This window comes from Haliotis rufescens, unplaced genomic scaffold (genome assembly GCF_023055435.1).
Source record: "Haliotis rufescens isolate VD_foot unplaced genomic scaffold, xgHalRufe1.0.p SCAF_11, whole genome shotgun sequence".
Lineage (NCBI taxonomy): Eukaryota > Metazoa > Mollusca > Gastropoda > Lepetellida > Haliotidae > Haliotis > Haliotis rufescens.
Window position 1 is genome coordinate 44,164,286 of NW_025963791.1, and position 72,089 is coordinate 44,236,374.

Here is a 72,089-nt window from a genome sequence, read left to right on the forward strand (position 1 = left end):
GCCAAACAGAACAAAAACAGTTGGGAACACATAGCTGGAATGCAACTTACCTATTCCCTGTGAACATGTGCACATGCTTCAAGTGCTTCACCTGATTTGCAAGAAAAGTGAATTTAATCACTGAAAAATGCAAATGTGCACAAAGTTACCCGAAAGAAATTCTAGTAGAAAATATGAGCAAGTTGTACTCTCTCATCACATGAAACCATTTAAAACAATGAATATGCCTCGACTAACCGCAACACAGAGGGAGAGAACGATTGGTATGTTGCACATGGGAGCAATGCAGGAGCACATTGCCAGGATCACTGACCACTTGAAGTTCACCATTGCCACACTTGTCACACGTCACAGGCAAACTGGCAGTACTGCAGACAGCCCGTGAAGTGGAAGACCCAAGGTCGGCGACCCCACAGGAAGACCGTTTTTTACGGGTGCTTCACCTAAGGTCCAGATACCTAGATGGGACATCATCATCTGCAAACAGCCTTATGGAGGTGGTAGTTTCATGGTCTGGGGTGGCATCTGCAGGGAACAGCAGATAGATCTGGTCACCTTCAACGAAAATCTCACTGCACGTCATTACATTGATGAGGTTTGGTACGATGGTACTACCTTTCCTGCAACGATGTCTGTACGTGTTTGTGACTGAGCTCCAACAAGAGACCATACATAATTTCTGATTGTGTCATTAGGTCTTTCAACGCCAGGCCAAGTAAAACACTCTGATTTATTTATAATGAATCTTTTCCAAGCATTTTCAGCACCTGTGGCTGCTAAACCTTTTGGCCGGTGAAAGCAACACCACCCTTAAAGTTCATATGATCATCTCTCCACTTGTTATTCAGCAGAGTGTTGGGTCGAAGCCAGCCACTTTTAAAAAAAATCATCACTAACCTCTTTACCAGAGCATGCATTGCAGAATGGAATACCTGGGCCATGATTAACTTCATGCAGACACCCATCTATACTGGTAGAAATAGCAAATTCACCACAAATATGTTCATATGCCCACCAAAGGATTATTTTATGCATTCGATGCCTGGTCCTGTCTGATGGTTCACTTATTTCTGCAAGGAAACACCTAATCTGATAGTATACATGAAAGAAGAAAACAGGCTAAACATCTTACCCACGGTGGACCAGTATAAGTACTTCACAGAGTAATAATAAGTTATTTTTACATAAAGATCGTCATGTTATATCTAATGGATGTTATAGTGTATGCACACACAAAGATGACATTTGTGTGCCTTATGGAGCTAGTATCCCACTACATGTGTCAAATGGAATACTGCTTTTAAGCAGTGGAACACATTCTTTAAAACGTCTTTGGTTGAAGGATTTGGATTACATCTAATAAATAAAAATAAAACATGATTCTCGAATTTGATTAAATAAAAAATGCCATAGAGCTGTGAATGCTCTTGACGGAACTGACACTGCACATATAGAAACTAGCATGAGGTTTTGTGCAGCTGGTGTTGGTTTATTATTAACTATAATTGGTGCATCGTACATGCGATGGAAGTAGCAGCAGGAGTCCAAACGGCACAAATAGCTCTTGAATTTATTTCTCGTGGGATGCAGAAGAAAGCATTAAAACATGTTAGTTTTTTGTGGGCTGGCTGAAGCAAAGTTAATGAGTTGAGGATCATATCTCAACAGCACTGGCTGTTAAGATATCCACAGAGTTTTGGTTAGTGTTGTCAGAACTCACCAAATGTAACATAATGAAGCAAGATATTAGATATTTGTAAGACCAGTGGCACTAGTGAAGAGGAAAAAATGAGTTCATAGAACACGGTCGGAACAAGCATGCAAAGCATTCTGTTTCACAACCAAATAACTGGTAGGAGATATAGGATAAATTGTTTCCTCGATGTGGAATGGCAAACATGATGATCCAATGATCGTCATCACATAAGAATTGGAAGCATTTTCAGGTGCTGAACCTGGTCCAAAGTGGGGTGCCCCAGTATCCCCATCGCCTATACTACAACCTAATTGTGATATTTGTGTTGCAGTGGTCTCCGTGCAGGGAGAAGCGTGTAGCAGTGGCAGTGGCTGCACCATCACTCAGTGTAACTCTGGTGGAACTATCACATGTGTGGCGGGAACCTGCCTTGTGCACCAGTGTGTGTTCTCCGGATCCTAACCTAGGCAGACGGGAAATGGATTGCCTCATATCTCTTGGAATAGTGATCATATTTTGAAACTTCAAGGGTCAGTATGTAGATAATAAAAAATGTTGAAAATTATTTTGATATGTCTTGAAAAGGTATGTTTGAAAAATCGAGTGGCACTTTAGATATAAGCAGGGTTACTGACAATTATTGATTTACTAAATGCAGTGTTTATAATATTCATCATAGAGAGTTAAACATTTATCAAAACTTAAAATGAGTATGTGTGTATAAGTACAAGAGTATTGTATGTATTATTGTGTGCCTTCTCCACGATTGTTGACATAACAGTGTCCATCTCTATCTCTCTTTCATAACAATGCCATCAACAGCTAGATGCAGAAGCAAGATTGATTGCCATAACGATTACAACAATGGCCAGATAGCCTGCACGTGCCAGCCTCTCTCCGACCTCCACTGTATTGACGACCAGTGTCACTGTGGCTACCCATCGTAATTATAAAATCCCCACTGTATTAACGGTCACTGTCACTGTGGCTCCCCAACGTAAGTATACAACCAACACTGTATCAACGGTCAGTATCTCTTTGGCTACCCAACGTAATTATACAACCTCAACTGTATTGACGGCCAGTGTTACTGTGGCTACCTATCGTAAGCATACAACCTATACTGTATTGACGGTCAGTGTCACTGTGGCCACCCATCGTAATTATACAACCTACACTGTATCAACGGTCAGTGTCACTGTGGCTACCCATCGTAATTATACAACCTACACTGTATTAACGGCCAGTGTCACTTTGGCTACCCAACGTAAGTATACAACCATCACTGTATTAACGGTCAGTGTCACTGTGGCTACCCAACGTAAGTATACAACCATCACAGTATTAACGGTCAGTGTCACTGTTGCTGCCCATCGTAAGTATACAACCTACACTGTATTAACGGTCAGTGTCACTGTGGCTACCCAACGTACTGTATTGACCTCCACATTGTAAACATGCTTGTTTCCCAATTATCGGTAATGATCATTTTGTGCAGCAGTAATTTCCCTTAAGTAAGATATTTTTTGTGATTCATCTTAAGCGTGAGGAAGATGTGTATCCACAATTTCAAAATTCGGAATTAAATTACTAGCAAAAGTATTAGTTCATTATATTGTTTTCAAACTTTATCAGGCAGGGGAAGCTGATATTGAGTTGCCAGCACCAGCAACAGGAAGAGAGTCCCTTGTACAAGGACGTGGGTGTGTAGTTAGTTCTTATCAGTTCACATCTTGTCCACAATTCATGTTTGATTGAGTTGTGCTTCTGTTCAAACATTGGTACCCAGTCGGCTACAAAGGTGATCTCTAGTTTTCCTACATTATAGTGAGTGGGTGAGTGAGTTTAGTTTAACGCCGCTTGGAACATTATTCCACTTTAGCATGGCGTGTAAGCTCAATGTTGGAGGAAAGCCTGAAGTGATGCAGGTCTGAGACCTTTACCACTTTGGTGAAATCCACGAGCACAGGTATGGGGCTGAGGAACCTAGAAACATGATCAGGGCAACCCGGGATGCTTGCATTATAGAACATTTGTCGAAACAACAACTATGGTTATTCAAGAATAATTCTCAATTCCCAACAGAATTAGTTTAGGATTATATACCATGAACGTTCCATGGATCTTTAACAAGATCAAGAACGTTTTGACAATAAAATTCATCTATAGACCTGATGATTAACACGATAATGGAGGAAAACAAGCTTCCTAGTTTCATAGTGACAACTGACTTTATAAAGTGTGGGGCTAGTGGTGATATAGGTTTGACCATGGTATATGGCATTGACTTTATAAAGTGTTGGGCTAGTGGTGATATAGGATTTACCATGGTGAATGGCACTGACCCTATAAAGTGTGGGGCTAGTGTTGTGGCATTGACCTTATAAAGTGTGGGGCTAGTGGTGATATAGGTTTAACCATGGTGTATGGCATTGAACTTATAAAGTGTGGGGCTAGTGTTGTGGCATTGACTTTATAAAGTGTTGGGCTAGTGGTGATATAGGTTTAACAATGGTGTATGGCATTGACCTTATAAAGTGTTGGGCTAGTGGTGATATAGGTTTAACCATGGTGTATGGCATTGACTTTATAAAGTGTGGGGCTAGTGGTGATATAGGTTTAACTATGGTGTATGGCATTGACCTTATAAAGTGTGGGGCTAGTGGTGATATAGGTTTAACGATGGTGTATGGCATTGACTTTATAAAGTGTGGGGCTAGTGGTGATATAGGATTTACCATGGTGTATGGCACTGACCCTATAAAGTGTGGGGCTAGTGTTGTGGCATTGACCTTATAAAGTGTGGGGCTAGTGGTGATATAGGTTTAACGATGGTGTATGGCATTGACTTTATAAAGTGTGGGGCTAGTGGTGATATAGGTTTAACTATGGTGTATGGCATTGACCTTATAAAGTGTGGGGCTAGTGGTGATATAGATTTAACTATGGTGTATGGCATTGACCTTATAAAGTGTGGGGCTGGTGGTGATATAGGTTTAACTATGGTGTATGGCATTGACCTTATAAAGTGTGGGGCTAGTGGTGATATAGATTTAACTATGGTGTATGGCATTGACCTTATAAAGTGTGGGGCTGGTGGTGATATAGGTTTAACTATGGTGTATGGCACTGACCCTATAAAGTGTGGGGCTAGTGTTGTGGCATTGACCTTATAAAGTGTGGGGCTGGTGGTGATATAGGTTTAACGATGGTGTATGGCATTGACTTTATAAAGTGTGGGGCTAGTGGTGATATAGGTTTAACTATGGTGTATGGCATTGACCTTATAAAGTGTGGGGCTAGTGGTGATATAGATTTAACTATGGTGTATGGCATTGACCTTATAAAGTGTGGGGCTGGTGGTGATATAGGTTTAACTATGGTGTATGGCATTGACCTTATAAAGTGTGGGGCTAGTGGTGATATAGATTTAACTATGGTGTATGGCATTGACCTTATAAAGTGTGGGGCTGGTGGTGATATAGGTTTAACTATGGTGTATGGCATTGACCTTATAAAGTGTTGGGCTAGTGGTGATATAGATTTAACTATGGTGTAGGGCATTGACCTTATAAAGTGTGGGGCTAGTGGTGATATAGATTTAACTATGGTGTATGGCATTGACCTTATAAAGTGTTGGGCTAGTGGTGATATAGGATTTACCATGGTGTATGGCATTGAACTTATAAAGTGTGGGGCTAGTGTTGTGGCATTGACTTTATAAAGTGTTGGGCTAGTGGTGATATAGGTTTAACCATGGTGTATGGCATTGACTTTATAAAGTGTGGGGCTAGTGGTGATATAGGTTTAACCATGGTGTATGGCATTGAACTTATAAAGTGTGGGGCTAGTGTTGTGGCATTGACTTTATAAAGTGTTGGGCTAGTGGTGATATAGGTTTAACCATGGTGTATGGCATTGACTTTATAAAGTGTGGGGCTAGTGGTGATATAGGTTTAACCATGGTGTATGGCATTGACTTTATAAAGTGTGGGGCTAGTGGTGATATAGGTTTAACCATGGTGTATGGCATTGACTTTATAAAGTGTGGGGCTAATGGTGATATAGCTTTAACCATGGTGTATGGCATTGACTTTATAAAGTGTGGGGCTAGTGGTGATATAGGTTTAACCATGGTGTATGGCATTGACTTTATAAAGTGTGGGGCTAGTGGTGATATAGGTTTAACCATGGTGTATGGCATTGACTCTATAAGCGTAGGAGTAGGGACGATTTCGATTCGACCGTGGTGTATGACATTGAACTTATATGACGCGAGGAGTCTAAGGCACTAAAGACCGTATGCATGTAAGGACTTGTCACGGCATTTCGGTCGCTGTGTTTCACATACATGGTGCAGCTATTGCATCAGTACAATGCGAGCCCACGTGTCAGTCCCCAGCACCCAATGCATGATAGAATGAAGATAGGAAGTCACAGTGTCAGCATGGGACACTGCTAGTTCCACTGATTTGCCTGCCCCAGGGTGGGTTACGCTGGGGTAGAATATGTCTTCAGCAACCCATGCTTGCCGTAAAACGGGATCGGGTGGTCAGGCTCGCTGACTGGGTTGATGCACGTCATCGTATCCCAATTGGGTAGATCGATGCTTATGATGTCAATCACGGATTTTCCTGGTCCAGACTCGATTATTTACAGACCGCCGTCATATAGCTGGAGCGTTGCTGAGTGCGGCGTTAAGCAACAAAGAAACAAACAAACAGGCGGGGTAATTTAAATGCCGGTAAGATGTCACTGGAACATTGCCGACTACAAGATGTCGTTGGGACACTGCTGACGGTGTCAAAACTTCTTTTAATCAATGACCCTTCTGTCTAAACCTTCTGTACGACATTGGGAACAATGACATCGTGTAACCAGCTGTACTCTACACATGTGTGACAACAGTCACTGATGTGGCCACTGATCATGCTTTGAACCTGAGAAGTAGGTCGGAATGCGCTATCGGGAACTTCAGGAGTCTTCATTCCTGGTGGTGTTTTCACATACAGTGACCGATCCTTGAATAAAACCAGCACGATTCACCCAGGCCGCGCCCGTCCGTCCTACAGCCTGAAACCAGCACAACAACCCCTCCCCTCCCCCACCTGATAACGTCTTTATATAGCCAAGACACACCAGGATACCTGCAAATCAAACATGAAGGCATTTCTCGCACTCGGAGTTGTGGCATTCGTAGGTAATGTGCTTCTACATTTCATTATATATAACATCGACAACAATGTAAAGGTGAGGTGATGTTCGGACATGTAATAGACAGGGTATATGTGTGCCAGATAGAGGCAGCAGTGTGCCAGATAGAGGCAGCAGTATGCCAGATAGAGGCAGCAGTCTGCCAGATAGAAGCAGCAGTGTGCCAGATAGAGGCAGCAGTGTGCCAGATAGAGGCAGCAGTGTGCCAGATAGAAGCAGCAGTGTGCCAGATAGAGGCAGCAGTGTGCCAGATAGAGGCAGCAGTGTGCCAGATAGAGGCAGCAGTGTGCCAGATAGAGGCAGCAGTGTGCCAGATAGAAGGAAGGCTCCATGTCCTCTGAAGAGAAGAAAAATTCAACATTCATGATGATATATCTTCAGTTTATGCTGCGTCCACATTACAAGCATATACTGGTCAACGGTAGCCCTTCCGTAGTTCCGTAGATGGTCATAATCTAAACAAAGTGACGTCCTTTAGTTAAATTCGAAGGTGAGACATTTCACACCTTTTTCTTTCTTAAAATTGACAAGAGGTAACAGGCTACTTGAAACTCGGAATAGCATATTATCTGCATCCTTTTAGCGAACTGTTTCAATCAGTTAGCAATTCCTTCTAATTATTTCTCGTTGGTTCTTACAAATTTTACTCTGCAAAACCTAATTGTGATATTTGTGTTGTAGTGGTCTCCGTGCAGGGAGAGGTGTGTAACAGTAACAGTGACTGCACCATCACCCAGTGTAACTCTGGTGGAACTATCACATGTGTAGCGGGAACCTGCACGTGCACCAGTGTGTGTTCTCCGGATCCTGACCTAGGTAGGCCGGGAGTGGGTTGCCTCATAACTCCTGGAATAGTGATCATACTTTGGAATTTACAGTGCCAGTATGTAGATATAAAACATGTTTGAAGAAATTTTGACACGTCTCGTAAAGGTATGTTTGAGGCATTGAGTGGCTATGGCGATATTATAATTAGCAGAGTTACTGACAATTATTGATTTATTAAATGCAGAGTTGAACATTTATTCAACGTTAAAATAAGTATATGTATATAAATACAAGAGTATTATATGTATTAGTGTGTGCCTTATCCAAGATTGTGTGTATATATATATATATGTCCATCTCTCTTACATTATAATATCTGACACCACACCAACAGCCAGATGCAGAAACCAGAATGACTGCCGTAACGCTTACAACAATGGTCAGATAGCCTGCACGTGCCAGCCTCTCTCCGACCTCCACTGTATTGACGGCCAGTGTCACTGTGGCTACCCTACGTAAGTATACAACCTACACAGTATTGACGGAGAATATCACTGTGGCTACCCATTTTTAGTATATACGCCACTTTATAGCTAAAATGGATAGAAGTATCATTAAACCGCTCGCATGTTATCAGAAATGAGCTGGCCATTGTAACTTAATAATAATCCTCATATTGCTTGACGACGGGCCATTATCACCCCCGTTGTTAGGTGACATCATAGGGTAGGGATAGGTGACGTCACGTTAATAGTGTTTGTTCTTCTGGTTTGTTCTATGACGTTTCCATATTTGTAAAAGTGGGTCAGTGAAATTCGTATTGATTGCAGTAAATGTTTCAAATCCGATATTGTTGTTTCGTTTTATTTGAAAACATATTCTATCCATTTTAGCTATAATAACGGTAACGCTCTTTTTCTGGGCATTATCATTTGCAGAAGCCCGGGGTCTTCCATTAACTAGGGCTTCTGCAAATGATAATTCCCTGAAAAAGAGCGTTACCCTTATAAAATAGCTAAAATGGATACAATTATCATTAAACCGCCCGCATGTTAACGGAAATAAGCGGGCCACTGTAACTTGATAATGCCCTCATATTGATTGACGACGGGCCATTATCACGCCCGTTGTTAGGTGACGTCATAGGATAGGGATAGGTATCGTCACGTTCAATAGTGACGTTATCTGGTTTGTTCTGTGACGTTTCCGGTAGTTAATTGAAGACCTCGGGCTTCTGCAAATGATAATGCCCTGAAAAATAGCGTTACCCTTATATTAGTTAACATTACCACAAAGCACCATCCTCCTGTGCTGAGGGCATCACTGTAGCTAACATCGCCAACAATACGCCATCCTCCTGTGTTGAGGGCATCACTGTATCTAACACCGCCATCAATACATCATCCTCCTGTGTTGAGGGCATCACTGTATCTAACATCGCCACCAATACGCCATCCTCACGTGTTGAGGGCATCACTGTATCAAACATCGCCACCAATACGCCATCCTCCTATGTTGAGGGCATCACTGTATCTAACATCGCCACCAATACGCCATCCTCCTGTGTTGAGGGCATCACTGTATCTAACATCGCCACCAATACGCCATCCTCCTATGTTGAGGGCATCACTGTATCTAACATCGCCACCAATACGCCATCCTCCTGTGTTGAGGGCTTCACTGTATCTAACATCGCCACCAATACGCCAACCTCCTGTGTTGAGGGCATCACTGTAGCTAACATCGCCAACAATACGCCAACCTCCTGTGTTGAGGGCATCACTGTATCTAACATCGCCAACAATACGCCATCCTCCTGTGTTGAGGGCATCACTGTAGCTAACATCGCCACCAATACGCCATCCTCCTGTGTTGGGGGCATCACTGTATCTAACATCGCCATCAATACGCCATCCTCCTGTGTTAAGGGCATCACTGTATCTAACATCGCCACCAATACGCCATCCACCTGTGTTGAGGGCCACACTGTATCTAACATCGCCAACAATACACCACCCACCTGTGTTGAGGGCATCACTGTAGCTAACATCTCCACCAATACACCATCCTCCTGTGTTGAGGGCCACACTGTATCTAACATCGCCACCAATACGCCATCCTCACGTGTTGAGGGCATCACTGTATCAAACATCGCCACCAATACGCCATCCTCCTATGTTGAGGGCATCACTGTATCTAACATCGCCACCAATACGCCATCCTCCTGTGTTGAGGGCATCACTGTATCTAACATCGCCACCAATACGCCATCCTCCTATGTTGAGGGCATCACTGTATCTAACATCGCCACCAATACGCCATCCTCCTGTGTTGAGGGCTTCACTGTATCTAACATCGCCACCAATACGCCAACCTCCTGTGTTGAGGGCATCACTGTAGCTAACATCGCCAACAATACGCCAACCTCCTGTGTTGAGGGCATCACTGTATCTAACATCGCCAACAATACGCCATCCTCCTGTGTTGAGGGCATCACTGTAGCTAACATCGCCACCAATACGCCATCCTCCTGTGTTGGGGGCATCACTGTATCTAACATCGCCATCAATACGCCATCCTCCTGTGTTAAGGGCATCACTGTATCTAACATCGCCACCAATACGCCATCCACCTGTGTTGAGGGCCACACTGTATCTAACATCGCCAACAATACACCACCCACCTGTGTTGAGGGCATCACTGTAGCTAACATCTCCACCAATACACCATCCTCCTGTGTTGAGGGCCAAACCATAGCTAACTAAAAATTAACGCAAAGCTAGATTTGTGTTAGGTAGGAAAAAACATCTATACGGGGAATCGTACAAGGTAAAGAGCCAAAATGTTGTGGAGAGAACGCTTGGTGATTGTAGTCATCTCTCCCGACTCTGGCCCATCACGTGTTGACCCATGCTGTTGAAATCGATCCCCTAGCCTTGTGATGGTGCTTGGCGCTACATTGAAAACCCTGGCTACAGCTGATCGGGACTCCTGCCTGCATGCGGCCCATGACGTTGTATCGTTGCACTTCTGTTATTCTTGGCATGCTGTTGAACTGTCACTGTTCGATTGACGTAGATGCCAGGAATTCAAAAACCCTGCATTATAATAGCGTTCATAATGATGCTGCACGTGCAGTACGGACAAGCTCCATCTCCCTTTTGTTAATGCAGTGGCTGCGCTTTTCCGAATCGTACGTGCTTCCAGACTAGTGGTTGTGATCATTGTAATCCTGGACATATGTCACTGACACATTAAACCTCTTCATTTTGCCCCTCTTGGTCAGCTAATTTTGCTTTTACGGCCAAAAATATCCGTATTGCGTTTCTTTTTCTGGAAGAGTATAATTTCATTTTCTGGAGACAACTATATACAAAGTATATAATAAATAGGATATTCCATGTGTCTCGTGAAATATCATGTTTCACTCATCTCGTGACGGGGGAAGAGGAGATGCTATGCCACTCGTTTGCTTCCGTCACTCGATGAGACAAAAATGATATTTCACTCTCCACATGAAATATCCTCTATGTATCTCTGCAAGAAATAACAATTGAGTCATGTGAACTTCCGAGGAAGTAGCATTAATATATAATGAAAAGTCAAAATGTGATTTTGCACCCATAAGGTCTCTCTCTCGTCTCATAGTTGGTCACAATTTATGTTTCAGGGGCAACTGAGGGCACAGGAAAACGAGCTGATGCATGTGGAAATAAAACGTCTCCTACTACCTCCAGTATTTTGTTGTCCTATTTGCTTATATTGTCAACATCGTGTGTGTTCATTGAAGTCAGGGAAGTCGACATCAGTTAGGTTCCCTGAAAGCTGCATCACATGCTTTTATTCGGTGAAATATAAACTCAAAATCATTTGCGTTAATTTTACAATCTCAGAAAAGAAGCAAGTTCAAGTTTTCAACTTTGTACAACACTATCACACGTCAAACATAAGGGAACACTTCATCGCTTGCCCCCACGGGGCATTTGTTACAAAACGTGATGACCACAGATACAGTTACATCACTATAATCAGAGGTTCGGGACAATTTGTCAAAATTCAAAGAAAATGTTATCTCATTGAAAACATATATATGACATTTCGGCTTAAGGCATTTGGGCAAGTGGTAGGCATCCTCACTGGCCAATTGTTCCCCTTTCATTGAGATCTACTTTATACATATTAATTAGAAATTTCTGCTCAGATTGGTAACATCAATACAAATGGAATTTGGCTAATATGTTTCACTTGTGCTTCAGGCATATGGATGATACCCAAATACCCAATTCCCACCCACTGTGTTACCCACCTCATCTAGAAATAACAGGGGTCAGTGAAACCGCCTCATCTGTTTCATATTAATATCTGTGCATACAAATTCAGACTTCGATTGAGAAATATAACACAATCACTGATGAAGCAATTGAAAATATATACTCAGCAACAAAAGTTCCTGTAACACCCCTTTTAAATCAGTTGCATCCAAGAAAAACTTTTCTGGTGTTCAAATCGGATACGAAAATATCAAAACATGTATCACAAACGCAACCTCAGCAGAAAAGCAGGATCTGGTGGCAAAACATCAAATTTCAATCATCTTTTGAAGTTTGGAGATGCAACGCCTATCTGAGAATGACGGATTGAGAGCCATTGATAAGCTCCAGCCAAGAACGTCGCAGCGGGAAGTTGCTAGGCGATTGAACGTGCACAGAAATACCATTTGGGCGTTATGGCAGCGGTGGCAGCAACCAAACACTGTCAGAGACCGACCAAGGAACGGCAGGATTCGAAACACCCATCTGCGAAATCGGTTCCCGCCTACAACAATCACTGCGAGAACCATCCCTGGCCTTTGTCGAATATCGGGACAGACTGTACGTCACGGTCTTAGGCGCTACGGGATTGTTGCGAGGAGACCAGCCAGATGCTCAATTATGGCCAACAATCACAGGCGATTGCGTCTGCAGTGGTGTAGACAGCGGTGTAGACAGTGGTGTAGACAGCGGTGTAGACAGTGGTGTGGACAGTGGTGTAGACAGCGGTGTAGACAGTGGTGTAGACAGCGGTGTCGACAGCGAGTGCAATTCAGAGGAGAGAGGTACTGTTCACCGACGAGTCTAGTTGTCACCTCTCACACGGCGATGGCCGAATGCGAGTATACCGACGTCGCGTGAACGTTACGCTCAGAACTGCGTTGTGGGGGGAAGACCGTTTCGTCGGAGGCAATGTTATGGTGTGGGTAGGAATCACCTCGAGATATGGGGTGCCATCCCACAGTACTGTGTTAGACGTTTAATCCGTTCAATAAAGAGATGCATAGTATGCATCCAAGCGAAAGGGGGACACACATGCTACTGGCGTGTGACTTGACAATTGTGTTCTTGTATCGTTCTCTTGTCATAACGTCATTTCTGCGCGAGACATGTGTAAACTTGTCTTACTGGTCCATTGTCTGTTTGAAAATATGGGTTCTTTCAGATGTGTGCGTCTACTTTAATCAGGTTCTTGTTTTATGTCGTGTCACAGGAACTTTTGTTGCTGAGTATAATAACCCTTTTCAAGAAATGTTTATTATTTTCGAAAAGTATTTATAAACAATCCCATAAATGTGATTGTAGTCAGCCCACACTCTGACAATGAGCTGGAAGATATGAAACATAAAAGCCACGCTGCTCTAGGGGTACATAGGGACTATGGTGCAGGTTTTGATACCTTTACAAGCTTACATTCTTCTAGTTTGAGTCTATTTGCACTGAAGAAGAATCAATAGTCTAATTATGAGAAACACAGCCGTCAAAGGTAGAAAAGACGATCAAACATTTTGAAAGGGTGATATGTATACCCTCCTATTAGTGCCAATGACTGGGTCAGTTCTATCATCACTACTGACTTGCGAAACACCTAACACTTTACACCCCTGAGACACCAGCAGTTGTCTGGGTCCGGCTGATTTCACACAACAGGAATGAACTCTAACATTGATATACTACATGTATTCTCATACGCCGAACACCCTTTTTAACAAGTACCTGTCTGAAACAGCTGTGGTTGCCCAATCGTCGTTTCAGCACCAGAACCTCCAGGAACTGGCTGAAAGCAGCAGGACTGAGGACTAGACGAGTCATAAAGTGTCCCTTGTTGAGAGATCACCACAAAGCTGCTCGTTTAGCATGGTGTATTGCGCGATAGAACTGGAAACTGAGAATTTGGAGACGGATCCATTGGTCAGACGAAAGTCGCTTTATGCTCCACGTCACTGATGGAAGAACGAGAGTTTGGAGGCACCAGAACACGGCCTACACTCCCAGAAGCATTAAACCGAATGTTGCATACGGCGGGGGCCCTGTAATGGTTTGTGGTTTATCTCTCATGATTGTAGGTTGGGTTTGGTCACCATAAGGGGCAACTTAACAGGGGCTCAGTACATACGGGACGTTTTGAGGCCAGTCGTCGTTCCTCATTTTGAAAACCACCCTCTTGCTTCTCGACCTCAGTACATGGATAACAATGCCAGGCCTCATCGATCGTATGCAGTCGTGGATTACATGAGGGCCAATGCAATAACGACTCTACCCTGGGCAGCAATGAGCCCAGATATAAACCCCCTTGAACATGTTTGGGATATTCTGGGGTGGCGCATACAGGCACGAGATCCTCCTGTATAAGATTTACGCCAATTGGAAGCACCATTGCATCAGGAGTGGTTGTTGTTGACCCATCAACAGATCCAACGTCTGACTGGAGGCATGAAGTCACCGTGATATATAGCTGGAACACAGGTGACCCTGTCTCATTGGCGTACCAGTCGCCGTGATATATAGCTGGAACACAGGTGACCCTGTCTCAGTGGCGTACCAGTCGCCGTGATATATAGCTGGAACACAGGTGACCCTGTCTCAGTGGCGTACCAGTCACGTGATATATAGCTGGAACACAGGTGACCCTGTCTCAGTGGTGTACCAGTCGCCGTGATATATAGCTGGAACACAGGTGACCCTGTCTCAGTGGTGTACCAGTCACCGTGATATATAGCTGGAACACAGGTGACCCTGTCTCAGTGGCGTACCAGTCACTGTGATGGTGACCAGTCACCAATGGTGTGCCATGGTACACACACAGCTTGGACAGCTTGCCCCAAAATATAAATCACTGGATTGTCTGATCCAGACTTATTTACAAGCCAGCATTACATTGCTAGAACATTGCTGACTATCGTGTTAAACAACAAACAAAAACAACAAATCATGCAGTCAACTGCTGACTAGTCCGCCGGGGTGCAGCTGGAACTCTGGTGACTAACAGGGAAACTACAGCAACTTACTCACTCACTCCATCAGCCTGCTACAAGGAGATGCACCTATCCTGCCTCATCTTTCTACAGGAAATCATCAGGGACAAACATGGCCAAGATTGAGTATTATGCACACAGAGTTTATTTATGAAGAAATATTAGGATACAAAACTGACAAATAAAAGCATTGGACACAAATAACAAGAACATGGAGCTAAAAACACTCGGCTGATTTTCTCACATTAAGAAGTACGTGATGGATGACAGCAAACATTAGCATACAGTGGGCTAGCAGTACCTGGATGTGTATGGGTGTAGCTAGCACTGGGCTATCAATATCTGTGTGTGTATGGGTGTAGCTTCAGACCAGCAATATATTCAGCAAGTACATAGTTCAACACTGGAACACGTGAACAGTGAATACCATTTGTAAGGTACCACATCCCTCCTGGAATCAGACTTTATGTGTGGTCCATCACACTTTATGTAGCTAGCATTGACAGGTGAACACACCACTACCTATGAAACATTCCTAGAGTGGAAACTCTTACATCCTTGTGTCAGGGTTTAGATCTTTGGGCTAAGTGTACTTCTTCACTCTGTATTGCTTGAGAACTTGTGGTGTCTTAAGTGTATCTACAGTTCACATCTTGGTATTTTGGCACTTGGTATGTTTATACATTTGGATCTCAGCTATTCTATCTTATCACTTTTGAAACAGATCAGTGATAACATGACATAAAGCCTCAATGAAAATGTAAATAAGAAAACAGAGAAAGTAATCTATTATAGGTTGCAAGAAGTCAGCTAAATGCTGCTAATCTTTTGTCAAGATCACACAAGAATTGTCCTTCAGGACAGATCAGATCTTTACTGAGCAAACTTGATTGGCATTGGCATAAATTAATAGTGAGTTCATAATCACATGGCCTCCAATACAGCACAGGTTTCTGATCATGTCAACCACTCACTATAGTCACAATCAGGAACAACATAGTCGCCATCAGGAACAACATAGTCACCATCAGGAACAACATAGTCGCCATCAGAAGCAACATAGTCACCATCAGTAGCAACATAGTCACCATCAGGAACAACATAGTCGCCATCAGGAACAACATAGTCACCATCAGTAGCAACATAGTCGCCATCAGAAGCAACAAAGTCACCATCAGAAGAATGACAAACCTGATCAATCACTAACCTATCAGCTCCTTGTGACTTTTGGTACAGGTTACTATGGTAACCGGTTGATGGGGCCTGAGTTATTCACAAAAATCATGCAGTCTTGAAAGGTTATTTTCAAATCTCTCATGACATAAAAATCACAAAACAAAGATGCCGAATATATCTGGCATTCATATACATACACTAAGAGTCTATAAAATTAACATATGAAAAAATGTAATTACTAAAACCATATTGATTAACATGTTTAAGTGTGCAACTATGTTCTGTCTGATTTGACTGAAACTGAACACTGATGTTGCCCATAAAAACATGTACTTGAGAAAGTACAAGTAGGATGACAATAGGCAACAACCACTTTGCTGAATGCCTACAGCACAAGGGACTCAATAAAAGGTAAAAGTGGGACTAGTGTGAGATAGCTACATGATCTTGTTTCTGTTGCTATAGTTGTACCAGGCCTTCTTGCAATTCACCAATGAAGGTGTATGTATATCAATCATAATCCATCATATGGGAAGTGAAACAGGTCAATATGGCGAAAATATGTTTCCCTTCAACTACAACCAGGGGGAAACACTAGGCTGGTGTTCAGTGTATGTACCATCAAATCATTACATGACAGGGGCCTTCAGCTTGCATCTAGCAACAACACATTGATGATGTCCGTTGCTCTCCTTGCACTGTCACATTAGAAAAATAGAAATTCAACAAGAATGTTTCTGTGAGGATTGTGAATAAACACAACTTAGATAATGCTGATGTTCATTAAGTGTGGTGAAGACTCAAACAGAGACATCAAAGTTGAGTTGTCAACTGCTTAAAACTAAATAATACACTAACAGTGACAACCCACAGCAACAGCGCACAGCACAGCACAGCACAGTACACCATACATCACAAAAAGACAACTGTATGGTACACAAGTGAACAGCCGTGGTCCTGTCAACCAGACAGAAGGTCGCTGTGTCAACATCGTGCAGTAAAATAGATCGAAACGGCTACAACTAGACAAAATTACACATGAAGGATTAAAACACATGTATATCATTTACAAGATAAACCAACAAAAAAGAAACATGTTGGTCCAGAATATTTCCATATCAAACAAGTTAAGACATTGTTTAGTTTAACAGAACGATGTATAATTAGACAATACGCAGCTGTAGGTCACCGTAACCTTACAGGAAATGTGGTGAATCTGTTGAAACTAGCCTACTCCTTGTCTCGATGGTAATGCCATTTCTTTCTCGCTCAGTTCATCTCAGGGGCTCACATCCGACTCCATCGTGCCACCATGGCTTTACAGTTGGGACAGGTGTGGATCACATCCTTGCAGCCATCCATGCAGAACGGGATTAGACAGCATAAGAAATCACACCTGCAAACACATGTTCATGAGGTAACCATACACTGAGAGCTATGTAGATATGTCACTAGTGTGTGTGTGTAGCATAAAACTCTGGACTAGACACCCCATGAACTAATGCAAACTAGTCCAAGCATTCCAAATAAACTAGTTGTTCATCTACCACTACTACATATGAAAAGAAACACCCAGTCCATTCAACTATTCACTCGCCTTGGACCAGCAGGGTAGTATCTAGGCTGAACCCTTGGAAAACCGGTTAGCCCCATCCTGCATCAGGTTCTGGCCCTAGATCTGCTCCTAGAACTGCTCCATGTTAATGCGCCTCAATTTGAGAAAAAAGGCCACATTTTCAAATACAATGGGGCATTTTAACACTGTGCAGTCTTCACATGAAGAGCCCATGTTAGAAAATTCCTAGAGTATAGTGGGATGCAGAAACTATTGTCTGAACAATCTGTAAATATTATGTGTGACTGTGAACAGTCTGTAACTGTTGTGTGATTGTGAACAGTTTGTAAATGTTATGTGTGATTGTGAACAGTCTGTAAATGTAATGTGTGACTGTGAACAATTCATAAATGTTGTGCAACAGTCTACATTATCAGACAAAATAATCTAGTACACCGAGGCCACAACACAACATCAGACAATTCAAGCAAGCACACCTACCCAACAAGGCACAGGATGAGACAGATGACCCAGGTAAACGTGCCATTGTCGTAGTGAGTTGCCGTGACGATCTGTGCGGCGCAGTGTGGACACTGGGTCTGTACAGGTGCCTCCCTGAACTGCTGCACGACGGCGATGGTGGGCTGCTGGACGACCACAGTGGTGCTCGCCTGTCCCTGTGGGTAGCCGCCGGGCTGACCTGCAAAATACCCGCACATCACTCTCAGAATTTGGACAGACTTGCTACCTGTTACCCAGATTCAACTCCTAACTGAAGCAGACAATCATTAAAGGGAGATAAAACTATGGAAAAAATTAGTAGATTGTTTCCTTCGAAGTTATTTTTAAAGATTCATAGATTTATTTTTTTTGAACTATGAAAAGTAATTTACTTGAGATAGGGACTGGGTGGGAAACAACATGGCTCTTCAAGACACATTCTCCATTTTTAAGGCAGACTCTAAATTCAAAAGCTTTATAAGACAGGCCTTTTTAGGACAGACAGTTTTGTGTTACTATTTTTCTTCAGAAATACTCCTCAATCATGAGAGTTTAACTGCATTGTTTCATTCTTGATCTATAACTAGTCATATCCTCATGAAGAGAATATAGTGTTACTATTTGGTTGATATTATTAAATTTAATTAAAATGAAGAAAATACAATGAAAGCTTGTCACCATAAACTCTATCAAGACAAATAATTATTTAATTTGTAGTAACCAGTGTTGATTTACAAAAGACTTAAGATAAAGACAACATTCAATTGCAACATAGGTTCCATCTACCACAGGTGGGCTAAATACAATAGATTGATGTAGCCAGGGAGGGTAAGAAGAACTTAAGAAATATCATTAATCAAGAGTAACAAATACTAATTCAAACAAAACAGTAAAATGTTGTGTAATTATTAGTTAATCTAACTGGATAATCTGTTGATGGTAGAGTGCCACCTGATGATAAGTGTGCAAGTCATTTTGTGAACACAACACACTGAAGGCGAGAAGACACCAATGTATAAAGGGAGGTAACTGCCACATCCAGGAAAATTTCTACATGACTGAGAGTCGACGGGAGCATATTGCATCCACATGACTGCGATTTGATTGGGCAAACTTGCATCTTAGTTTCTGAAATGTATCGCAACAAAAGGTCCAGTGTGACAGATAAGACAGGAGTCAAGGTGAAGAAAGTCGGGACCAAGTGGCCACTTCCCACTTTACTTGACATTAGGGCCATTATCCCATTCACTTATATAGTAATCATGACAACTTGACTCTCAGTCCCCCATTCTTAGTTGTACTGCTTCCTACCGACTCCGTCAACAAGGTGCTCCTGACTCCTGACTTGTGCAGTGAACACAGAACCTACCAGCAGAAGCTTTTAACATTGAAAGACAATGGAAACAATGGCTAGATCTATGAAGTGCTATGAAAACATCCCTCATCCGATGCATTGAATCATATTGACTATATGTGAAGAAACGGGAGTATCTGTGAGTGAGTTACAAACACTGGTTAGAAGCAGTGTTTGAAATAAACAAATATTGTCTGCCTGCCATCAGGACCCACATACCTCAGAATCTGCAGGCCCTCATTTAAAAGACTGCAGATTACTGTGACAAATAAATCAACACGAAAATTTACAGCAGGCCATAGGCCCCACAGGAGATCTACCTGCCACGGGCCTAAGGGCAGGTGTTTATTTCAAACACTGGTTAGAGGTGCCATGTTCATGTACAGTGTTCAAACAGGAATAAATTAAATCAAATGCATATCCATATTTATTAAAAAGAAATGAAAAAGCTCTCAATCTGGGTAGCATTCAGGTTTCACAAAAACCAATGAAAGATCAACAGCACTGCACCATTTTAGTAAATCAATACTTTGATGAAACAGGTCATTATTTGTTTGACATGTTCCATATGTAATAGGATTCTAAAACAATGTTTATCATCACATTCTTACACATAGTCACTCTCGTAACAATTACTGATTGTTCAAACGGGTGTAATCAGGTGAACTTGTTTGAACACAAGTACAGGACCACTATCAACACTAAACGTTGTAATCAACTCCAGCAAATAGAAGTGAAACTGTGTTGGCCACAAACATCAAGGGGTTGAACAATGTTACACAGCTGACTAATAAATTGTCAGTGCTTCTCTTCCTTACACACCTGGCTGACTGTAACCATGGTAACCTGAAATGTTAACACAATGAAGCACAAGGATTAAAAGAAATAAAAAGAAGTTACAACAATTCCACAAATCCAGAATGACTTGACAATATTTATGTAGTACCATATATGCTGCACAGTTGATTAATGCACATGGACATGTCGAACAATGTCACAAAATTAAAAATTATAATTAATTCATTAGTAGCTTGCATCATCAGACTTAAAATAATCTGGACAGTGGAAATAAAATATTCAAGAATTATTGATATTAATGATATTGCTTAGCAATAAGCCAGGCATTAACAGATGATATGTATACATACTGTTAGTGTGTTATGGAGTGCAACAAGCACCTGTTAACATGGGTTAACTAGCATGCAGTATTGTACGGCACAATGAAAGAGAGCAACCAACCACAAAGATACTGAAACATTGTTAACACAAAGTACCTCGGCCATCAACACATCTAGAGTTGAAGCTAGTGCCGACCCACATGAACTACACACCTACAATATACTACTAAAGAGAAGTTAAAAAAGGTTTAACCTATCATGACAATACAGATTAACTATAGACATATGAACAAATTGGGTGTTCATCGAGTTATTTTGAATAACCTATAACATCACAGAACAATCTGCAGGATGTCAACAGAACAATCCGCAGGATGTCAACAACAGAACAATCTGCAGGATGTCAACAACAGAACAATCTGAGGGCTGTCAAGAGAACAATCTGCAGGACATCAACAACAGAACAATCTGCAGGATGTCAACAACAGAACAATCTGCAGGATGTCAACAACAGAACAATCTGAGGGCTGTCAAGAGAACAATCTGCAGGACATTAACAACAGAACAATCTGCAGGATGTCAACAACAGAACAATCTGAGGGCTTTGAAGAACAGAACAATCTGCAGGATGTCAACAACAGAACAATCTGCAGGATGTCAACAACAGAACAATCTGAGGGCTGTCAAGAGAACAATCTGCAGGACATCAACAACAGAACAATCTGCAGGATGTCAACAACAGAACAATCTGCAGGATGTCAACAACAGAACAATCTGCAGGATGTCAACAACAGCACAATCTGCAGGAGGTCAACAACAGAACAATCTGCAGGATGACAACAACAGAACAATCTGCAGGATGTCAACAACAGAACAATCTGAGGGCTGTCAAGAGAACAATCTGCAGGACATCAACAACAGAACAATCTGCAGGATGTCAACAACAGAACAATCTGCAGGATGTCAACAACAGAACAATCTGCAGGATGTCAACAACAGCACAATCTGCAGGAGGTTAACAACAGAACAATCTGCAGGATGTCAACAACAGAACAATCTGCAGGATGACAACAACAAGACAATCTGCAGGATGTCAACAACAGAACAATCTGAGGGCTGTCAAGAGAACAATCTGCAGGATGTCAACAACAGAACAATCTGCAGGAGGTCAACAACAGAACAATCTGCAGGATGTCAACAACAGAACAATCTGAGGGCTGTCAAGAGAACAATCTGCAGGACATTAACAACAGAACAATCTGCAGGATGTCAACAACAGAACAATCTGCAGGATGTCAACAACAGAACAATCTGCAGGATGTCAACAACAGAACAATCTGCAGGATGTCAACAACAGAACAATCTGAGGGCTGTCAAGAGAACAATCTGCAGGACATCAACAACAGAACAATCTGCAGGATGTCAACAACAGAACAATCTGAGGGCTGTGAACAACAGAACAATCTGCGGGATGTCAACAACAGAACAATCTGCAGGATGTCAACAACAGAACAATCTGAGGGCTGTCAAGAGAACAATCTGCAGGACATCAACAACAGAACAATCTGCAGGATGTCAACAACAGAACAATCTGCAGGATGTCAACAACAGAACAATCTGCAGGATGTCAACAACAGCACAATCTGCAGGAGGTCAACAACAGAACAATCTGCAGGATGTCAACAACAGAACAATCTGCAGGATGTCAACAACAGCACAATCTGCAGGAGGTTAACAACAGAACAATCTGCAGGATGTCAACAACAGAACAATCTGCAGGATGACAACAACAAGACAATCTGCAGGATGTCAACAACAGAACAATCTGAGGGCTGTCAAGAGAACAATCTGCAGGATGTCAACAACAGAACAATCTGCAGGAGGTCAACAACAGAACAATCTGCAGGATGTCAACAACAGAACAATCTGAGGGCTGTCAAGAGAACAATCTGCAGGACATCAACAACAGAACAATCTGCAGGATGTCAACAACAGAACAATCTGCTGGATGTCAACAACAGCACAATCTGCAGGACGTCAACAACAGAACAATCTGCAGGATGTCAACAACAGAACAATCTGCAGGATGTCAACAACAGAACAATCTGCAGGATGTCAACAACAGAACAATCTGCAGGATGTCAACAACAGAACAATCTGAGGGCTGTCAAGAGAACAATCTGCAGGGCATCAACAACAGAACAATCTGCAGGATGTCAACAACAGAACAATCTGCAGGATGTCAACAACAGAACAATCTGAGGGCTGTCAAAAGAACAATCTGCAGGACATCAACAACAGAACAATCTGCAGGATGTCAACAACAGAACAATCTGCAGGATGTCAACAACAGAACAATCTGCAGGAGGTCAACAACAGAACAATCTGCAGGACATCAACAACAGAACAATCTGCAGGATGTCAACAACAGAACAATCTGCAGGATGTCAACAACAGAACAATCTGAGGGTTGTCAAAAACAGAACAATCTGTGGGATGTCAACAACAGAACAATCTGCAGGATGTCAAAAACAGAACGATCTGCGGGATGTCAACAACAGAACAATCTGCAGGACATCAACAACAGAACAATCTAATGGCTGTCAAGAACAATATGTGGACATCAACAACAGCACAATCTGAGGGCTGTCAACAACAGAACAATCTGCAAGATGTCAACAACAGAACAATCTGCAGAACGACAACAACAGAACAATCTGTGGAATGTCAACAACAAAACAATCTGCGGGATGTCAACAACAGAACAATCTGTGGGATGTCAACAGAACAATCTGCAGGATGTCAACAGAACAATCTGCAGGATGTCAACAACAGAACAATCTGCAGGATGTTAAGTTAACTGCTTTTGTCAAGTTAAACATTCAGGAGTGGGTGGGCTGGGATTTTGTATCGAGATTAGATTCTTCAGCTACACCTACAAAACCAGATATTTTTTTATTTTAATCTACAAGCTTCTATGACAGCAGTCTGTAAATAATCGAGTCTGGACCAGACAATCCAGTGATTGATACCATGAGCACTGATCCATGCAATTGGGATCGATGACATGCTTCAACCAAGCCTGCCCACCTCTTACGACGCCTCTTACATAGTCACCTTTAAAACACCTTGCAACAATGTAATTTTTGTGGCAGGCAATTTCTTTTTTTTCCCAGTCAAAAGCATAATTATTATTTTCAAGACTTTTCGGAGAAATTTTATTTCTTACGATAAAATACAAGACCCCCTCTCCAGAATATCAAATGGTCCGTCTCTATCTTTATGTTATGCAAGAGGTCATCTATGATGATAAGTTGTAGGCTTATCAAGAGGGGTCACAGCCACATCCACGGTACATCCACCCGCCACACAGTTGGTACATCCATTCAGAGGGTACATGGACTCACAGAGGTACCCTGTTGAACACAATGACCATGTGTGCTACAGCCCAAGTTTTTCTCCATAAGTGCTGGAACACAGAGGGCGTTAGTCTCCTTGCACATGACTTGTGATGACAGCAAGTGATTGTGTCTTCAACTTCACCTCATATGTTCTCTGACCCGTGAAGATTCCGGGATAGAATAGGTCTTCAGCAACCCATGCTTGCCGTAAAAGGTGACTATGCTTGTCGTAAAAGGCGACTAACGGGATCGGGTGGTCAGGCTCGCTGACTTGGTTGATGCATGTCATCGATCTCAATTGTGTGGATCGATGCTCATGATATCAATCACTGGATTGTCTGGTCCAGACTCGATTATTTACAGACCGCCGTCATATAGCTGGAATATTGCTGAGTGCGGCGTTAAACAACCAACTAACCAACCAACCAACCATATGTTCTCTAATTGAATCTGTGGGGATTCCCGGGTATTTGTTTGTGTGTTTCTTGTTTCACACTCAGCAATATTCCAGCTATATGACAGCTCCCTGCAAATAGTCAAATCTGGACCAGACAATCCAGTGATTGGTGTTATCTAGCTGGAATGCTGCTTACCGTGGCATTAAACAACATTCTACTTGAACTTGGAAATTAGTCGCAATCACAATCTGCTTGCTACTACTCAAACAACTCTGAAAATGTCCCATTCCAGGTTGATGTTTTCTAGAAGATACAGCACAAGTGGGTGTCAGGCAATGGCATGGAGCAGCCTCTAGAGCCAGCAGGCAGCCAGGCACACAACGGGGCGGACTCCTCAGACAGTTGTATGCATAGCTTATTGACAACTCCCACGCATGTTACTGGTAATCAAGGATAAGTTGAACCAACTCACCAAACGCGTTTGAGACAAGTAGGCAGTGCACAAAATTTGGGCAAAAATATTTGGTTTATTACAGATAGAGAGGATGTACGTATGTTCTGCATCAGCAGGTCATGACGATGAAATGGACTATGCTCACGTGGACACATGTGTTCATAAGTCTACAAAGAGGTCGGAGTGATGCAGTGAAACAGACACTTATACACCAGCTTACAAAGAAGTTATACAATGCTATTTCAAGTAAAGGCCAAACTATTTTTCTCTTATTTTACGTTTTCCCTTAAAGATGCAAATGTTTTGTTTCACTCAGTGTACTCTCACACCAATCCCAGCCATGTGAAATTAAATCATTTGACTGCTCTCATTTGTACACAGATATAAAATAACTACTGCTGTTTATAAATATATTCTCCAGTTGATCAGTAAGCATACACATTAAAGCCTAAATTACATCAAATAGACTTATTAGGAGCTGTGTGGACAGGTGCCCTACAGTTTACAATATATTGCTGTCGATGGCTGTCAGCAACCATATTAGTTTTTACCCCCAAGATGTTGAATATCTGAATCCGTGTCTCCAAATGTTTGGCCCATATATATACCAAGTTCACCATCCACCCACAGCTAAAGGCTACAGGATGTGCAGTCAACGCTGTCTCCATCTTCACAATCAGTTAAACAGGAAATCAAATACTTTGGCCTTTGCATGCATTGTTCCTGTAGACATGGTCTCTTCGCTTCGTTGAGTATCCTTGTTATAAGTAGCAAGGATTACATTCTCATTATCATTCTGAATCTCGAGTAGTCGATAGCTGCCTGAACATTATTCATGCATCTATAATCTAGAAAGCCATTCTTAGCAATACCAATCCATACCCAACGTGACCTTGCCCTTCTCCAGGACTGCCTTGTGTCTCCTCACCGTGTCCATCTTCCCTAGGCAAGGGAGTTAACTGACTACAAATTCCAGTTTCCACCCTTGCCCAACTAGGCTGGAATTAAGGAGTTATATTTTGGCTGGACTAACAAGTCCATAAATAGTCCAATCAAAATCGCGCAATGAAATCAACACCCTGTTCGTAAACCGCCTTGCAGATTTCCGTTGATTGCAGGAATTACAAAACATGCGTACCGTCAACTTAGCCTCAACAGATTTTTTTCCAAATCTTTTCATGTTTTTAATCAAGGTGCTCACGTGATTTGATGCACTTTGCAAAGAAAGACCTGTTTTATTACAATATAGATCTTGACTATTGATCAGATCGGCTCTACTGGGCACTGCCATTTTGTTTGAATCAAATGCAAGTGATATGAGAGGTGGAATTAGGAGGGACATAGAAGGGACATAACTCGTAATAGTCACTGATCGAACCCAGAAATTCCAGCTAAGTTTGGCAAGGGTGGAAACTGGAACTTTTATAGTAAGTTACCTGCCTTGCCTCGGGAGGCAGAACATCTTACTCTTGTCACAGCACGTACAATTAGCCAGAATACCACTATGAGTCATAAACATGCAGACTCAGGACAACCATATACATGTGAGCAGATAGCACAGGTACAATCCACCATACAAGCACCTGCTGAATCAACTCAACTTTTACAGGGTTTCCATAGCAACTGATTACGGAAGTTGTGGAAGATTTTAGAAAATATCAATACACGTAGAAGATCAATGTTACATTCATCATGTGTTTTAATGTTAAATAAAATATTTTAAATAAAATACTTTCAGAACCAAGCAAATTCTTTTTGAAAGCAGGTTAGTATGTGTGGGCAAGCCCCATGCTATAAGCTCCGTGTTGGGGATCTAGGCTCAGTGTTGGGGCTGCAATACCAACCTTGACCATACATCGGCTGGCCTGGAAACAAAACTCACATGAATTAGTTATGTGGACGGTCAGTCAGCTGACCCAGGTCACAACACATACTTCTCTGTTTGAATAGGTCTTGTAGTCATAGTCACATAAAATGAAGCGTAGGATCCTACTGGGCAAAAGAAATTATTTCGACACGAGGACATAACCTGCATCATCAGCATCTAAAGTCTGTAGGGATGAAAGCCATCAACATCCAACACAACTTGAAAACATCATCCCAAGGTTTTTCTTGTTATATAAGAACAATGTTTCTATTCAAAAGTAAACATGCTGTGAATTAGGCATCTAAATTATGAAGAGTTGTGAGTTAAAGTAGACGCTTGTGAAAACAACAGGCTTGTGTGTCAGCTTGTCCCTACTTGTTGTAAACCTGGCCACCTTATTGAAAGCCTCAGTACATGTTACAATTAAAGAATAGGATCAGTACATCAATCTACACATGGGTTGGCACATATAAGTGTGATCAGGGAAAACTTGGTGACACCCCCAGTATTCAATGTGAAGATGACGCCCTGCCCTACCAACAGGCCTACAGTCATCACACTGAAGAATAAGTATACAATGTCAGAAAATTCAAAGGCTACAAATTCAAAAACTCTTCACCATAACTGAATATAAAAGAAAATATTAAAGGTTTAAGAACAGTCAAACATATGTAATTTTATTGATGATGTCAACCTTACACCACATGAAAACTCCACAGTGTCATTAAACCGAAGCAATTTGAAAAGTTTAAATTCGTTCACACGCTGTAATGCAATTCCCACACCCATGCTGGCATTTGATTGGTAGGTTACTGTACATGTGATTCCTGTTTCCTTATCCGGGTATATGGACGACAGTGGTGGTCGGTGGGTTATTATAGATGTGAATTGTTTCCTCATCACTTAGCTATGAACCATCCAGGTATGTGGAGGACAGTGGTGGTCGGTGGGTTATTATAGATGTGAATTGTGTTTCCTCATCACACAGCTATGAACCATCCAGGTATATGGGGGACAGTGGTGGTCGGTGGGTTATTATAGATGTGAATTGTGTTTCCTCATCACACAGCTATGAACCATCCAGGTATGTGGAGGACAGTGGTGGTCGGTGGGTTATTATAGATGTGAATTGTGTTTCCTCATCACACAGCTATGAACCATCCAGGTATATTGAGGACAGTGGTGGTCGGTGGGTTATTATAGATGTGAATTGTGTTTCCTCATCACACAGCTATGAACCATCCAGGTATGTGGAGGACAGTGGTGGTCGGTGGGTTATTATAGATGTGAATTGTGTTTCCTCATCACACAGCTATGAACCATCCAGGTATGTGGGGGACAGTGGTGGTCGGTGGGTTAATAAAAGATGTGAAGTGTTTCCTCATTCGGGTGTGTGGAGGACAGCGGTGATTGGCAGGTAATGTGAGGATGTAAATCTAGTCGTTTCAACTATACATCTCCCTGGATGATTAAAGGTTGAAGTAAAATGTTGTGGTTCCGAATGCACTGATTCAAAATTCGGGAAAATTGGTAGAAGGTTGTTTGTAACATTTCAAAAGAAGAGAATAATTCCTATTTTCATGTGCTTCATAAATAACCAATAATGAAGTTATAGTATCAGTGTGTCAGACGAGAATGAATCACATTTACTTTGTATAACTCAATATCTGAAAAGTCTTCAGTGAGTGTTCAGTGGACAAAAGCCCCATTTAAGTCCCACACCATGGTTCACAGTGTTCATGTGGAGATGGGCATTGTATGCCTACCACATGTATTCCATCCGCCGCGAGCTAGGTGAGCACCAGTGTGTGTTCACTGAGGCAAAAACTATTTACAGTTACATGGCTCAAGCACGCAAACAGGCCGTGTGCATTACTTGTCCACTGTACACTCAAATAATGACCAGAAAAAAACAAGTAAAAAAACCACATCAGACATACCGTATTTGCCGTAATAAATGTCCCCAGTTCTTAGAAAATTGATAAGGAGGGGCGGTTATTGAAACCAAACACAAAAAGTTACATTTGTTTTTACAGATCAAGCAGTAGTGAACAACTTAGTTAAAAAGTCACTGAAACTAAGTTTTCGATAACGGTTACTTGGGAATTACATACCTCTTCTACACTGCTGTGATTAGCAAAACTGTGAGAAATAGACAAGACAACATAGAAAATTGCCAGGGCTAACATGGGGCTCTTATAAAGATAACATACATATTGGTCTAGAAGTTCAAAACGGCGTCTAAAACGTCAAATACGGTAATTCTGACAACAATTACCAATGGTGTGCTGAGGTGAGATTTATGAAAGACTATAGCAGTGACAGAAACTAAGTGGGATCCAGAGATCCTTGTGCACTGGAATCTATATATCTTCTTAATCTTGCTGTTTTGTAACAACAGGGCTATGACAAAGATCCCTTGACTTTCATTTTCACTTGGAACATGGAACACAGGGACACTGTGAAACAGAACTCTACTTATCACATGATCACAAATTTCAGCACACACATTCTTTTACACTCCATAGATAGTAACACTCAGCTGAAGTAAGTTTGTAAGAAAAAGTGAACTATTTATGGTCAGTTAAACAGACTTAAGAAAGTTCTGATTCATCCATCAATTGAAATTAATTCAATTTTCACATTCTGACATGAAGACATTAAACAATATGTAGATATTTTAATTACCCACGTGGTGAAGATACAGGTGGTAAGATACTAAATTCCTACCTCACATGTGTCGTACAAGGTTGACCTCGTTTTATTTGTTTTGATTGGATAACCATGACCTCTGTCACACCTACTTTTTTCATTCATAAAAGATCGCTAGACGTCATTCATTTTGCAACTACAAGGCAGAGCTGAAGCAATCTCGTGAGAGCGAGAAATATTTACAAACACTTAATTCAAGCAAACAAAATAGTCACACGGATCAAATTCGGTTTGCACTCTATATAGGTTATGCATAGAGCTTCTACTGACATTATATAATCAAGCTATATCCATTTACAATGTACGACTACCGATCAATAGATTGAGGGTCCCCATGAGGGTGACGCAACCGGGTGGCACTGTTTCGGGAGTTGTTTGTTTCCAAATGTGAACAAGAACATTCCTTATCTCTAACGTAAAACGCTGTGTGTAGATCACGGTTGTCTTTTTTATTCCAGGGTCGTAGATTTAACATGAATGTCTTTGGCAAACACTCAGATTTCCCTCTTCCAAAATGATACGGACATGATAAAAATTCAGCTGATAGATCAAGGAAACCAAACCATTTGGATTGCACACCCAGGACCACGGCAGTGCGAGTGACTGACTGTTGGTCCAATATTCAAAGCACTGCGCTATTGTGACTTTTCAAATTTTCTTATAGGTGTTCTGCGTACTAACAACATGGCGCTTGAATTACCATAAGTTGAAGAAATTCTTCCAAAAGGATGTTGAGCGTCGGTGCTGTTATGTTTGCAAACAACTGCAGGCACATGTCATTAATGCGTATGCATAGAAATGTCAACAATACCCATATTTGGGCATATATCAATATTCATGTGCAACCAGATTTTGCAACCGGTTTCATTTTGGTCTGTCAACGAATGAAAGTTGTTATGTATTTACACTTAAATATATATTTAACGTGGGTAATAAATGAAATACCACACTCATTCTCGTTGGAGATACCATTTTTACGAAACTCGTGAAATTTCTATGGTATTTAATGAGAATGAGAGAAGTATTCTCTATATACATCACACATGACACTGAAATGTACTGGGGGAAAGCAATATACTACTAGATGAGAACAGTAAGTCTTTACTAGGGCTGTTATGATGCACTCACGTATTCTGTAAATCAAACCGCATACCTTCATGAACTGACCTTGTTATTCGTGGTCACTAGGATTGACTTTTTCCCAAAACATTAAAGACTGTAACCATGAATATGCAGTCTTGTCCATTTACATACCCTGTACCTAAAAATATCCATAAAAACTTATTCTATTCATAGATTTCTTAAAAAAGACAACACTCATATTGATTTAATTAAACAGTAATGTGGTCACTGGTCATTGTCACATTTAAGTAGATACTAGTACCTGGATAAGTGCGGTATATGAGTGTATGACATAATAATAATATTAACACTGTCAACATGGTCAAACCATGGCGATTAATTTATTTTCTTATTGTTTCACTGAACATAAGAAATAATACATCAACTGCTGACTTGTTATTGTGTTCGTGAATAAATATTAGCATTCATTACCCAGTATTCATGATACGTATCGTATTCGCCTCATAGTGTCTTCGTTGCAGCCCTAGCCACTACGAACTTATTCACTCAATCTTCCACTACTGATACACATTTCATATTTGTTTTAATATAAGGCTAAAAAAAAATAAAAGTCTTGGTTCTCAGTCAACGCCCACATCTTCAGAAAGTCTGCCGCAAGTCCATTTTCATTTACTGCACATCTCGGTTATGGTAATGAAGGCAATAGGAGTTTGTATGCTTGTTTATGAAGGGGGGCCCTTTCCCTGCTTTATGGTACACAACTGTTTATTTGGTTACATACTAGTTTGAACAAGCAAAAAAAAAAAAAACACCGAAAACCCACCCACCTGCACTCTATATATAAGTCAGTGTCTGAGAACCAATTCTCTTAATTTTATAAGCCTAACAAAGCAAACAACATTCTGGTAGCTGTGAATAACTCAACCTGGGTACTGACATACTGGCACTGGGCTCACATACTAATGTGTTAGTAGGACATACAAAACTGAAGCTGAACAACAATGAAGCTGGGTGCAAGATGGTTGCCTGTGAGTCAACACACTGCACACTCAGTCAACACTGCACACTCAGTCAACACACTGCACACTCAGTCAACACTGCACACTCAGTCAACACACTGCACACTCAGTCAACACACTGCACACTCAGTCAACACTGCACACTCAGTCAACACACTGCACACTCAGCCAACACACTGCACACTCAGTCAACACTGCACACTCAGTCAACACACTGCACACTCAGCCAACACTGCACACTGAGTCAACACACTGCACACTCAGTCAACACTGCACACTCAGTCAACACTGCACACTCAGTCAACACACTGCACACTCAGTCAACACTGCACACTCAGTCAACACTGCACACTCAGTCAACACACTGCACACTCAGTCAACACTGCACACTCAGTCAACACTGCACACTCAGTCAACACACTGCACACTCAGTCAACACACTGCACACTCATGCACACTGAGTCAACACACTGCACACTCAGTCAACACACTGCACACTCAGCCAACACACTGCACACTCAGCCAACACACTGCACACCCAGCCAACACACAGTACACTCAGCCAACACACAGCACACTCAGCCAACACACAGCACACTCAGCCAACACACAGCACACTCAGCCAACACACTGCACACTCAGCCAACACACTGCACACTCAGCCAACACACTGCACACTCAGCCAACACACTGCACACTCAGTCAACACTGCACACTCAGTCAACACACTGCACACTCAGTCAACACTGCACACTGAGTCAACACTGCACACTGAGTCAACACTGCACACTCAGTCAACACACTGCACACTCAGCCAACACACAGCACACTCAGCCAACACACTGCACACCCAGCCAACACACTGCACACTCAGCCAACACACTGCACACTCAGCCAACACACTGCACACTCAGCCAACACACTGCACACTCAGTCAACACACAGCACACTCAGTCAACACACTGCACACTCAGTCAACACTGCACACTCAGTCAACACTGCACACTCAGTCAACACACTGCACACTCAGTCAACACTCAGTCAACACACTGCACTCAGTCAACACACTGTACACTCAGCCAAAACACTGCACACTCAGTCAACACACTGCACACTCAGCCAACACACAGCACACTGAGTCAACACACTGCACACTCAACCAACACACTGCACACTCAGCCAACACACTGCACACTCAGCCAACACACAGCACACTCAGTCAACACTCAGTCAACACACTGCACACTGAGTCAACACACTGCACACTCAGCCAACACACAGCACACTCAGCAAACACACTGCACACCCAGCAAACACACAGCACACTCAGCCAACACACTGCACACTCAGCCAACACACTGCACACTCAGCCAACACACTGTACAAGTACAAAGTTTACTGTATTTTGCCAAAAAATTAATATCATAATCACACCAACAGCAATACAATGTACACATGCAAAAAACACAACAAAATGTAGCCACAGCTAGTGAAAGTACATGCAATTAAACCGACCTGGCACTCCATAAGGTTGACCTGTAATTGTCCAATTATTCTTCAATATCATATATACATAACAGTATATCGTCATGGCAACAGTAAGATAAGTGGTTTGATGAAAAGGTCTGGTGACATCCCTTGAACTACAACTGACGTTATCCCCACAGACCTGTAACAACCCTTCAGCTTATCCCCACAGGCCTGTGAAAGCCCTTGTGCTACGACTGATGTTATCCCCAAATGCCTGTGAAAGCCCTTGTGCTAAGACTGATGTTATCCCCAAATGCCTGTGAAAGCCCTTGTGCTACGACTGATGTTATCCCCAAATGCCTGTGAAAGCCCTTGGGCTACGACTGATGTTATCCCCAAATGCCTGTGAAAGCCCTTGTGCTACGACTGATGTTATCCCCAAATGCCTGTGAAAGCCCTTGTGCTAAGACTGATGTTATCCCCAAATGCCTGTGAAAGCCCTTGTGCTACGACTGATGTTATCCCCAAATGCCTGTGAAAGCCCTTGTGCTACGACTGATGTTATCCCCAAATGCCTGTGAAAACCCTTGTGCTACGACTGATGTTATCCCCAAATGCCTGTGAAAGCCCTTGGGCTACGACTGATGTTATCCCCAAATGCCTGTGAAAACCCTTGTGCTACGACTGATGTTATCCCCACAGACCTGTGAAAGCCCTTGTGCTACAACTGATGTTATCCTCCCAGACCTGTGAAACCCCTTGAGCTACAACTGACACTATCCCCACAGACCTGTGACCGCCCTTGACCTACAACTGACATTATCCCACAGACTTGTGACAGCCCTTGACCTACAACTGTTGTTATCCCCCTGACCTGTGACAGCCCTTGAGCTACAACTGTTGTTATCCCCCTGACCTGTGACAGCCCTTGAGCTACAACTGATGTTACCCCACAGACTTGTGACAGCCCTTGAGCTACAACTGTTGTTATCCCCCTGACCTGTGACAGCCCTTGAGCTACAACTGTCTTACTCCCACAGAACTGTGACAGCCCTTGACCTACAACTGACGTTATCCCACAGACTTGTGACAGCCCTTGACCTACAACTGACGTTATCCAAATAGACTTGTGACAGCAATTGAGCTACAACTGTTGTTATCCCCCTGACCCGCGACAGCCCTTGAGCTACAACTGATGTTACCCCACAGACTTGTGACAGCCCTTAAGCTACAACTGTCTTACCCCCACAGAACTGTGACAGCCCTTGACCTACAACTGACGTTATCCCAATAGACTTGTGACAGCAATTGAGCTACAACTGACGTTACCATCACAGACCCGCGACAACCGTTGAGCTACAACTGATGTTACCCCCACAGACTTGTGACAGCCCTTGAGCTACAACTGTCTTACTCCCACAGAACTGTGACGGCCCTTGAGCTACAACTGTGTTACTCCCACAGAACTGTGACAACCCTTGAGCTACGACTGACGTTTCTCCCACAGTGCATTCAGTGGAGGCAGGATGACTCGGCCCTATACATACATAAACATTCAGAGAATCTGACTCCTGAAAAATAACAGACCCTCTCCAACACTGTACAGGTGTAAATGAAGAAAATAGCCCCCCATGAAGACCCTCTCCAACACTTTACAGGTGTACTTGAAGAAGTGAGTCCCCCATGAAGACCCTCTCCAACACTGTACAGGTGTACTTGAAGAAGTGAGTCCCCCATGAAGACCCTCTCCAACACTGTACAGGTGTACTTGAAGAAGTGAGTCCCCCATGAAGACCCTCTCCAACACTGTACAGGTGTACTTGAAGAAGTGAGTCCCCCATGAAGACCCTCTCCAACACTTTACAGGTGTACTTGAAGAAGTGAGTCTCCCATGTAGACCCTCTCCAACACTGTACAGGTGTACTTGATATGTCTTCAGGTGATAGTTAGGTGAAAGACCTACCTGGTTGTTGGGGGTAACCGGGTTGAGCTGGAAAACAAATTACAGATTACAAAATTGCACATACATGCATACAACCTGCATGTTACTATGGTTACCAGTGATAGCTTTGTCTAACCACTACATACTACCAGTGTATATATATATATATTTATATTTATATATATATATATACACTGGTAGTATGTAGTGGTTAGACAGTGATATATGTGCGTAACCGATGCTACACATATCCCAGTGTTATGGGTTTTCGGACGTTTAATTAACATTCACAGTTTTCTTGCCAATCACATGAACAACTATGTAAAATCTCATTCACTTATAAAAGACAACTTTCTCTTAAAAGCAAGCCACCATCTGAGTATTCACAATGTCTGGGCGATGAGAATTCCCCGGTTATCACGAGCAATCACAATAAACATGGCCATCCGAAAACGAAATGTCCAAAAACCTATGATTTGACAATATGTAATCAGTAAGATCTATATGTTACCATGACCAGTGATATCTGCATGTTACCAAGTAACCAGTGACGGCTATATTCGCTACCAGAACAGCCCTGCATTTCTGCCATGTGGAATTCCAGCAAGTTCTTACCTGGGTATCCGGGGGGCGGAGGTCCAGGTGGGGGGTACTGCCCTGCAAGTAGCAACAATCAACTGAATGTACAACATTCTTTAAATAGGACCATAACTATCTCTTAAAATGATTCTATTTTGTAGAAAGCAAGACTAATCAGGGATAGACCTCTTACAATTACTCTTCAAACACAAAATCTAACGAAGATTTCAGAATGAAGGCATTTTGGATTAGATGCACTTTACTTACAGCACTCATTTCTATATGGCACGATTTTCAAAAAAAAGGAATGATTGAGAAAAAAAGATTCTTATCAAGAAAGGGATATCTACACAGAGAGTCTGAACATCTTCTGGGCTTTGAATTTCATTTTACCACAGTTTTCAACCAATCAGACTGCAGCACATACTCACATTCATTTTACAATATACTTTCAATGTATCAAGACTGCAGTGCAAGCGAACAGCAGGAATAACTAATAGCGGTGATTTCTAAAGCTTCTAGTTATCCAAGCACTTGCACCATTACAGTGTCACCACAGCAGTTGATTATTTCAACACTGAACCGATGACATTCAAAACACCATGGAGAGGTAGTTAGCTATTCGTTATTACTTCTGATTGTAGGGGGAGAAGAGGGACTCCCTTGTTGTCTGTGGGGTAGGCTGGTGGGGTTTAGAGTTTGGCCTTGTATCTACCTGGAGGTGGCACTCCCTTGTTGTCTATGGGGTAGGCTGGGTGGGGATGAGAGTTTGGCCCTGTACCTACCTGGAGGTGGCACTCCCTTATTGTCTGTGGGGTAGGCTGGGTGGGGATGAGAGTTTGGCCTTGTATCTACCTGGAGGTGGCACTCCCTTATTGTCTGTGGGGTAGGCTGGGTGGGGATGAGAGTTTGGCCTTGTATCTACCTGGAGGTGGCACTCCCTTGTTGTCTATGGGGTAGACTGGGTGGGGATGAGAGTTTGGCCTTGTATCTACCTGGAGGTGGCACTCCCTTGTTGTCTATGGGGTAGACTGGGTGGGGATGAGAGTTTGGCCTTGTATCTACCTGGAGGTGGCACTCCCTTATTGTCTGTGGGGTAGGTTGGGTGGAGATGAGAGTTTGGCCTTGTATCTACCTGGAGGTGGCACTCCCTTATTGTCTGTGGGGTAGGCTGGGTGGGGTTGAGAGTTTGGCCTTGTATCTACCTGGAGGTGGCACTCCCTTGTTGTCTATGGGGTAGGCTGGGTGGGGATGAGAGTTTGGCCTTGTATCTACCTGGAGGTGGCACTCCCTTATTGTCTGTGGGGTAGGCTGGGTGGGGATGAGAGTTTGGCCTTGTACGTACCTGGAGGTGGCACTCCCTTATTGTCTATTGGGTAGGCTGGGCCACCGGGGTAAGGTGGTGGGGGTCCGGACATGTCTCACAGTTGAGTAGCTTCTGTAATGTAAATTGTAGTATTTAACTCTGTGAACAATAATCAAGGTGAGATACAGAATCTTAATCAAAAGCATGCTGAAGAAACTAAACCTGCTCCTTCAAAACCGATGAATTATGAACATGCTACACATATTGCAACAAAGATTCAAAAGAAGCAGCTGGCACCAGCAGAATCTTCAGAATGGAAGCCATGCTGATATGTGATCAGAATTCTGTGTGATTTTTACAGACACTTTTACTGAGATACCACATAGGCGGTTTGATTCTTAAACACACTTTTACTGAGATACCACATAGTCGGACCTGATTCTTATAGACACTTTTACTGAGACACCACATAGTCAACTGATTTAGAAATTCAGTACATACACGGATATATCAAGATGCAATACAGCATGTTACAGACACCCATATATCAAGACACATATTTCCCAGAACATGGTAATCAGCTTGTGATCGAGTTGTTTTATGTTTCATGTATACAATTCTAGCCTCATATCTTTAAGAAGATAGTTTGGCTAGAGAAAGACACAGCACTGTAGCCCACCTTCTGTTGTCACCAGTTTTGTGTTCCCATGAAGCAATAATTCAGTGGATATGTATCTAAGATTCAAAACTAAGTGCCTTGCTGGGCAAATACGTTTTGGAAAAAAGGACATTTTCTTCAAAATAGTGACTTTCGCTCGTATTTTCCAACTTAATTTTTTATTCAATGCAATAATACAACACTTCCTCCTTTTTGTCCCATTAACTATGAAGCGTAAGCCACCTCAACAGAGCCTTCACTACTGTTACACCAGAAGTGCGAGTAGGAAATTAGTCGTTTCAATTTAGGAATTATTCTTGACATTTGCTGAATACTTGGGGCTGAATATCAGTCTTGGAGTTTCAGTTTGTGGTAGAATGACAGGCTATCACCATGAACCAAGTCATGAAGTTGGACCACTCAATCCTTAATGTCTGGTGATGGGTTTAGTACCGCTTTCCAGAGTATTTCAGTTATAATCATGGAGTGTGATTAATGTGGGAAGGAAGCTAAAAGTGTTAACTTGTCTAAAATCTGAACAGACATTTTGGATTTATCGAATCAACATTATAATTTCCTTTGATGTTTACAGTGTACAACAATGTTGACACAGAGGTACGTTCGTGATCTTATTAATGAGATTTGGCCTCTTACCTTCCAAATAAAACAATGTGGTTTATCTTCCAATTTTAAATGGTACATGTCAAGAGCTTGATTTAGTGTGACATCGACTTAATCATAAAATTCTGTCAAGAGACATTTTCAAATAATGAATTAGATTCTGCACCAGTAAGATTTTGTGCAGACATGCCCTTGTCACTAGGGGCATGCTTGTCAGCTATTGGATAAAACAGTTACATGACTGACACTTGACAGTGTATACAAAATATCAGTGAGCCATTGCATAATTCAGGGGCTCCACCCATTAGTGTGCCGTTGTACAAAACAACTTTAGCGCTACGACTGTCGTAAGTCTATGTTATTGTTAAGGTATGGGAGTTACGATCACCTTAGCGCTAAGTCCGATCTGTACAACGGCACCCAGGGCATTTTGTTTGGAATCGTAGACAAAGCCCTGTCGATGTAACAGATTCGAGTGGTTTCACTTTCACTTTAAAGGCTCCTATCACTGGATGGTGAATTAACTAATTATTTGGACAAAGAGAGAACACATGATTTCTCCTTAGAAAGTGGTAAGATTTAAATATTTCTTCTGTCACTTGAAATATCTCCCTCTCACTGTAGTTATCAGCATGTGTATGTGGACTGTCTGGTTCCTGACAACATTTAGTCAAACCTAGGAGTAAATTTGACCTTATCTGAGCTATCTATGTTTTAGTTTTTTTCAGCGTCCTGTAAGACATTTAGGCTGACAGTACCTCTTTAAAAATAAATTTATTTTATCTTAAATTTTTTTTAACTGTTTTAATATGTACTAAGTGACACAATAACCTTCTTTTTTTCTTCTTCTATAAATAACAATTTAATACAAACACCAGTCCCTATTGCAAGCTACATCTTCTGTCAGATGGTTCTGTGGTAAAAGATCAAAACTTCCTCCTTATAACAAGCAATCAGCTGACCAAATAGTTCCTCAATACAAAGGAAACAAATTTCCTCTCCGCCTTCACTGCCTGGTAATCTGCAGTAGTATCATGACCTTTGCCGGATACACTTCATTATCAGCAAGCATACTTACTTGATGTTTAACGTGAAATACCAATGCCTTGATGGTGGGTTTTACCCAAGTATTAAACATTTAAGATTGATCTGCAGGATTTTCCTTCAAAACTGATCTATGATAGATATGAAATACTGTTGAGAGCAACATCCAACCACACACCTGTGTATCTACGCTCACTATGTAGTAACTCCAAGGAATCATGTGCCATGTCCATACACACACACTTCATTAGCCAGGTTTCATTCACTTTGGTTATATGCCCAATCTGGAAAACGGGAGGTTGACAGTGAAGTGCTCGGGCAAAATTTATTACTGATGGTGCCAACCCCAGTTCCCTGAATCCCAAATACCATCAAGGCCTAATGTCACTCTCACTGCTCATCCAGCCCTGAATCCTGAATAATACTTAACACAAATCTCAAAGGCATGGGTGCACGTGGAGATAAATTAGATCTAGGCCTACTCAAAAAAACATTGACAAAATATAATATTATAAAGGAAACTTTTACTTACACCATTATTTTTTTTTAATGTTGAATCTGAGTACCAAATATGATTTTTTTTAAATCCTGCATGCCACACTACCGGGTCTCGAATACATTCTCATTTGACTCCTCTATCTGCTTACCAACAGGAGGTTGGGAGAGTCTCAGAGCAGTACAGATGTTGGCCTACTAGCAGACCTCTCTGATAATAGGGTCAATTATAAGCAGTGATTATCTCAAGTTGATGCCTAGTCACAGAATTTAAACTATTTGTGAAAACAGTATCAAATATCACTGTTGGACGTTATAAATGGTTGCCTTTGTGACGCAGACTATCTACCCTGTCGACCTTCTGGCCAGACAACAACACGCATGGCACTTCCTGCTGTGATTGCCTAATGGGAGAACAGGCGTGAGGACTAATTATAGCTAATGTTACAGCAAGCTGCCTGCCCGGACTTCTCGCTTTGATTTGTAGAGGAAAGTATCCCACCACCCTGTATATTTCCATCCTCTTAACAACACAACGAACCAGGTCCAAACAATGCGAACTCGACGAACACAACAACGACAAATGTTACATGTAACATTGTAAACATGGTACTACTTGGCAGGCTGACCACCAACAAAACAAAAATCGTCCTCCACAGCTTCCACATTTGTCTCTCGCTAAACACAAAGAACTCCCTCACTTGACAATACCTGAAATCTTAATGAATGTGTTTGATATATCAATAGAGATGAGAAGGATAACAAGAAGCAGCTACATACCTAAATGTCAGATACGTTAGATCTCTGTTGATCGCTCACGCCTAATGTAAGTACTGCAGTGCCGTGTGCAGAAATTACTTCGTGGGTAATACCGAATTATCTCCCTTTCTGCGTCACATGACTTGTGTTTATGGGCGTTATGTAATATGCACAGTGTAGCGCGGCTTGGAGTTGTGAAATGACAGCTAATATATTTATTCGTATCTTTCTATTCTTTCTCTTGTGAGCTTTAACTATTAAATATTATAATATATTATATATCATCATATTCAGTCTTGAATTATCTAATTGAGGGATGATCAGATTCGCTGAGAATTTAGTCCGAAAAGGAACAGATGGAACCAGAAATTGGGTCCTGCGAAATAAAATTACTTGAGCTAAAATTCCGGAGGAACCAATTTTGCAGGAGGTAGGAACACTTTATTTCGGTGTTAAATGATGATATGCCCGGGCCAAAGGTTTGGTACAGGGTTTCCTACAAGTTGGAATTTGGTCTTTGATGTGATATAAACGTTATTGAGTGGAAACATTCATATATAATTAATGGGTGTTCTCATTCGGTTGAGTAAATGTTGTAATCCCAATCGGTCGAATATTTAGATAAGAATAAGAAAAGTGTGTTCGACCATCAACACTGTGTTTTGTAGCATATTCGGCGGCTCAGTATCTGGAGATTAACTATCAGCTAGAGCATTCCAAGATTTATCAAGAAGATGTATTAAGACTTTTTTAAAAAGTAAGTTTGAATGTCAGCACTGTTTTTTTATTCCCGAAGTGAATAGCTTAAATTCCATGATAACAACATCTTCAGAAAATAGTTTTCATACATGTCCACACGCCCAGCACGTTCGCAATGGAATCTGTGTATTCCGTGATAAGTCACCAAGCTTCTGACTCTAACTTTCAAGAGGTTGGAGTACTTTCTTAACCCGAAACCCATGTGAAGGTAACCCAAGCCAAAATGTTAATACTAAAATGGCTGCCTTATATAGGTTTGAAAATATACTTGATCGCTGTTGATTGAGTGAAGTCAAAGTCAAAGATAGAAAAAAACACTGGAGGATCACCTCTCCCAATCATGGAATAGTACTCTACGGTCAAGCTTTAAAACTAATATCATTCTTTAAAATAGTGCTCTTTTTCGAAAAATATGTACTTCTCCCAAAAGAAACAGAGCTAGTCCACTGGAACATTATACAATATGCATCTAAACCGCAACAAAACTGACACAGAGGTAATCCAAGTGGTCATTATGCAACATGCAGAACTAAACTGACACAGAGCTAGTCGACTGGAACATTATACAACATGCATCTAAACCGCAACAAAACTGACACAGAGGTAATCCAAGTGGACATTATGCAACATGCAGAACTAAACTGACACAGAGCTAGTCCACTGGAACATTATACAAGATGCAGAACTAAACTGACACAGAGCTAGTCAACTGGAACATTATACAACATGCAGAACTAAACTGACACAGAGCTAGTCAACTGGAACATTATACCAAATGCAGAACTAAACTGACACAGAGCTAGTCAACTGGAACATTATACAACATACAGAACTAAACTGACACAGAGCTAGTCAACTGGAACATTATACAACATACAGAACTAAACTGACACAGAGCTAGTCAACTGGAACATTATACAACATGCAGAACTAAACTGACACAGAGCTAGTCAACTGGAACATTATACAACATGCAGAACTAAACTGACACAGAGCTAGTCAACTGGAACATTATACAACATGCAGAACTAAACTGACACAGAGCTAGTCAACTGGAACATTATACAACATGCAGAACTAAACTGACACAGAGCTAGTCGACTGGAACATTATACAACATGCATCTAAACCGCAACAAAACTGACACAGAGGTAATCCAAGTGGACATTATGCAACATGCAGAACTAAACTGACACAGAGCTAGTCCACTGGAACATTATACAACATACTGGACTAAAGTGACACAGAGCTAGTCCACTAGAACATTATACAAGATGCAGAACTAAACTGACACAGAGCTAGTCCACTTGAACATTATACAACCCGCAGAACTAAACTGACACAGAGCTAGTCCACTGGAACATTATACAAGATGCAGAACTAAACTGACACAGAGCTAGTCCACTGGAACATTATACAAGATGCAGAACTAAACTGACACAGAGCTAGTCCACTGGAACATTATACAACCCGCAGAACTAAACTGACACAGAGCTAGTCCACTGGAACATTATACAAGATGCAGAACTAAACTGACACAGAGCTAGTCCACTGGAACATTATACAAGATGCAGAACTAAACTGACACATATCTCGTCCACTGGAACATTATACAAGATGCAGAACTAAACTGACACAGAGCTAGTCCACTGGAACATTATACAAGATGCAGAACTAAACTGACACAGAGCTAGTCCACTGGAACATTATACAAGATGCAGAACTAAACTGACACAGAGCTAGTCCACTGGAACATTATACAACCCGCAGAACTAAACTGACACAGAGCTAGTCGACTGGAACATTATACAACATACAGGACTAAACTGACACAGAGCTAGTCCACTGGAACATTATACAACATACAGGACTAAAGTGACACAGAGCTAGTCCACTAGAACACTATACAAGATGCAGAACTAAACTGACACAGAGCTAGTCCTACATGCGACACCAGGCTCGCTGACTTGGTTGATGCATGTTATACATCCCAATTGCGTGGATCAATGCTCATGATATCAATCACTGGATTGTCTGGTCCTCATATGGATGCAGAGGCAGTCGGGTAGTATTGCGGTTAAAGCGTTCGCTCGTCACGCCGAAGACCCGGGTTCGATTCCCAACATGGGTACAATGTGTGAAGCCCATTTCTGGTGTCCCCCGCCGTGATATTGCTGGAATATTGCCAAACTCACTCACTCACTCACTCATGGATGCAAATAGAACAGTCTTAAGTAACAATGTGGATAGGAGAAACATACAATGTGGATAGGGGAAACATACAATGTGGATAGGGGAAACATACAATGTGGATAGGAGAAACATACAATGTGGATAGGAGAAACATACAATGTGGATAGGAGAAACATACAATGTGGGTAGGAGAAACATACAATGTGGGTAGGAGAAACATACAATGTGGATAGGGGAACATTCAATGAGGGTAGGAGAAACATACAATGTGGGTAGGAGAGAGTAGAAGGCGGTACATGGCCTATGTCGAAGAACTGCATCGAGTCGGTTATAATTAAAATCAAAAATTTGTTAAAACATTGTTGTAAATTAATGACATTAAAGCAACCAACACGATTTTTTCTGAATGACCTAATTCTGGTCACGGGATCTCAGTTAACTACGGCCTTGAATAGCCTTGGCGTCTTGACGCCTTGACGCCTCAACCCCTCAACGCCTCAACGCCTCGGGTGGTCACGGACTGTTAGCCAATGGCAAAACAGAAACTAGGAACGGACACTCTTTTCTGACGAAAGTCGATTCCAGCTCCTGTCCTGATGGCAGAGTTCGTATTCACTTCGACCATGAGAGCGAAGGTCACGTTGTTGCATTTAGGAGGTCGTGCCATTCGTCGGTGGTACAGTAGCGTCGTGGGTCGGGGAGGTATCTGTGGACAGCAGACGATGGATCTCGTAATTTGTCAAGGCCAATCTCACCCCACAATGCATGAGGTAATTTGCCCAGGTTTTCACCCGTACCTGCAACAAAGCCCTCGGATCATCTTCCATCAGGACAATCCCGACCACACACAGCGCGAATCTGTGAACTATCTCAACGCCAACAATGTGAAGGTTTGTGCCCGATCACCTGGCATGTCTCCAGTTGAACATGCGTGAGGTGATTTGGGACGTACAATTACAGCAGGACAGGTACCTGTGATGTCCAGACAAGGTTTACTGGAAGCTCTAGCAGAGGATTGGCGCCGCATTCCACCTCAAGTCATTCGACGTCTGACGAACTCCGCACGTGGTCGAGTGAGAGCCTTGATCCCCGTGGTGGGCACACGCGATATTGACAAAGTTTGTGACCATCATGTCACCTTGTCTGGCCTTAAACCGTTTACTAAATGAATTGTTAAATGATAGAATACCGGACAACTTACCCCACCCTCGTGATTTCCCCATATACGCTTTATTTTATCATTTACTATTGATTAATGTCTTATGTTCATGCAAAATGATGTATTTTGTGCCATTTCTCAACTGTCTTGTCTCCTCTGGCAATGATCGTCATATCGTGCTTCGTATAGTTCCATTTGCCCGCCTGTTTAGTTCGAATGAAAACGTGTGAAACTTGAAAAACTAAAAAAAGGTGGAAATCGGTTCCCTGTCCCTGTGGACCACAGTAGTTTTTGGTGCTACAGGTAAATAGCAGGTGTATCATAGATTGTGAATGACTCACTTCTCTGACAGATCCACATATTTAACGCATCGAAGTAAAGATGTTAATTTTAATAGTAGTTCTTGGCCCGCCGTACTGTTATTCCAAATCTAATCAAAATCTAATCGAATAATTGTAAGATGAAAGAGCTATGTAATGTCTGGAGGCTATTTCTCTGAATGCGATATTTCAAGCTTTGTGAACAGTTGATCACTGGACTCACTTGGTATAGAGTCACTGATAGTGATGAGCGTTTGCCGCTGACCATGACGGTATCCGATATCGGTATGAGAGGTGAATACCTACCTGGTATTTTAGAAGATTTGCTGTATATACTATTACCTACTTATTACTAAACAACACATTTACCGCATTGTCCCTTTGGATTCAGGAGGTTGCGGTAGCCTAGTGGTTAAAGCCTTCGACGTCACGTCGAGGATCCGGGTTCGATTCCCCATATGGGTACAATGTGTGAAGCCCATTTCTGGTCCCCCGCCGTGTTGCTAAAGGCGGTGTGAAACCATACTCACTCACTCACTCCCCTTTGAGGTCACATGTTCCATTGATTTGCAGTCTTTACAATCTGTTTACGTCAGTGACGTGTTTGACTGTATAACATGACCGGAAAATATACCAGAACAGGAAATGACAGTCATCATTTAGATACAGCAGGAGGCAGTGGTTATATACGCTGCTAATAGCCATCTTCAATTACCCAGGGAGTTATAGCTTACCCAGGGAATTATAGCTCAGCTCTACTATGCTAAATATCCCCGGCCCATCGGACACCACGGCTTGGCTTTGAGCACGATTCAAATGACACGAGGCTAAAAATAGCTGTGCAATATTACTCTCGTCGCCTCCCGTGGTAAGTCAGTACTAGGCCAGATGGGGAGGTGACGTCACCCCGTCACCCCGCTGTGGTGGTGTGCGCGGGTGTTAATGACAATCCCGTGGAGCATTACACAGTGTAGAAATACATGCATGAATAATACCAGTGCCGACCGCGAGGAAGAGAAGAAATATGTCACTACTGGTCTCTATGATACACTGGAACATTGCTCGCGTGTATGTTATGAACGTTATCTGACACAGCGTGACAATATCATAAACAATGGCTGGGAAGGACATTGTCCACGTGCAGCGTTGTATGGCGAGGTGCTGTCTGTTCCGTCAATCAGTGCTTGTCTGACCAAAGCTCGCATTAATTACTTCTTGCTAAGACAACATTCCACATCCGGGGTTCCGGGGGCCCATGTCAGAAATATTGTATTTCTCCTGTACGCGTGATTACCGCTATCTGTGTTCATGTTTGTCGAGTTGTTAGCTCACCTTCTCCGCTTGTTAGCACCAATCTCAAAATATCGTCTACTGCAAAACTAGCCAGTGAATATCCCCAAACTAAGAAATATTAAAATGGCCACCAAGAACGGCACATTAATTAAGGACTGCCTTGACATCCCGTTCTTCTCCATTGTATGCAAAGATTTCAAGTCGGCTTCCTGCGTCAAATCAGTATTGCATTGGAGTATGTGGCAATTAATCTTGAACTCAGGCATATAGGTATGATTCCGACATTGTTGGTCAAGGATAAGAATAAGATTACAATCAGCTTATGATCACAATAACTTTGGAGTACAATGATATGCTGATACGCATGTTCTACATATGTGCCGGGACATGGAAATAAATTATTATTAAGTTCTATTTCTCTATTGTATTTGTATTGTCTACGATTTCTCCATAAATACTGTATATGAGTTGGGAGTTGTCATAATTTCTCCGTTCTCCCGTCGTCTAGGGCGCCGTGATTCGCTGTGCAGAGCTGCGTCCCTTGGGCACGCCAGAAACCTATTATTGTGGGTTTGAATCCCGGTTCGCCCCCATTTTGTTTCTAGGTTTGTCAGCACCATTCCCGTGCTCGTGGGTTTCACCGAAGCGGTTAACGTCCCTAGACCTGCATCACTTCGGGCTTTCCTCCCACATTAAGCTGACACGCCGCGATATAACTTTAATACTGTTTAAAGCGGCGTTAAACCCAACTCACTCACTCACTCATTTACATATGTGCCAACACCCACGTATAGATCAGCAAATGTGTTAGACATTTCACGAGAGGTCGTATAGCGGGGCCGTTTGGGAGTGGATGTTGTGGATGCTTTCGAGGTATCAGTTCAACCAATTCGTTATTTGATGTTGAAAGTATTGATTTCTACCGCGCCGTTGATTCCTTACTGACCTCGGGTGGCCGTCGGGTCTAAGACGCCGCAATTTGATTTGCAAAGTTGCGTCCCTTGGGCTCGCCAGGAAACTATGATTGTTGGTTCGAATCCCGGTTCGTCCCGATAACGTTTATTGGTCTGTCAGCTCCATACCCGTGCTCGTGGGTTTAACCAAAGTGGTAAACGTCTGAGACCTGCATGACTGCGGGCTTTCCTCCTACATCAAGCTGACACACTGTGATATAACTGGAATACTGTTAAAAGCGGCCTTTAAACCCAACTCACTCAGTTGACACCGACATAACTGTATTTGCTTTTGTGGCAACAAAATGTGGTAAATCAAGATCGCAAATAAATATCTTTATCTGACATGGCATTGTCACCTTATACTGACACCGCTTGTGCTTTGCCACGTGAATACTGCTTGTGCTTTGCCACGTGTTACTGACACCGCTTGCGCTTTACCGCGTGTAACCAATACTGCTTGCGCTTTGACGCCTGTTACTGACACCGTCTATCAGTTGCCCGGGTTTTATGCTTTTCTGTCACACACACACACACACACACACACACACACACACTGATGGAAAAGAATAAGGCTACACTATGTTTTAAACACAGTGAAATGATATGCGTTTACGCGTTTCCAACCTTGTCTACCAAATGCATTGTTCCCATATTCGTGTCCTTCAGTATAAAATGTATGATAACTACTGTGCTGTACATATACATATACTGTCGAGTAAAAGAAAGTGTAAACTTGAAATTTGGATTTGACCAAAACATTATAAACGTTATCAAAACATTACTAAGCTGAACATAGTCTCCGATACACAGCAAACTTAAGGTTCAAAACCAACCACATGTATGATACCGCTATTTCATAAATCACCATCGGATCACCATTTCTTGTTTGTTCCACTTTTAGCCACCAACAAACATGGGCGTGTACTCTATTTCACTTTTAGCCACCAACAAACATGGGCGTGTACTCTATTTCACTTTTAGCCACCAACAAACATGGGCGTGTACTCTATTTCACTTGGCAGTTTATTAATGCAATAAAGGACATTCGAGTTGTGTAATGTTTCTATGTGTAATTCAAGTCAATTTCATCAACGTTCTCATCTAAATCAGATCTTATACTGTTATCTTATCTTATCTTATTGGATTCTTCTCTCAGCAAGCCTTTTATTTGCTTTGATGGTCACGTGGGTGGGGTCTCGAAGTACCTGAACTAAAATAGACCAAGTAATGGGAAAGTGAGTGTGTGTATCGACAGGCCAAGTGAAGTTGCTCGTTTAAGACAGACCGGATACCAAATCTTCTCTTTGTATTGAAACTCAGAAAATCAGAATTATATCTAAATGTTTACACATATTGGAAAAGTACAAGATATAGACAATGGGAAATTAAAAATTAAAATCGAGGGTCTGATTATCATTTTCAAATTGTGACGAAAATAGCTCAAGATGTGATTAAACCTCTTGTCCTAATAGTCTTAATAGTACCAGGTAGATGTGTATATATGTTGACTGCACTAACGTGACACATAAGGACCCAGTCAGGAACAGTGAACTGACGCGCAGCTGAGCAGTAGTGATCAAACTTCTCGATATTTAGTTACTTGTTCAGTTTTAGTTTTATTTAAACCTTGAAATGCATGACATTTCTTGGAAAGTTTGACGCAATAATGAGAAAGATTTCCGAGAAGGCCATGTATGGGTGCATTTAAATCTTTTTAACCATCTGTTTATAACATGTCATATTAATTTCTTCAACTAGATCTTATATAATTAGTTGTTCAGTTATATTTTTTATAAAGTTTATCGCAATAATGAGAAAGAGAATTCGGCCTGAATAGGCTACTGCGATCATCGCAGACAATTGTTGATCAAATTCAGTATGTAAGGGAGGTAATCGGATAGTAATCAAATACATGGTTTAAGATGTAAAACAGTAAATGAACTGAAAAAAATATCGTTTATATTGTTGAAACATGACTGAGTTGATTAAATATATTGGGGGGGGGGGGGGGGGGGGTAATTGTATTCTAAATATGATTTGACGAACTGAGTGTTTGCCGCCGTGTTGGTGCATGCATGTTATGGGTGCACTACCAACAATCTAATACTGAGTTCTGAACATTTGGAGTGACGTCCCTTTTTCTAATAGATGGCGCTGCCTACCTACGACCCGGCAGTTTTGAAAAGCGGTCAGAACAAGTTCGTTGTATTTATTTTCAGTTTGTCATCATCATGGCAAACATCAGTCTTGAAATCGACGACTACTTTATGCATTTAGAAGAAAAACGACTTAACAGTTTCCAGAACTGGCCATATGAAGCAGAACACGAATGTACAGCTGCAAAGGTATGCAATTTAGGCCAAGTCGACATTGTTTTTTTGCGTTTTTAGCTGTTTTCCATTTCACGCTGGAATGGAAAATGCCGATTATCAGATTGTGCCCTCAGATTTTACCAACATTTCTGCCATCCCTCTGCCGTCTCCATATACTTTCTTAATGTATGTAGGGTACTAACTTCAAATGGCTTAAAGAAGACCCTCCTTCACAATACATACAGTGACATAAGTAATTGATCAAATGTAAAACTTAAAAAGGAATGTTTGAACTTAGTAACAGCATCACTTCAGTCTTGGCGTTCCATTATTCCACAAAGTAACGTTTCACTGTGTCCCTATATAGAAATATAAAGCACATTTGACTTGTAATTGACAATGACAGTTAGAACTGAGAGGCCTTGAATTTGAAGTTGCTATCGCCAGTAATGTGCATACCAAGAGAAAGTGAGGATAGGGCCTACAATTTATTTTTTTCTAAAGAATTCAGTGGCTGTGTTGCTGCTTTTGTACATTTAGTTGATTAGTTATAGGAGATATGCTTCTGACTGGGACATCTGACATTAACAAAACATGCCAAAAACATTGGTCGTCATGTTGACATAAGTGTGCACTGTCTACATTTCCCCATCTCTTGTCAGAATTCCCCTGATTGAGCCCTTACAGTGTTTTGTTTGTCAATAACCAGTATTTCCTCTCTAGATGACACATTTCCTTATTTAATTCATGTTCAGACAATTTCCCAAGATGTGTGAAGGCCAAGTAATGATAGAACTCAGTGTAGCATGAAGAATGGCTGACTGGACTGACTGATGATGCTTGTTGTAGCTGGCTGCTGCCGGCTGGTATCACATCCCCACTGACCAGGAGCCGGATGCTGTACGCTGCTTTGTCTGCCTTAAGGAATTGGACGGATGGGAGCCTAATGATGATCCATGGTAACTGTTTATACTGGTTCTTTAACTTCACATGAATTTGAATTAATAGATTTAGATTACATAAGGCATACATCAGTTAACAACCTACAGCAAAAGTATTGAGTATGTTTAACAAGTTAAAAAATAATGTCTGCGGCACACTATCAAAAAGGCCCTTATTATTCACACCCTTCTGTGTTAAAGACACATTGCCATAACATGATCTACTGTAACACTATTGGTGGCACACGGTCATGTGTACAGCGCACAGGTCACAAACAGAGCTACAGATAAGCTGTGTATTTGCGTAAAATCCCCCCCCCCCCCAAAAAAAAACAATTAAAAAATATTACTTTCAATTAATTTGCGAACAGAAACGCATGCAGTATATGAAAAACTCAAATGTATGAAAACAGCATGCGTAAATACCCAATGAAGCTTTTTGAGCATGCGTATAATGGAGCTAATTTCCGAAACACAATTACGAGGTAAGCCTATAGTTAGAACCCTTATATACATCTGAAACATTATTTTATTGTTTTTGAAATCTCAAAATGTTTACTAATTATTTTGGAAAAACCCAATAGAGTGATGAAAAGATGAGTGAAAAAATATTGGTTACCTAATGAAAAATGTAATAACCAAATTAAAATAGAAACCTTTGAGTAAAAACTCAATCGCTCAAAATATTATCTGGAGCTTTGCACAAATCAGGCAAGGTAAAGCAACATTTATCCATGGCAAGTGACTTTGTTTGTAAGATCTGTCTTTTCAACAACCTTCTAGCGTATCACAGGGATCTTGGGTTGTATACTCCCTTGGGTGCTGAGAATGAAATTGAGTGCACAGTAATCCATTGAAAAGGATAAGAAGGGTGTAGCACTTTGAGTATGCCTCTGTGTGGTGTGGAAATATAGAGCAATTTAAATGGCCTATAATCCTTATTGCACACCACACCAATACTAGAACTCCAGGTGCCTGCTCTATGTGCTATTACTTTTCAGTCAAAATCTAAGTGTCACTATGTGTTATCGTGGTTATGCAGCAAGGAACAGACCGTGGATTGAGCGTTGGCCCTGAGAGTAGAAGGTTGGTGGCTTGATGCCTGTCCAAAAATTAAATTGTGGTGCTTGTTGTTACCCTGCCTGGTGCTTGGTATTAACTAATTAAGTTTGTATATTGTGTCTGAGAGGGGTATCCTCATTAAACAGTGATGTGGCATCTCGGTTGGCTAGAGCATTATGAAACTGGCAATTATGCGGGCTAGTACAAGCAGCCACACACGCAAGTCGCTGTTATAAGTACAATAACTTTGAATGCAACATTAAAGCCCATTTCATCTCACACCAGGATGGAACATATGAAGCACTCCCCCCAGTGTCCATTCCTCAAGCTGCCCAAGACCACTGGCGAGATGACAGTGGAACAGTTGCTCAACCTCGAGATAAAGAGATGGTCGCTCAAAACGGTAGACTCACGAGGCTATTTCTTGGCTACACTAGAGATTATTTGAAAGATTAGATTGTCATTACACTCTGTGAGCAGAACAGAAACATCAATCTATACTACTATTAAACATTTGACTGAGAGAATTCTGTTATTTATTCATATGGAGAAATGTCCTATCAAACATTTAGAAAAATACTTGCATATCTCCTACATATGCTCTTGTCAGATTACCTGCAAACCTTCAAATGACAGGTGTTGTCTACTAAACCTGTGTAATTATGTACTGCTTTGTTTCTGCAGCGAAAGATCTTGGATGCGAGGATTGAGGAATACAAGATCCAAGCTGATGCTGTCCGAGATGCCATGAAGAATCTGGTGGATAACTGACATAACGCCCCTCTGTGCAGGACATTATACTGTACACTTGTTCCTAGGGAAAGACTTGCTCCTCGTGTATCACATGCCTGATTTCATCCTTCCTCTTGAACCAACCTTTCACCAACGACACGTCAACATCTTCGTCTCATGCATCACACAAACACACCATCATCATTACTCTTGCATTGTCACAACTACCTGATGTGGAGATGGATCACTCCTGGGTGTGTGCTGTGTGTGACTGACAGGCAGAACACATGACTGTATTTAGGATTCATGGACTTTGTAGGAACTGCTATGTGTTGTATAGCTAGTAAGCCGATGTATATAATAAAAGTCAACATACATGATAAAGCATGCGTTTGTGTCAATCTATGTTGATATTTGTACTTCTATTTCTCACTGGGAAGGATAGGGCCGCATACCAGTACCATACCAAATTAAAAGGGGATCACATGCCACTCAACACACCAAATGGGGATCTCATGCAACTCAACAGACCAAATGGGGATCACGTGCAACTAAACGTACCAAATGGGGATCACATGCAACTCAACAAACCAAATGGGGATCATGTGCAACTCAACACACCAAATGGGGATCATGTGCAACTCAACATACCAAATGGAGATCATGTGCAACTCAACATACCAAATGGGGGTAACGCGCAACTCAACAGACCAAATGGAGATCATGTGCAACTCAACATACCAAATGGGGATCATGTGCAACTCAACCTACCAAATGGGGATCATGTGCAACTCAACATACCAAATGGGGATCATGTGCAACTCAACACACCAAATGGGGATCATGTGCAACTCAACATACCAAATGGGGATCATGTGCAACTCAACATACCAAATGGGGATCATGTGCAACTCAACATACCAAATGGGGATCATGTGCAACTCAACACACCAAATGGGGGTAACGGGCAACTCAACCTACCAAATGGGGATCATGTGCAACTCAACACACTAAATGGGGATCATGTGCAACTCAACATACCAAGTGGGGGTAACGCGCAACTCAACATACCAAATGGGGATCATGTGCAACTCAACTTACCAAATGGGGATCATGTGCAACTCAACACACCAAATGGGGATCACATGCAGCTCAACATACCAAATGGGGATAACGCGCAACTCAACATACCAAATGGGGGTAACTCGCAACTCAAGTATGAATATATTTATCTACAAACTGTATGCCATGTGATACAAGTATGGATTACAAAAGCATATTTTAAGTTGAAAAGTAAGTGCCATATTTCTCATTCTCTTTACATTTGTCACATAAGTGCCAGTTAGTTTCTTACTATCTGTACACTGTAAGTATCTCAGTATTATCAAGAGACAGGGAGGGAAACACTGCCCTTATATTTTTATATTGTTTATGGGCACGGGTGGCCCAGTCGTCTGAGGCGTGATTCAATGTGCAGAGTTGTGTCCCTTCAGCACGCCAAAAACCTATGATTGTGAGTTTTCGAATCTCGGTTCGGCCAGATTATGTTTCTAGATTTGTCAGCACATAGTAGTTACATCTTAATTTCGTAATGATTTGAGCTGACAATAACAATGAAAACTTTTTGACCATAAAAGTTTGAAAACTTATTGACCATAAAAGTTTGAAAACTTATTGACCATATAGTATCAATTCTGATTCAAGCAGTCATGTAATGTTTCATGAGAGACATAAATATGCTCACACAGCCAGTATCCTGACTAATCCACAACACTCCAAAACCAGACTGGAATAGACAATGTCCAACACCAGATGCCCATGTTCTAGCTTTGTCAGGTGTAATACAAGTTTGATAGGATAATCTAGGGATGTGTAAATGTAACATTCTACGACCGTATATTTCTACAGTATTACAGTATAGTATTGGGGTAAGGATACTGTGAAATATTTTAAGTCTGTACAAGAGAAAAAAACATTTGGGCTTGATGACGGCACATTGATAAAGCTGTATTTTCAGATGGGCAACTCGGTGCTTTTGACCATGACTCCTGTGGAGTAAACACCCAATGGTAACTGAGTTTACTACATCCGCTGTATGTCACCTGAAATATCACTTGTCATAGTGACAAAGCCAGCCTCCTATGTAAACACCCATGACTTTAGTTTTGTTTTAAGTTTTTAATGCCTGCGTTATCAGAAAACTGTTTGGTGTGTTTAATAGGAAACAGGACAGCTTTAATTTTTTACTGGAATTTGACTGCAGCTTGTGATTTTTCTAATAACAACTACTTCTTCCAAATGCCCCTGGGGATTTCTTTTGGCGCCTCATGAAAGGTCAAGGTGTAGATTAGTCAATGGTCAAGGTCAGAATTTAGCTTTTTGTAAACCATGACCATATCATTGTCAGTTTCTGATTCATGGTTGCCATTGCAGGCATGGACCACATCTTTGCTCGTCTTAGCTGTGTTTTGTAGAGAGAAATAGCTCACCTTGCACACTTTAATGTGAGTGCTAGTACGGATACCATAAATCTCATACCTGTCAAATCTCTCACACAATGTCACAGTAATCTCAGGCTTATTCGCTCAAAACAACTTTTAAAAACATTGTGCTTTTATTTTATGCTGAGTTGCCTTACCTCACATAAGTCCTCACATTACCTTCACTTTAAATGTTACAATCAATGTTTATCATCAGGCTGTATTTAGACGGGTTCACTCAGGCAGTGTACATATAGCCTGATCATAGACATTGAGTGTAACATACATCACCACTGGTGCTTCACTTGTCATTAGTTCTACATCTCTGTGTTAAGACAATTTACTACGAAATAAAATTTCACCCCAAGGTCTCCAAAATACTGGGCAAAAACGTTTTCGGATGGGGTAATTCGCGCTTGACCCTGGCTAATATGTACATCTCACTCATTGAACAGATTTGGGGTTGGCAGCTATGAAGTCTAAACACACCAAACATCTCTCATTGACAAGGTTTGATTGTGAATGTGTTCTGAGTCTCCCCAGGGACAAGACATCTTCACACTGAAGTATGTTGCAATGTATCAAATCTTACACTTTCTTGTCTGTTATGACAGTAAAGACAAGATATTATGTGGATGACAACTTCTTTTAAATTATTGTGATGCGCCGTTTGGGTATAGTTCCTTATACCGTTTTCAAGTCACTCTTGCTTGATCTATACCAAAACATTGCATCATATAATAGACTGAAGAAGTTCCAATCCATATATCTTGTCTCAACTGTTACTTAACTTCTAAAGGATGCCAATCAAACAGTTTAGTCTATAAATGCACATGACTTCAGTATGTTGGGATTTCATGAATATATTTCCTATAGAATAGTCTGGATATTTCATACATCCTGTCCTGTAGAGGAGCCATATAATATAGTCTAGATATTTCATACATCCTGTCCTGTAGAGGAGCCATATAATATAGTCTGCATATTTCATACATCCTGTCCTGTAGAGGAGCCATATAATAGTCTAGATATTTCATACATCCTGTCCTGTAGAGGAGCCATATAATATAGTCTGCATATTTCATACATCCTGTCCTGTAGAGGAGCCATATAATATAGTCTAGATATTTCATACATCCTGTCCTGTAGAGGAGCTGTGGCGTATTGTGTGGATATTTCATACATCCTGTCCTATAGACATGATAGAGCCGTGGCATATTGTCTGGATATTTCATATATCCTGTCCTATAGAGGAGCTGTGGCGTATTGTCTGGATATTTCATCTTTATCATATAATGGGCAGGTTTCTCGGCAGGATAAAGCCAACGGATAAAAACGATATCCGTTGGGGATATATGCGGATAGAGATGCAAATATCAAAGGTCAAGTAGGACTACTTTCACTGTTTATAAACAAACATGGCGTCGTCCTCGTCATTCATACAAAATTAACCATCAGGAATCTGGATAAACAACAGGGATAATTGCTATCATTATGAAAAGAACAGTCTAATATATTGAAAATCAGTGTCTAACTGTGATGTAGCTAAGGCATTTTATAAGTTTTGGCTACTTTGGAGGTATAAATTTCGAAACAATTTTGCGAGGGCGCGAGGCCTAGCCAAGCGGGATCAGTAGCCATATCTGTGCTTGTAGACCTCTGCGACTTGAAACCTTCTCTACAAATTAAAATAGTTGGATATGGCCGAAATATGTTTGAATTGTTACCTTGTTTGGTTTTGTCGCTGTGTGTACATCTGACAACACTTCTTAACCTTATGACAGGACAGACCGACTGTCAACAACGTCTGACCGTGCCCGTGACGTCTCATAGACTAGGGTTAGAGTAGCTTCCCTTTGACAAAGGGCAGTTACTCTAGCGGACAGACCGATGGATTGCCGCGAAAGGCAATTAAAAACAACTGTTGTTTTGCGTATATGTTGCTTCGCCACTGTATAAGAAAGAGATTTCAGTTGGAACTATATTGGCTACTGTCACTGTCCGACTGACACATCACTTACCCTGTGACGTAATAAATATTAATACGCGCATTCCAGGCAAACTCGCAATGTTTCGGTAATGTTTGTAAGAGAGGGATAGCGATTTTAAAGCACAGAATTAAAGCATGACATTATATGATAAAGAGGTTATCACGCTTGTGTGTTTGGGGATGGCAAATATCCTGTATTAGGAATAAACACTATGTATTTAGCTCGCCAAGGCTTGCTAAATACAATGTTTATTCCTAATGCAGGATATTTACCATCCCCTAACACACTCGCGTGATAACCTCTATATCCTGTCCTATAGAGGAGCTGTGGCTAATGTCTGGATATTTCATACATCCTGTCCTATAGAGGAGCTGTGGCTAATGTCTGGATATTTCATACATCCTGTCCTATAGAGGAGCCGTGGCGTATTGTCTGGATATTTCATATATCCTGTCCTGTAGAGGAGCCGTGGCGTATTGTCTGGATATTTCATACATCCTGTCCTATAGAGGAGCTGTGGCGTATTGTCTGGATATTTCATACATCCTGTCCTGTAGAGGAGCCGTGGCGTATTGTCTGGATATTTCATACATCCTGTCCTATAGAGGAGCTGTGGCGTATTGTCTGGATATTTCATACATCCTGTCCTGTAGAGGAGCCGTGGCGTATTGTCTGGATATTTCATATATCCTGTCCTGTAGAGGAGCCGTGGCGTATTGTCTGGATATTTCATACATCCTGTCCTATAGAGGAGCTGTGGCTAATGTCTGGATATTTCATACATCCTGTCCTATAGAGGAGCCGTGGCGTATTGTCTGGATATTTCATATATCCTGTCCTGTAGAGGAGCCGTGGCGTATTGTCTGGATATTTCATACATCCTGTCCTATAGAGGAGCTGTGGCGTATTGTCTGGATATTTCATATATCCTGTCCTTGTTCAGCACAGTGAAGTCCCAAATGGACAGAAACAATTGCTCCATGTTTACCTGGAGCAACCACTCCAATCATTCCATGTGCAACACCCAGCTGTTACATCATATAAATAAAATACAGCAATGATGTTTTTTATATAAAATGTTTATTAAAATAGTGTACAGATTTATAAAAAAAAATCTAATATTGATTTGGAATGTTATATGTTACAACACTAAATCATCCCTGCTTCCTTTGCGGCAGATAATGTATGGTAAAACCTTTTCCAAAATAGGTTAGAAATCAGCAAGAGACCCTATGGAATGTTATGTATGTACATGTATTGCCATCATCGTCTGAAGGGAACCGTATAATCATGGACAGACAGTTAAAATGATACATTTACAATTATGGACATCAATCATGATTATGAAGATAAAAATATGAAAATGTGTTTTGACATACAGGACGTCTATAGATTTTATGTATGTCGTTAATGATTATTTCTTAAGACCTTGAAAATAAAAAAAATGCTGATGTATTTCTACAAACTACTTAATATAAACAAGCTTCCAAAAGATGTTCTAAATGATTTTACAATCAGATATCTCCAATGTTGTGCAGGGACTACATGCCGCTATATTTGCACATATATGCAAGGCTGGAGAAATACATCACACAGACATGATCTTGTTAGCATTATGTATTTGATCAGATTTGCTGCGAATGGCTGTAACACAGCAGATGCTGCATGAAACAGTACTCCCTCATGTGTGAGCGTCAGCACCACTGGAGTTCACTTAAAAATCAACAAAGCTCACTGCTTGGAAGGTCCCCCACTAAAGTTTATTATGAGGATGCCCTTCAAGCCAAGGATGGGTATTTGTAATAGCACTTGGGGAGAAATCATACATCAGGTAACTCGCAATGGAATTAAATTCACATACAAATCAAATGTGTGTTTCCTAGTTGCTACAGATCTGGCTCGGGGTGGACAAGGTCTTTGGCGACAGGTCAAGGTCATCTATAACTCTGACTCGTCATCAGCGGGCTTCCCAAAGTCAGCATCCAAAACAATTTTACTGAAAGACAGAAAGGAAGCCATGAAGAGACATGTTGACCCAAAGTGTACAGTATATTACAGTATGACTCATGGTAGTGAGTTACACAAGACTCGACCCAAAGTGTACAGTATATTACAGTATGACTCATGGTAGAGAGTTACACAAGACTCGACCCAAAGTGTACAGTATTTTACAGTTTGACTCATAGTAGTGAGTTACACCAGACTCGTTCAGGCCGACAGAATTGGGTGCCACTGCAGTGAAGCAATGACTTAAACATTCCATAAGTTGTAGGCTGACAATGTGTACATCTCAATTACGACATTTCAGTAGAAGACAGCACACTGTATACCACTGAACTTTTGACAGTGCGACATTCATACTACATGTTACGAACATGTCAATTAGAACTCATGTATTTTAATCATCATTCCGAAAATGTGTCAGTTCTGTGTCACCACTATTCATGAAAACATGTCCCAGCAAGCGACACTCCGTCCTTTCCCACAATACTAGGAACATACCTATAGTACAAATCTGCTGTATCAGCTTGTTTCAAACTAGGGCAACACAGGGCCAGCATACTGTTTAAAAAACACCTGTCCACACGTTGGATATTCCTTATTTAGTAATTGTCACGCTAATGCACTAGACATACCGCGCACAATGTAGTATACAAAGTTCGGACTTGTATCATCTTTAGTTTCAAGCACATGGGACATGCAAGTTGATGACTACCCACCTGTCCTTAGAGGTATCTGTGACATGGAGCCTTGGTGCTCCCCGTGCCGCCCTCCGCCCGCCCTGAGATGATGTTCTTTGCTCACTGTTGTCTGGTGGTGGTCGCACTTTCTCATCTCCTCTCATGCGGTCATCTGGTGGTGGTCGCCTTTTCTCGTAGTCTCCTCTCTCGCGGTCATCTGGGGGTGGTCGCCTTTTCTCGTAGTCTCCTCTCTCGCGGTCATCTGGGGGTGGTCGTCTTTTCTCATAGTCTCCTTTCTCACGATTCTCTGGCGGAGGTCGCCTTTTCTCACCTCTATCTCTCTCATCTCTGGGAGGTCTGCGATGGTCATCTCGTCTGGAATATAATGTACTCAGTTAGGAGATAAACTTGGTATTTGAAGTTGCCTATCAGCATGAACGGCCAGATTTGAGAAATACAAATGTGTGTTTTCAATTAGATATTTGATACATCTAACAAGATGTGATTTGATACCTCTGATCAGACTATGCCTCCATAAGTGGGATGTCAGGTGAATCCGAGCAAACTTTTCAGTGAATTCTGAGCCAATCTGACGCCAGTCCACATGATCTGTTGTCAGTTGCAGTTTTTCTGTTTTGTAACTTTTTTACCTCTGTTTCTGATTCGAAAAACCCATCCAAACATCTAATGTTCCCTCTAACATGAACCTTTGTGGGTCTAGAGCACCATGGCAGTCAGAAATGACAAGTTGGTAGGAATCCACAAGTAGCACTATTACCATTCTCCATTCCGAAGTCACGTTTGTTTTCAAAATTCAGAAATCTGATATGATATTCATTTGCTTGTAGCAAGAAATAAGAGGCCCTATGCTGGTTAGAAAGTTCACTTGATGCAACCTCTGTTGGAGGGTTTGTGAGATCTTGACAGGGATACATTGATATTAAGAAAAAGATCTCATTTTAATAAGGTTGACGGTTTCAGAACTGTGACTGCTTTTGATGATGTTAAATATTTAAGACATGTTATTCAATAACAGAAAAATGCTGAAAGTTTGTGATTTTCAGTTGAACAAATATTGTAAGATGCCAGCAAAACCCACCTGTCGTCTGGGTGCCTCTTTCTCTCACGGTCATCATGGCGTCTTCTGTCATCACGATCCCTGTCCCTGTGGCGGTCATCATGGCGTCTCCGGTCATCATCATGGTGTCGCCTGTCTCTGCCGTCCCGCTGATGACGATCCTCATGACCATTGTGATTGTAGCCTCGGTTCTCATGACCCTGCTTGCGTTCCCGCTGTTCAAACAAATAGACGTGAACAGTGAAAAGGGCTATATCATGAGTGGTGATCAATATCATGCACTGCGATCTATATCATGAACAGGGCTATATCTTGCACAGTGATCTGTATCATGAACAGGGATCTATATCATGCACGGTGATCCATATCACACATGGGGCTCTATATCTTGCACAGTGATCTATATCACACATGGGGTTCTATATCATGCACGGTGATCTATATCACGCAGGAGGCTCTATATCATGCACGGGGCTATAGCATGCATGGTGATCTGTATCATGAACAGGGCTCTACATCATGCATGGAGCTCTATATCATGATCCTATCCAGTAGGTATAATACTCTGCTGTGATACACTGGCATATGGCCGACTGCAGCTTCCACCCAGCCGTCCAGCTGCTCACTTACCCCGTGAGAGGAGAAGGCCTCGGATCTGGGCATGACTGTTCTGTGTGGGGTGGTGCCAGTCTTCAGGTCCGACCTGAACAAAGATGGTGATAACAACTTGGTTACAATAAAACTCAAGAACATAGCAGGTTAATGTGCAAAAGTTCATTCGTGACAATTTTCATACTTTGCAAATTCCAGCGGAAGAAATATTTTTTGTCCACTTGTCCTTATAATGACAACATACAGCAAAACCTTAAAAATGGCAAATTTCTACTAGTCCTTATGATACCTTAACTATTGGGCAGTTTGAAAAGGACCAGAGCCAATTTCTAACACTGAATTCATGTAAGCTTTGCACATCGGTCTTATTGTTCATTGCTCAACCAACAGCTGATAAACATATTCTCACAACTAAATGAGTCAACACAAAGTTCATGGAGTGAGGTGAGGTGAAATTGGGTTTAACGTCGCGTCCAAGATTATTGCACTTATATAGCGACGTGCATGCACGTGTATGTGTGTGTGTGGCTGCTTGTACTAGTCCGGACTGATGCCGATTTATAGTGCTAGCTCACTGAGATACCATGCCGCAGTTTAACATGAATACCCCACTCAGACACAGTATACTGACTCCGAGCCGACCAGTCCTTGTTTTAGCCCCTTAATGCCGAGCGCCAGACAGGGTAACAACAAGTACAATCTTTTAACGTCTTTTTGTATGACGCGGCCCGGGATCGAACCCTGGACCTTCCGCTCTCCGGGCGGACGCTCTACCACAAGACCATGGAGGCGGTCCAAAGTTCATGGAAGGACTTATAAATAAAATAGAGTGACTTCTTGTTTTCTCACAAAATTCAGTCATTTTTTTTACATAAGCATGGAATATGTGTATCGCGATATGTATTGTATCGTTAACATGGTTACCTGTGTGTCTTTTCACCCTTATCAACGTGTCATGGTATATGTGTATCACGATATGTATCGTATCGTTAACATGGTTACCTGTGTGTCTTTTCCCCCTTATCAACGTGTCGTGGTATATGTGTATCACGATATGTATCGTATCGCTGCCTTGTATCGTGTCACCGCTCTCAACATGTGTAATGGTATACAAGGGTATGTGTATGAGGTCTTGACCTACTTGTGCTCCTGTTCATGGATGAGCGTGCTCTTGTGCACCACTGCGACGCCATAGTCACCGATTGGCCGGAACTGAAACAGAGACACAGAGTTTAACCACAATTGAATGAGTTCTCCACGCTTTATGAAACTATTTGACAAGCCTGGTACGTTTTGTCAGTAAGCTCAATGAAAGAACATAGATCCAGACTAAAATATACTAAAATAGAAACCAAAGCAGCGATAGGTTACTTTTGCAGAAATACATTTATCACTGGTTTTGTATAATACACACCCTCACAAGACATTTTGAGAAAGATAACATTTACATGTGTCCTTCTGGCACCAGGAACACAGTTTAATTGTGCTTTATTTATTACGTTAACTGTACACGTCATGCTAATACAAGGGAGTTCAAACCTTGCAAAGCAATGTGGTCGAGTTAGTAAACAGACTGCAGTCTATCGGGTGTACTTTGGATTTAATAATGTTGCTGTACTTGTTACCGCCTGACATGAAAATACTAGTTAACTGACTATTAAGTCCAGTTTCCATCCTTGCCGAACTAGGCTGGATGTATGGAGTAATATTTAGGTCAATCTCATTAAAATCAGATCTTAGTTCTCGCTATCGCTAAACAAAGATCTGAAGACATCCCATTAAGGGTCATGTCAGAATGACCTTTCATCCAACCAATCAGAGCGTCGCTTACAAGATCATGAAAGTGACAGTCGGAATGTGTTTTCTAATCATGCAACCACGAAATATTTAACACGGGGTATTCCGAACGACAGTTACAGGTTTTATGATTATATCCATACAATCTAGGCCATCTTTAAGTTTTTCCGAATATTCTTCGTATCAGTTTTAATTTTTTTACTCGAGAATACGTCAAAATATGTTTCAAAGCGTAGTTGCCAGTTTGAAACTAGTGTCATAAAGCTCAAGAAAACTGCCTTCTGATTGGCTAATGTCGATTTCTTGTCAGTCATTTCGTTGGTTGGTCAGTCAAAATTCGCGAAAGGTCATTCTGACGTGACCCATAATGGTATGTCCTCAGATCTTTGTATAGTAGCGAGAACTAAGATCTGATTTTAATGAGATTGTATTTAGGTAGGACAAACGAGGCCGTTGATGGTTTTACAGCGATATTCAAAGGAAACAGACATGAGGAAATACCTGTATACCTTGACAGGTGCGGTACTTACAAACAGTTCGCGTCTGTACTGATTGCTGCGTCTCTTGGCCGTGATGATCAGGTAGCAAGCTAGCGTCATCAATATAAGAAACAGGATGATGAAGAATGGTCCGACGAAAGCGTGCCACCAGTCCACCAAGTAGACATGGCGGTGTCTCAGTGTTATGACCAACACACCTGTGACGAGGGACGCCACGGAGAGCGCTATACACACCAGTCCCATCCGACACGGAAGCCAACCCGGGCCCAAACCAACGCCATTCAGCTCGTTATGGATCCGCGTCTGCAGGTACGCGTGGTACGCTACAATCGTATCCTTGTCAAGATCCTTCTCCTTCATGGCTGATTACAGGTGTGAGGTCATTAGAAAAGCTCACAAACTTTACACTTTTACAGGTATCAACAACTTCGATGTCTGCCGTTTATTATCAACTTTCAACCGTCATGCCCTAGCTTCCTCTTACCTGAGTCATCGCGCATGCGCAAATGAAAATACCTGACATTCTCATCTCCAGGTGGGGATTGTTTGAAAGTCTCACCTGAATTGGAAGAGTTATCTACCTTTGAACAAACTGGAAAATATTATTGAAAGCGTACGTAAAATATAGCTAACATGGCCGTACAATACAAGAACATCCGTTGACTGACACACCGCTAGTGGGAAAACACAACTTTCACGTGCACTATGTGCACAGATATGTATATAGTAGTCTCAAGGCATTATTATACTTGAGCAAACATTAATGACGGAAAGTCTTCATATAACATGCTTGCAAGTTATGACATAATTTTTAGAAATCCCCGACCGACTCTCCTGTCTCTCGAAATAACAACCCTGTTAAATGTTGCTATTCACAGCCTCCCTTGTGTTTGTTGATCACTGTAATAGGTCAACCCTTTTGGTTTTCAGTTGAAATTCTAAATGCTTGTCTATCACCACCGCCACCCACCACAGTTCCACACTCTATATGCTGTGGTACCGCCTACATCACTAACGCTACCCACTTTTGTCCTAAGTGCGTCCTCTCAACCCACTGAATATATTGGTTCCATTTCATAATTATGGACCCGGAGAACAACAATAATTAATAGCATGGCTACTTAGTTGACCCGATTTTGGTTTAAAAGAACAGCGTGTTTGATCATAGTAGGGCCAAGTCAAGTTCTAGAAACTGACCAAAATATATTGCTAAATACAATGCCTAGGAGTGTAGCATTTTGACGACCATCCAGTGTGATAATGGTTGAATGTAGCATTGTGGCGACCACCCAGTGTGATAATGCTTGAATGTAGTATTGTGGCGACCATCCAGTGTGATAATGGTTGAATGTAGCATTGTGGCGACCATCCAGTGTGATAATGGTTAAATGTAGCATTATGGCGACCATCTAGTGTGATAATGGTTGAATGTAGGATTGTGGTGACCATCCAGTGTGATAATGGTTAAATGTAGCATTGTGACGACCATCCAGTGTGATAATGATTGAATGTAGCATTGTGACGCCCATCCAGTGTGATAATGGTTGAATGTAGGATTGTGGTGACCATCCAGTGTGATAATGGTTGAATGTAGCATTATGGCGACCATCCAGTGTGATAATGGTTGAATGTAGGATTGTGGCGACCACCCAGTGTGATAATGGTTGAATGTAGCATTGTGGTGACCATCCAGTGTGATAATGGTTGAATGTAGCATTGTGGCGACCATCCAGTGTGATAATGGTTGAATGTAGGATTGTGGCGACCATCCAGTGTGATAATGGTTGAATGTAGCATTATGGCGACCATCTAGTGTGATAATGGTTGAATGTAGCATTGTGACGACCGTCTAGTGTGATAATGGTTGACTGTAGCATTGTGGCGACCATCCAGTGTGATAATGGTTGAATGTAGCATTGTGACGCCCATCCAGTGTGATAATGGTTGAATGTAGGATTGTGGTGACCATCCAGTGTGATAATGGTTGAATGTAGCATTATGGCGACTATCTAGTGTGATAATGGTTGAATGTAGCATTGTGGCGACCACCCAGTGTGATAATGGTTGAATGTAGCATTGTGGTGACCATCCAGTGTGATAATGGTTGAATGTAGCATTGTGGCGACCATCCAGTGTGATAATGGTTGAATGTAGCATTATGGCGACTATCTAGTGTGATAATGGTTGAATGTAGCATTGTGGCGACCACCCAGTGTGATAATGGTTGAATGTAGCATTGTGGTGACCATCCAGTGTGATAATGGTTGAATGTAGCATTGTGGCGACCATCCAGTGTGATAATGGTTGAATGTAGGATTGTGGCGACCATCCAGTGTGATAATGGTTGAATGTAGCATTGTGACGACCGCCCAGTTTGATAATGGTTGAATGTAGCATTGTGACGACCGTCTAGTGTGATAATGGTTGACTGTAGCATTGTGGCGACCATCCAGTGTGATAATGGTTGAATGTAGCATTGTGACGACCATCCAGTGTGATAATGGTTGAATGTAGCATTGTGACGACCGTCTAGTGTGATAATGGTTGAATGTAGCATTGTGGCGACCATTCAGTGTGATAATGGTTGAACATTGTGGCAACCAACCATCCTGAGTAGCATTTTGACTACCATCCATTATATAACCATTATATATGGATATCATCCAAAACTGGCTCCCATAGGAGATATCGCGTGAGTGTAGATAGCGCTGCAATGAAATTGCATCACAAGTTTACGTCATTAGTTATCACTGCTTATTACTGATTACAAACTGAAAAAGTTGGAAGAATGATGTTGGATGATAAATTAAATCTCACCACCTTCGTGTCTTTTGATATCAAATATATCCACACTCGTTGATAAAAGTAGACACTCGTTGATCAACTCGTGTTGATATATTCAATATCAAAAGACATTCGAGTGAGATGCTCTCTCTCTCTCTCTCTCTCTCTCTCTCTCTCTCTCTCTCTCTCTCTCTCTCTCGTTACATAGTCGAGACTAAGCTTGCCAAACCAGTGGTTGATAGTGTGAGCAAGTACATATGCTGTTGGATCCCTATGCCACAGATCCAGCCAGGTGACAGGCCCAGGCATCACTTTCGTCGGCTGTTTTTACAAGCATGGGGCCCCGCACGGGGACGGTATTTGTGAGGTGGGCAGCAGGTGCCTGCCTCTCCCTAATGCCATCATGGAGTCAAGCCGATCTGTAATGTCGTTATCTCCTCAAGCCGACCAGAAGCCGCGGCATAATCCTCCTGGATAGACCAACTTATTTAGTTGATTGTCACAGAACCTCGCGCACCATACACTAAGATCATGACCTCGCGCTCCCTTGTCAGCGCCACCCCCAGGGGTCATTAGCGCCACCCCCAGGGGTCATCAGAACTGCCCCTGCCTGCAGTCCAGTCATAGGGACAGTAGCTGTTGACGGTTGGCCATGGCTGCTGGACATGGTGGTGGTGACATTTGTCTGCCCCTGTGCTCGTGCTGATCTTTCTAATGAACTATTTTTAAACAATAATCTTAACTTGTTGTAAAAGGAAATTGTATTTGTTTTATTCACAAAACCCCAAACATTTTGCACTATGGTCGAAATACGATCGTCACTGTGAAAACAACAGTTACTATTGGTCTCCATGACGACCAGTGGGCCGTACAACCTGCCCGGGAACGTTTCTCTCATTCGTGACCAACTCGTGTTATTCCGGGACAAGCCGAATAGCGACTCGTGCCCCTCTCGTGGCCATTTTTGCGACCGGGTTCCGTCTTAGCGCAAACGGGCATAACTAAAACAATTGTCAATTCGCTGCGTAATGGTTCACATATATTTCCCCATATATTATATATATTTCAGATGCCTTTTAAAGCACATAGGGACGTGCGGAATTATACAGTATGATTGAACACATTTAACTGTGTCTTGGGTATATTTTTAGATGCAAGACATATGTAAAATCAAAAATTATTTCTGAGGGATTCTTTGACGAAGTACTTGAAATCATACGCGCATTCTGATTGGTTTGTCGTATTTTCGCATATAACATTCATCGATAGGGGGACGAGTCTTCTTGCAGGTTACGGAAAGGGGCGAGTGCTGACGAATGCGTTTCTCTGTCCAAGTAAATGATAATCAACCTGTGTTATGTGGATCGGGTTCTTCTCAGGCATCTAAAGACCCGTGAAGATCCGGGTCAGAATAAGTCTTCAGCAACCCATTCTTGCCGTATGACGCGACTCTGCTTGCCGAAGAGTCGACTAGGGTCCAGCGTTACTGGGGACGGTCAGTAATCCGGTTTGTGACGTCATTGCGGCCGTTCACTACTATGGCGGCAGCACCACCATTCGATTGATGATGTCGCATGAGTCGCTAAGTCCATTGGTGATGGTTAGAGACGCTATGTCCGATCACAAATTGACGTTGTGCTACAGTTTGTCTCTCTATAGGACAGTGTTGTAACGGAAGTAGAGTGACACAGGGCATGCTTGAAGTCGACAAGGGCAGAGAGTATTTATTTCACCAGACATATGGAATATCCTATTTATTATATACATTTTGTGTATTTGTTTAACGGAAATTCAATTATTTCATTATAAATGTAAAACCTTGAAATGTAAATTGTCCCTATCTGACACACAGTGACGGTTCACCATCCCTTTTATTTGCGACTTATAAAGTAGTTTCGTGTTTCCACTATCAAAGTATATTTTTTTTATTAAGGGTCACGACAATTTTTTATCATACATTTAGACATGATTATGCACACAATCAACTTTAGCCAAAAATATTATTGAAAACTACGAGACCGCTGTTGAAAGCGATTTCAGTTCACGTTAAGTCTAAAGCTGGCACATCAGTTACTTACTGCACTTACCTCTTGTTTTTCTTTGGGAAGTGAGATTAAGTCGCCTAGATTTGAAAAATACCAATCTCAGAATATAGTTTAATAATCTGAAGAGGTCGAGGATTTGGAGAGAGGATATGGATTTTAGAGAGAGGATATGGATTTAGAGAGAGGATATGGATTTAGAGAGGACATGGATTTAGAGAAAGGATATGGATTTAGAGAGAGGATATGGATTCAGAGACGACATGGATTTAAAGGATGAACATGTATCTAAATCCATGTTCTCTCTAATCCATGTTCTCCCTCTTAATCCTTATACACTCTCTAAATCAATGTGTGTCATTGTGGAAAAGGAGAGCGTTTAGCAGACAGATGTAAGAGCATGTGTGTCACTGGGTAACAGGAGGGGCTTTAGCAGACAGATGAAACAGCATGTGTGTCTGAGTGTTTGAAGGAGGGGTATTGCTTGCAGATATAAGAGCATGTGTGTCAGTGTGTACAGGGAGGGGATATAGCAGGCAGATCTAAGAGCATGTAAGAAGCTCATTCGTTTGTACAATGATTAGGTGTCAGGAATGTAGTACTATTTAATGTTAGCAGTGGTGAGGAAGTTATTATATTTAGATGCTAGAATTATCTGTAAACTTTCACAATAGCATGGATGGATGTCAAACGTTATAGAAACATGTGGAATATTCTGTGACACTGGTCTGGTCTGGTACTGAGAAGAAAGTGCAATGGATAGGTGAAAATTATTATAACTGAACTTGAACAACGACATCTTGCCAGCAGCATTGTCCCAGCAACATCTTGCCGTCAGCAATGTTCCAACGACATCTTACTGTCAGCAATGATCCCATGGGATCTTGATGGCAGCAAAGTTCCAGCGACATTTTGAAGGCAGCACATAAATAATCTAGGCTAGGCCAGTCATATCAGTGGAACGAGCGGTGACCTTTGCTGACACTGTGGCTTCCTATCTTCATTGTAGCGGGTCTCATGCATTGGTTGCCAGGGACTGACATGGAATCCCCTCGGGACTCACACTGCACTGATGTAATAGCTGCCCCCTGTGTGTGAAAGTCCTTAAACAGTCTTGGACGGCCTTTGACTCCACGGTTACACGTCAATGCCATACACCATGGTTAAACCTAGATCATCACTAGCCCTATGTTTTATAAGGTCAATGCCATACACCATGGTTAAACTTAGATCATCACTAGCCCTATGTTTTATAAGGTCAATGCCATACACCATGGTTAAACCTAGATCATCACTAGCCCTATGTTTTATAAGGTCAATGCCATACACCATGGTTAAACCTAGATCATCACTAGCCCTATGTTTTATAAGGTCAATCCCATACACCATGGTCAAACCTAGATCATCACTAGCCCTATGTTTTATAAGGTCAATCCCATACACCATGGTCAAACCTAGATCATCACTAGCCCTATGTTTTATAAGGTCAATGCCATACACCAGGGTCAAACCAAAATCGCCACAAGCCCCACGCTTTATAAGGGCAATGCCATACACCATGGTTAAACCTAGATCATCACTAGCTCTATGTTTTATAAGGTCAATGCCATACACCAGGGTCAAACCTAGGTCGCCACTAGCCCTATGTTTATAAGGTCAATGCCATACACCATGGTCAAACCTAGATCATCACTAACCCTATGTTTGATAAGGTCAGTGCCATACACCATGGTCAAACCTAGATCATCACTAGCCCTATGTTTTATAAGGTCAATCCCATACACCATGGTTAAACCTAGATCATCACTAGCCCTATGTTTTATAAGGTCAATCCCATACACCATGGTCAAACCTAGATCATCACTAGCCCTATGTTTTATAAGGTCAATCCCATACACCATGGTCAAACCTAGATCATCACTAGCCCTATGTTTTATAAGGTCAATGCCATACACCAGGGTCAAACCAAAATCGCCACAAGCCCCACGCTTTATACGGGCAATGCCATACACCATGGTTAAACCTAGATCATCACTAGCCCTATGTTTTATAAGGTCAATCCCATACACCATGGTCAAACCTAGATCATCACTAGCCCTATGTTTTATAAGGTCAATCCCATACACCATGGTCAAACCTAGATCATCACTAGCCCTATGTTTTATAAGGTCAATGCCATACACCAGGGTCAAACCAAAATCGCCACAAGCCCCACGCTTTATAAGGGCAATGCCATACACCATGGTTAAACCTAGATCATCACTAGCTCTATGTTTTATAAGGTCAATGCCATACACCAGGGTCAAACCTAGGTCGCCACTAGCCCTATGTTTATAAGGTCAATGCCATACACCATGGTCAAACCTAGATCATCACTAACCCTATGTTTGATAAGGTCAGTGCCATACACCATGGTCAAACCTAGATCATCACTAGCCCTATGTTTTATAAGGTCAATCCCATACACCATGGTTAAACCTAGATCATCACTAGCCCTATGTTTTATAAGGTCAATCCCATACACCATGGTCAAACCTAGATCATCACTAGCCCTATGTTTTATAAGGTCAATCCCATACACCATGGTCAAACCTAGATCATCACTAGCCCTATGTTTTATAAGGTCAATGCCATACACCAGGGTCAAACCAAAATCGCCACAAGCCCCACGCTTTATACGGGCAATGCCATACACCATGGTTAAACCTAGATCATCACTAGCCCTATGTTTTATAAGGTCAATCCCATACACCATGGTCAAACCTAGGTCGCCACTAGCCCTATGTTTTATAAGGTCAATGCCATACACCATGGTCAAACCTAGATCATCACTAGCCCTATGTTTGATAAGGTCAGTGCCATACACCATGGTCAAACCTAGATCATCACTAACCCTATGTTTGATAAGGTCAGTGCCATACACCATGGTCAAACCTAGATCATCACTAGCCCTATGTTTTATAAGGTCAATGCCATACACCATGGTCAAACCAAAATCGCCACAAGCCCCACGCTTTATAAGGTCAGTGCCATACACCATGGTCAAACCTAGATCATCACTAGCCCTATGTTTTATAAGGTCAATCCCATACACCATGGTTAAACCTGGATCATCACTAGCCCTATATTTGATAAGGTCAATGCCATACACCATGGTCAAACCTAGATCATCACTAGCCCTATGTTTGATAAGGTCAGTGCCATACACCATGGTCAAACTAAGATCATCACTAGCCCTATGTTTTATAAGGTCAATGCCATACACCATGGTTAAACCTAGATCATCACTAGCCCTATGTTTGATAAGGTCAGTGCCATACACCATGGTCAAACCTAGATCATCACTAGCCCTATGTTTTATAAGGTCAATGCCATACACCATGGTCAAACCAAAATCGCCACAAGCCCCACGCTTTATAAGGTCAATGCCATACACCATGGTTAAACCTAGATCATCACTAGCCCTATGTTTGATAAGGTCAGTGCCATACTCCATGGTCAAACCTAGATCATCACTAGCCCTATGTTTTATAAGGTCAATCCCATACACCATGGTTAAACCTGGATCATCACTAGCCCTATGTTTGATAAGGTCAGTGCCATACACCATGGTCAAACCTAGATCATCACTAGCCCTATGTTTTATAAGGTCAATGCCATACACCATGGTTAAACCTATATCATCACTACCCCTTTGTTTGATAAGGTCAATGCCATACACCATGGTCAAACCTAGATCATCACTACCCCTATGTTTTATAAGGTCAGTGCCATACACCATGGTCAAACCAAGGTCGCCACTGGCCCCACGCTTTATAAAGTCAGTGGTCACCATGAAGACAGAAAGCTTGTTTTCCTCCATTATCGTGTTGAATTTTGGAGACATTGTATTGTTCAAATGTTCTTGATCATGAAACGTTCA

At 41.8% G+C, this 72,089-nt stretch overlaps 4 protein-coding genes across 10 annotated transcripts; 2 read left to right on the forward strand and 2 right to left on the reverse strand.

The window, feature by feature from the left end:
* The first annotated feature begins 6,739 nt into the window (after positions 1-6,739).
* On the forward strand, positions 6,740-11,414 carry LOC124120410 (multiple epidermal growth factor-like domains protein 11). The gene is made up of 4 exons (XM_046483226.2): positions 6,740-6,896; positions 7,592-7,726; positions 8,073-8,193; positions 11,349-11,414. The coding sequence occupies exons 1-4, from the start codon at positions 6,857-6,859 to the stop codon at positions 11,356-11,358; spliced, it is 306 nt and encodes a 101-aa protein (XP_046339182.1). The 5' UTR covers positions 6,740-6,856; the 3' UTR covers positions 11,359-11,414.
* Positions 11,415-15,090: 3,676 nt separating this feature from the next.
* LOC124120398 (cell death-inducing p53-target protein 1-like) lies at positions 15,091-40,608 on the reverse strand. 7 transcript variants are annotated; one of them, XM_046483207.2, is made up of 9 exons: positions 40,497-40,608; positions 36,938-37,030; positions 35,629-35,670; positions 35,035-35,061; positions 33,117-33,137; positions 26,765-26,785; positions 20,372-20,395; positions 18,196-18,394; positions 15,091-17,535 (listed from the first exon to the last, which is right to left on the reverse strand). In XM_046483207.2, exons 2-9 carry the CDS (start codon positions 37,008-37,010, stop codon positions 17,427-17,429), a joined length of 516 nt encoding a protein of 171 aa, XP_046339163.1. In that variant the 5' UTR covers positions 37,011-37,030; positions 40,497-40,608; the 3' UTR covers positions 15,091-17,426. The 7 variants fall into 7 exon arrangements, with proteins under 7 accessions (XP_046339163.1, XP_046339165.1, XP_046339167.1 ...); XM_046483209.2 differs by lacking the exon at positions 33,117-33,137; XM_046483211.2 differs by lacking the exon at positions 26,765-26,785.
* Positions 40,609-49,292: 8,684 nt separating this feature from the next.
* On the forward strand, positions 49,293-52,586 carry LOC124120408 (baculoviral IAP repeat-containing protein 5.2-like). The gene is made up of 4 exons (XM_046483224.2): positions 49,293-49,500; positions 50,317-50,426; positions 51,756-51,873; positions 52,155-52,586. The coding sequence occupies exons 1-4, from the start codon at positions 49,387-49,389 to the stop codon at positions 52,239-52,241; spliced, it is 429 nt and encodes a 142-aa protein (XP_046339180.1). The 5' UTR covers positions 49,293-49,386; the 3' UTR covers positions 52,242-52,586.
* Positions 52,587-57,734: 5,148 nt separating this feature from the next.
* LOC124120397 (pre-mRNA-splicing factor 38B-like) lies at positions 57,735-63,837 on the reverse strand. The gene is made up of 6 exons (XM_046483206.2): positions 63,372-63,837; positions 62,186-62,256; positions 61,063-61,135; positions 60,454-60,647; positions 59,394-59,729; positions 57,735-58,669 (listed from the first exon to the last, which is right to left on the reverse strand). The coding sequence occupies exons 1-6, from the start codon at positions 63,699-63,701 to the stop codon at positions 58,612-58,614; spliced, it is 1,062 nt and encodes a 353-aa protein (XP_046339162.1). The 5' UTR covers positions 63,702-63,837; the 3' UTR covers positions 57,735-58,611.
* Between the last annotated feature and the right edge of the window lie 8,252 nt (positions 63,838-72,089).

Coding starts and splice junctions, on each gene's coding strand:
- LOC124120410 (XM_046483226.2), top strand. CDS start 6,857: ATGAAGGCATTTCTCGCACTCGGAGTTGTGGCATTCGTAG. Junction 6,897..7,591: donor CGGAGTTGTGGCATTCGTAG/GTAATGTGCTTC, acceptor TTTGTGTTGTAG/TGGTCTCCGTGCAGGGAGAG. Junction 7,727..8,072: donor TTCTCCGGATCCTGACCTAG/GTAGGCCGGGAG, acceptor CCACACCAACAG/CCAGATGCAGAAACCAGAAT.
- LOC124120398 (XM_046483207.2), bottom strand. CDS start 37,010: ATGTCCGGACCCCCACCACCTTACCCCGGTGGCCCAGCCTACCCAATA. Junction 26,786..33,116: donor TCAACCTTATGGAGTGCCAG/GTCGGTTTAATT, acceptor TTTTGTTTCCAG/GCCAGCCGATGTATGGTCAA. Junction 20,396..26,764: donor CCAGCCGATGTATGGTCAAG/GTTGGTATTGCA, acceptor TTAACATTTCAG/GTTACCATGGTTACAGTCAG.
- LOC124120408 (XM_046483224.2), top strand. CDS start 49,387: ATGGCAAACATCAGTCTTGAAATCGACGACTACTTTATGCATTTAGAA. Junction 49,501..50,316: donor ACGAATGTACAGCTGCAAAG/GTATGCAATTTA, acceptor TGCTTGTTGTAG/CTGGCTGCTGCCGGCTGGTA. Junction 50,427..51,755: donor GAGCCTAATGATGATCCATG/GTAACTGTTTAT, acceptor ATCTCACACCAG/GATGGAACATATGAAGCACT.
- LOC124120397 (XM_046483206.2), bottom strand. CDS start 63,701: ATGAAGGAGAAGGATCTTGACAAGGATACGATTGTAGCGTACCACGCG. Junction 61,136..62,185: donor ATCCATGAACAGGAGCACAA/GTAGGTCAAGAC, acceptor ATCTTTGTTCAG/GTCGGACCTGAAGACTGGCA. Junction 59,730..60,453: donor AAGAGGCACCCAGACGACAG/GTGGGTTTTGCT, acceptor ATTATATTCCAG/ACGAGATGACCATCGCAGAC.